The 72089-nt window shown below is 44.8% G+C and overlaps 2 protein-coding genes across 3 annotated transcripts; both read right to left on the bottom strand.

Moving 5' to 3' along the window:
* Positions 1 to 1074: 1074 nt before the first annotated feature.
* LOC146189386 (sodium-coupled monocarboxylate transporter 2-like) lies at positions 1075 to 41737 on the bottom strand. Its single transcript, XM_084603256.1, has 15 exons — positions 41396 to 41737; positions 28367 to 28432; positions 25882 to 25933; positions 24773 to 24840; positions 22900 to 23057; positions 20946 to 21086; positions 19058 to 19187; positions 14425 to 14513; positions 13918 to 14027; positions 11989 to 12056; positions 8398 to 8484; positions 7119 to 7291; positions 6078 to 6181; positions 1376 to 1476; positions 1075 to 1300 (listed from the first exon to the last, which is right to left on the bottom strand). The coding sequence occupies exons 1-15, from the start codon at positions 41735 to 41737 to the stop codon at positions 1208 to 1210; spliced, it is 1782 nt and encodes a 593-aa protein (XP_084459382.1). The 3' UTR covers positions 1075 to 1207.
* On the bottom strand, positions 31970 to 40607 carry LOC146189387 (uncharacterized). Of its 2 annotated transcripts, none has more exons than XM_084604222.1 (4): positions 40364 to 40607; positions 38433 to 38597; positions 35892 to 35990; positions 31970 to 32405 (listed from the first exon to the last, which is right to left on the bottom strand). In XM_084604222.1, exons 1-3 carry the CDS (start codon positions 40575 to 40577, stop codon positions 35974 to 35976), a joined length of 396 nt encoding a protein of 131 aa, XP_084460348.1. In that variant the 5' UTR covers positions 40578 to 40607; the 3' UTR covers positions 31970 to 32405; positions 35892 to 35973. The 2 variants fall into 2 exon arrangements, with proteins under 2 accessions (XP_084460348.1, XP_084460349.1); XM_084604223.1 differs by lacking the exon at positions 40364 to 40607 and adding an exon at positions 39356 to 40183.
* Positions 41738 to 72089: the final 30352 nt, after the last annotated feature.

Raw genomic sequence — 72089 nt, forward strand, 5'->3', positions numbered from 1 at the left:
GTTTTTTTTATACTGTTGACCTTTACAGGAGTTTTGTCTTATGGTGAATATTGGAATAAAGAGCATTAAATGCAATATATATATATATATATATATATATATATATATATATAGCGTACAGGCACTTCCACTGTTAGGTTGCACACACAAGTGAAGGCGATTGCTTTCTTCAAACCGCCACTGCTTCTGAAATTGTATCACATGGAAGCAGAGTGGCGCAGATATAGTGCTAGCTGATGCTTCGCATTGCCAGACTCCACGCTTCGATAAGTAGCCTGGTCAGACGCAATGGTGGGTGCTCACCCTAAGAGTGGGCGACTCTAATTGCTATAGCCAAGTTCTTTTCTTACGGAGTTGTGGAACCAAACGCTAAATTTTCTTGCAAGAGCAACACTCATTTGGTTATCAGAGTACATCAGATAAGGTAAGCTGCTTTTTTTTTTATTGCGGCATAAGCTATAGTAAATGTGCCACATTAGTTGTGCTAATATAATCTCTGATGACCAGGTGCACGCTGTAACTGTTAATCTCCTGAACAGAAGCTTCTAAACACTGACGATGGCAGTCTATTAGCCAGGCATAGATGGAATGTTAGTAACGGAGCAATATTTCGTGCAATGTTTATATATCGCTCCTGATGTTTTTTGTTGTTCTACTAGAAAATAAATAGTTACTATTTATGAAGCATCAATCGCTGAATCGCGCGCAAACCGCGGCATACATTAGCCTGTACACTACGCCGGCACTGTAGCCATAGTCCTGTTAATTATTCTCTGTGTTTCTAATTGAAAGGACTCCAGTACAAGAAGGTTTTACTATACATCATCTCTCAAAGTCGTTCAAGTCAATGAGGCAGCATGGGGAGCATGCGATTTTCCGGAAACGCTGATTACTCTAGCAACGTCGCATGCTGTAACCCTGCGACTTCTAAATATGGCTTCGTCATTACAAATGTGCTATTTGTAGAGTTTGAAACAAGTCATCTGTTGTGCTAAAAATTTCCTAAGAGCCTCAACAATCACTATTATGATATTTCATCGGTACATTCTGCAATGCTATGTTTTCAATGGTAGCTTTATTAGTCAGCAGATAAGAAAATAATTAAGGCAGCAATGCGACTAAACGCCTCGCAATGGTCCAGTCAGGCAGGATGGTTTTCAAAACTGTTCTAGCCTGTGCCTTGTGCCCATTCTATAAATATTTCATCTTAAATCATTCCGTTTGCTTCATTCATAAAGAAAGGTTCATACTCGGCACGATGGCTTTCATTCTTTTTGTCGGAAGGCTCTTTCGTTTCAATCTGCAAAAAATAAAAATAAAATATAAACAGTCATAAACGTTCTACGATGCTACTTAACATACCAGGAACACTCACCTCAAGTGCTTGCTTACGGAATAAAGGCCAGCATTTCCTCCATAGCCGCACAAGAAAATCGCTGTGTAATCCATGTTGTGTTTTGTTACTCCTGATTTCACCTGAGTAAAATAAAAAAAGATTAAACGCGCAATATAATTTGACATTTCTTACAAAGGTATTATTAACCGCTAGCTTTAAAAGTTGGAAGAGGATAACAAAAACTTTCTTCTGTAAACAGCAATGGTTCCAATCAGCAGAAAGTGTCCAATAAAAAAGAAACGCTTTTTCTTATCGGGGATATATTAAATACACTTGATTGCTTTGATGAAGCAAAGGCATTGGCAGTGTCACTGGTCACTTGTCTATAGCTATTAAATAGTGTTAGCTAGTTGCATGTAGTGCGCTTGCTTCCTTCCGCCACGTACACAGAGATTTCAGCGGCAATGAATCCCAACACACATTCCGTACGTCTCTGATAACCCATTTGTGCATCGGTTCAAGCATGTTTAATTGGCTAAGAAATTGACTTACCAACTGCCCAAAAACAAGCATTCTACAAGAGACACATTGAATTAGGCACGTTAAAATCCGTTTTTTTTTTAACCAAGAAGAAAAGCGGTTAACGTTATTAAATCGAATTCACAGTTCTCATAATCATTTTAGGAGGAAATGTTCAGCTTGAAGCTGAGTATCTGCCGCAGCCCTCCCTAAGCATTTCATCTCATAGTGCACGTTGCTTTGGAGCGTTAAATCCTATATACCATACTAAAGCGTACCACGCCGTTCCAATCCATACAATACCAAACCACACAGTGTCATTCCATACGATATCATACCTTGCCATGCAACGCTATTCCGTTCAGTGAAATCCTTTTTCATACCGTAACGTATGCTAACGGCACATATAATCGCATCAGCGCGCTTTTCGCAGTGGCGAACGTGAGTATAGAAAGCGATAAGCATGAGAGCGCTGGACGAGAACACGGTGAGCTAAGGAAAACTGAACAGCTCGTACGCTTTGCCCCACATCTGGTTAGCGCAATGCCCCTGTACCTACAGTCGAAATGAATAAATGTGGCTCCTAGCTCTAGTGCCGATGCCACCGAGCACCCGCAACCGAAGCAGCGTAGCCTGCTTTCGTAACCTTGCACTTGGATACTCTCACCTTCCGCCCCACCGTACCCGTAAAATGTTGAAACTCGACTTCAAATAGCGGGACTTCGTCGTTTCTATTAATCACATGCTGTTATCTGGTTGTACCACAATGAAGCAACATTCTACCTGAGTGGTGCAGAACCTGCAGCGCAGTTGTCTCACCGGTGAGGCTTTACCGCATGACATTTTGAGTGGTCTTGATCTCCCATAACCTTGAGCGTCTTCAAAGGTGCCGGTATTCGTTTTTACTGTGTGAGCCCTCGTCGCCGTTTCCCGGTACCGCGCCTCCAGAGCCACCAGACTGATACGAGCGGCCGTGCTTGTCGTCCTCATACCTTACCAGTCGTGACCATGGCACATCCCTTCACCAGTCCAAAACCCCGCAGCCACGATTCGACGATATTGTCCGTGACAATATACACATCCGTAGAACTTATAGCCTCCCGTTTAAAGTATTATTAGTCTTTGCTATCGCAAGTTCTGGCCCATTTCTTTATCAATCACTTGCCCTCTCAAAGCCATCGCTATGCTCTTTTAATGAAGTTACTGTCACCTGACTGCCAGGATCATATTTAGTATGCAGCCGCAGACTATGCTTCGAACAATCAACTGTGTACGGCTGTCGGGCGTAAAGGAAACGTACCGCCCTGCAAAACCCAAGTTGCCTTATTCTCGGCTTCATCTCCAGGCCACACAGCTGGACATTCTTAAACTGCTATAGTGCCCATGCAAGCCAGTGCTCTGGCCACCGAGTCAACGCCGAAAGTCGTCGACGTTTCACACACTGCTGCCCACAGAGTACTGGACCTTCTATAGCTGAGGTACGCAGCCCATGATCCTGCAGCTCAGCCACCTGGCCCAAATTCTTATGTTTTGGTCTACAGTGTGGAGCGCCCTGTGTCTAACATTTGGGATTCGAACCCTGGTGAATTTCTAGGCAGGAGCTCCCATCCTCATGTCATTGACTTGGAAGACTCTTCAATATCACCGTCGCCTAGCTTGCATCGCGATAATGTATTCATTTCTATCGCCATCTCCTCCATCCTTTTGCACACAGTGCCTTCTTTAGCAAGTGTTCCAATCGCGTCGGTTGCACCCCTTGGTTGTGTTTCTTGCGTTGAAAAAGGCAGTTTGCTCTTTGTTTCGCCTCTGCTGCCTACGCCAGTACTGCACATGGCCGAATATTGCCTGCCCCAGAAAGGTCCCATCGGAATACCCTTCTGAACACGTAATAAAGGTTCCCGCTACTGCGAAAAATTGGCTGCAGAAAGTGATTCTTTGGATGCTTTATCCCTGCACGGCGCGTTTTAATGTTGATTTGGCTCTCCGTACTTGCTTACTCCCACGTCCGGCTCCTCATCTCTCCGCCGTGCTGCGCCGATGTCATAGAGCGGTCACTGCATTGTAGTCCTGGCCGCTCATCCGAGGCCTGAGTATTTCGCCGGGAATCTCACGCGGATGTCCCACCTTCTCCTCTTGCCATACTTTCATGCTCTTGATGTGTAGCAAGGTCCCCCTTGTGCTTCGCACAAAAAGTTGCTGCATAACGCATCGTCGGGCTCTTCTGTCTTACGTGTTCCAACTGGACACAAAATTGGGCTTCTTTCAATAAGAAAATGAGCACTATCTCTACGTAGGATCCTCGCAATGACAATCATAGTTGTTTGACCGCGTCCCTCAAGCACGCAAGCGCGATAATAGAAAGGAAGAAGCCTGCGAGTACGATCTCGAACAAGGGGAGACTCTAGAAGACTGTGAACTGTACGGATGGTCGGAGAACGAAATAAATGCGATCGCCAGCACCGCATATCACATCATACCGCAGAACTCGTCCCATTGCTAATGCTGTAGGCTCCACTACTGAGATCATAGACTTTCTTACTCTTACCAAGAGGGAAAGCTGGCACAGCCAGGAGTTGGCATGGAGCTTCTTGCCGACCAGTTCAACCCGCATAGACGCTCTAAGCATCATGGAGTGGAGAGCTACCTAGTACAGAAATACAAAGTTTGGCCACGAACTAATGCAAAAAATAATGTTGTTTTACAATAAAAAAGTTACAATATTCATTATCGTGACTATAAATTGCAAAATGAAGGCAAAACAGCATGTAAGTGTAAAATTTGTACAAAATAAGCGATGGGTCTCTCTCCTATTGGCTAAGTATTGATCGACACGGAAACAAATATTTTCCATCTAATAGACACAATTAAAAAAAGTATTAAAGAGTATATGGTGGCTCAATCATTTTAAGAAGTATTTTTAATAGCTGTTCGGAAAACAGAAACCTTTTATTTGCGTCATCTGCTTTTGCGTCTTCGCTACTATGGCTTTTGCGCTCTATGCTTGCGCATCGAGATGATCATAATCGCGGTTATGAGACAGCTTAGTAAGGCCACATCTTTTATTTTGTATTGGCTTAAGCCCATTATTTTTTTTTTTGGCGGTGCGTACAGGTCACGTAATATTTATGTCTTGTTAAATTGCCCACAATAACTTCAGCTTAGTAACGCCGCTATGTGTTCGCCCAAAATTCGAACTGTCCCGCAGCAAGTAGCGCAACGGCCAACGATATTTAGCTGAAGTGTGGCGCCATCAGCTTTCCTTCTAATCAAGAGTCATCATCATCCTCAGCCTGACCATACCCACTGCAGGGCGAAGGCCTCTCCCATATTTCTCGACTTAACCCGGTTCTATGCTAGCTGCACCCACTTGACCTCTGTGAACTTCTTAGTCTCATCCGCCCACCTAACTTCGTGAAGAGTAAGAAACTCTATAACTGACATCGAGGACAGACGCGTTTAGATGCAGGCGAAAAGCAAGGCGCCCCTGTTCTGTGAAAGGTGAGTTCATATTAAAAATATAAAGGAGGTCGAAAGTTTCGAAGCCTTTCTTTGGAGTACCCGTCTATCTTGTCTAGCTCTTCGCACAAGTTGCGGGCTTACAACTGAAGGCTAACGGGTAAACATCAATTCAAGGGTTAATAATCTGGCGACTGACAATGTTCATTGACGCGAAAGAGTAGCACCAGATAGGAACAAACGGGAGCCATTAACGTTCTCTCATCATACCCTTAAGTGCAGATGCTATATTGACGGCAATATTTTCCCTTTAACTGATTATTTTTCTAAGCGACGTTACTTGAGGACATAAGTTTTATTCGAGTCATTCTACTCAATCACGCTTGTAATTTTTGATACACAGAGACATGTAGAGAATCAAGAATGGAGCGAGTGGAGTAAACAAAAAGGCACCGAGTGCAAGATTTAACGTCCCGAAGAGGCAAATGGGCTGTGCAGGGCGTCATATCATAGTGTTTCAGAAGAGTTTATATCACTTGCACCGTAATCTGCCATCGTAAAACACGCGTTCCTTTTTGCTATTCGTCTGGTTCGAAACACGGGCACCGCTGTCACAACTTATCTCGTCAGTATTGCTAGCCCAGCAGGAGAACGCGAAAGCCACGCAGTCGTCACCGAAGGTTGCAGCAAAGAAATTGCATATTTCAAGTTTGCTCTATGCGCGTTCATTAGGGAATTCTTTGTATGCGTAAAAGCTGACCCATACCTGTCAGAGCGCTAATAAGCACTGCTATTAGAATGGTTGCAAAGATGCAAAAGAAGCTGCTCCAGAGGTGTGACAGACGAAACAGAAAGAATGTGTTGTCGGCCCTGAAAAAGAAAAACAAAATCTGAAACCGTGCAATAAAAGAAAAAGATTTGAGGAATTTAAACTTTCGTTGGAATATACCCTACTTAACACCTGCCTTGATTCTTTTCTTAAAGTTGCGAGATCCTCGTTATAAGCCGGATCCTTTGTATGTCAACAGCTGCCAAAGCCGAAAAAACGGTTTTGATAGCTGATCTCGTCCATATGGGAAAGATGAATTTGCGGCGTACGTATCTTTCGTCGGCATCCACATCACCACATATCGTTTTTTTTTTGTTTCAGCCTGCAACAACCTTCCTCTGTAGGAAAGCTACTCAGCATACCCTCCTGGGGAACTTCCCTTCCTTAACAATTCCCCTTTGACTCACCCAGTGCTGAATGGTTATAACGCTACCAAACAAAGCTTGCCGATGAAGGGCAGCCGCGTAAGAGCAGCTTAGAAGGCTAACAAATTCCCCGCTTTCTCTCGTCACACAGTTGTACCCTTCCTCCGCCTCCCTGCTCTGCTTCCTCAGATGCAGGGGAGAGTAGTAATTTAATTTTTTTTTCGCCATATACAGGAGGTTGAGAGGCCTTCCAACGCCAATTTATGAACAGTTTCTACGTCAAAATATTTTTTTCTACAGAAAGGGCTTTCAGTTAGCTACTAAAATAAATAAATTTAAATGAAGGTTTATCAGAAACACCTTGGTTAACTACTTCAATGGGATATTTACATTGGGAAATACGGCACGATGCGCATAATCCTACTAGTCGGCGTCTGGTACGCATGAAGAGAAAGGATTCGTAAAGCGCTTACAATAAATATGAAAGTGAGTGGGCGAGACGGAATAGCACAGTGTTTACAAGTATTTCAAATAGTGTTTTTTTGTATGAAATAACACCACTACTTATTGTCATCTAGCACATTTTAAGGCTATTAGAGTACGACAGTCTTACCTTTGGTTTGGCACCAAACTCGTGCTGTTAGCCGGTGAGGCAGAGTCATGTAGGCTTCTAGGACAGTAATCTAAGGACACAGGTGCCCTGTGAGAACTTCTGCCGTTTGTAATTATTTCTGAAATATGCCACATTTGGTACACAATGGTTATCAACGTCGCACCACCTGCACCCTGCATGAGAGAAGGATAAGATACACAGCACTTCTCGGGTTTACTACACATGTCTGATTTCGTGCTGTATATTCATAGACCTGCCGAATGTTGTGCAAAATACGTGTGCGTTCCTTGCGCATGCGCGAAGAGCTTAGTGAAATCATAAAACTTGGAAAAATAAAGAAAACTGAAAGGCGAATGCGTAATTGACACATCAATGTCACTCTCGTATAAGGAGATCGGTTTCCTATAAAATATTAATACAAACTAAGACTTTCGATATGGGCGGCATGCTTCGAGATAGCGTGCTTTGTCAATGCTCCTACAGTGCACACAAACCTGCGTCTGCATTTAATAAAATTGAGTTAACGCTCGTCATTGTCTTCAAAGCGCTGCATTAACACAATGGGAAACCGACTCGCCCGAATATGTAACACTGCATAAAAAACTTTCGAAGGTAGGTGGGAAACTTGGAAAGGCGGAAAAAAGAGTGGAGGTAAATATTAAACTTTTATATATCCTCCTTAATAGGAAATATGTTATGTCGAAATATTCAAGGCCGGAAAAATCAAAGATGTACAGTGGTTTTAATATTTTATTATCGGTAGCATGGTTCTATATACTCAACATCTGAACTGCTCATTTTAACGCATGGTAAGTTGGCTTTGAGAGCAGCGAACGTTCAGGAAATGGCCACTATCAGAGTTTTATGCATCAAACATAGTTGGTGACTTTAGTTGATAACGTAGAAGTTAACTTTTTATCCTTATCAGCAGCCTAATGATGTAGTGTATATTTAAGCAATGCAGGCGAGCGAGAACAGTAAGTTCGAAAATGCGCATTCTTAGAATTTGATATTTTGAGCCACACTTCCGAATAAGAAAATTTGAAACAGAGGTTCATAGTTCATATTGACGGCATTCTATTTTGCAATATAATATAAATCATACAATTAGGATGAAAACGTTGCATAATTAAAGCGCTACCGGCTGAGCTAACCTGCACAGTACACACACGAGTGTCCCTTGTATTATTTAATATAGGTGCTTCAAAGGGTTAAGACTGTCACACATGGTACGGTCAGTTATTGACGTACGATTATAACGCGAAAGTGGTACCCTTACCTTACAGTGGACAAATGGAAACAACACAGCCAGCAGGCATAAACCCACGTACGGAGCCGTGATCGAAGAATAAACCATAAGGAATATCTGAAATTTAGAATATTGAATTTACAAACATTAACCGTACATTTCCCCCAATGCAATAAAGATGGGTATTGATTTGTTACTCACGTGCGTTAACAAAGGGAAACAGAATTCACGTAGCCGTTACCGTGCGTGAAATTTAGGTGAGTTTGGATAGACAAACTTGAGGGCAGTGCACTATCATCAAATTGATTAGGCGGCGAGAAATAAAGAGCATTCTCCCTGCTCCTGCTACCTTTTAAACTTGGAGCTCGGTAACAAAAACAAAGCTGGCACATTGTAGAAGAACCATCGATGCGTTGTGATTTTACGAGTGGTCTCTACAAGTGGCCACGCCAGACAGTTTCCTACAGCCTAGGGAAATTTAGAGCAGGTTCTCTTAACGAATATATGGCGCTTGTCAAGGAATACGGCTGCAATCACTTTCATTTTGCAGCTCGAATTATGTAATATTTTACGCGGTAGCAAGCCCTGGGCATTCCACCGAAAACCGCCGCTGTTGCCGCCGAAACGTTTTTAATGGTGGTCTGAAAAAGTGGTGCCAGAAAAATATTGATTTCTCGAGAGGCTAATGACGGCCCAAAGACATGAACTCGGGCGAGAATATCTAACTCCTAAGTTAAAAAAAATGCAAAAACTTTGGGGAGCCTTCACATGAAGCCGAAATATGCGAGGAGGTTCCTCTAAATGGTTTACTTGGGAAAATAAGTACAATTCATTAAATTAAACGTGCCACCATTACCGTTGGAAACATGACCCTCTACATAACAGACAGGCATACAACTCACTAAGAATATTGTCTAATGAGAACAGTAATATTAAACAAAAAGATTTGAGAGGGCAGCAATTTGCGATGTGTTACAGTTTTCATAAGGTAAAAATTGGACGCACATAGGGAACTAACAACTGCACAGCAGCATTAGTTTTACTTCTTGAGCTGCAGTATCGCTGTGAAAAAATTCCTCGAAACCTCTGTTCTGAAGTCACGTTTTCAGCTATTTTAATAACTATAGTTCTGTTTGAAAGATCTCTACTTTGTGCGCAGAAAATTCTGTCTTTGAAGACAGCGGGACCCTCGCGCAAAAATAAAGCAGATGTGTTAAAATGTAATTTCGCAGATATTGACCTTTCTTTTTGATAGTTGAGATCAAAAACCGCTTTAACATGTTTCTTCGCGCCGACAGTTCTGGTACAGGCTCACTGCGGGCGCGTCTCCTCTGCAGACGCTTTAATCTAATTATAACATTGTCGTTTCTAGCTGGCGTGCTGAACGTCGCGACTTTACAATGCACTGCATGCTTAGTTTGCTATAACGAATGGCAGATACCCGTTAAAAGAACCTCAGATTCAATGAAGGACAGATACCAGATTCATAGAAAAAACTCACATGTAGGAAGTAAAGCTACTACTAAGTAGCGGTCATAGTCAGGCTTTATTTCATTTACTTTGTTCGCCAATCGCCATTGCCTTTGCCACTGCGATTGTAAAAAGGGCCACAACTCTCGGCGTAGCCTGACTGCAAAAATTAAGTAAACCTACAATGAAGTCGTCAGGCGATATAATTACAGTCATCCTTAAGGACTGCCGCAGACATGGCTGTCTTAAGTCGTCACTATACTAAGTAGACAGCACACCGCTAACTCGCCCCCGGGTGTGTGCCGGTTCTCAGCGGGCAAGGGCTATCATGAAGGTGTAGCGGACATTGATAAAGCGAAGCAAATTTTACCTGATATTTTAGTACTATGTGATGCATTTATGGCGATGTAAAAAGCGTATTGCACTGGTTAAGGTGCGTGAACTATGAAAATTTCTATTTAATACTTGTACACACTGCACCCCACTGTAAGGTCAGGGTAAGAGGGACAACAGCAGTAAACGTTACAATATGTGAGCATCGATATACAATATAAACAGACATAATATCGCAATTCAATATTAATAGCAAATGTACGCAATACAGTATGTTAAAAAATGGCTTAAGGAACAGGCTAAAATGTTTAGTGCTGAGAAGTTTGGGGTAAAGAGTTGCAGTCGTTTATGGAGCGAGGAGAAAAGAAAACTTTAAGAAATTGGTTCGTGAAAAAATGAGTGCTAATAAAAGTTTGCGATACTGGCTTGAATTTATTGCTGGTATCTGGGTAAAACAGGATGAAGAGTCAAGCCTAAGGTTATTATTAAGGAGTAATGAGACAAAATGCAAATGAAATTTCGCATTCTCAACAGTAGTGATTCAATACAATGGGCAAATACTAATCGAACGAGCGGTCAGGGCGGAGAAATTTGGAATGTATAAACCTAAATGCTTTTGTTAGCATGTTTTGAGCTTCTTGATGTTAAATATGATGTAATTATCCGCGGCGCACATTAGGTCGCAACGTTGACGGCGTTGACGCGTAATCACCAGCTATGCACGACAGTGACAGAGGGTGATCGAAATGTACTCTCTCCAATTTGAACAGTGAGTGCTACACGCGAGCGTGATTTTACGGGATTCCATTCAACCCCGGGGCTCGAGCACTTACGAAAGAAGCGCGCGCATTTCGAAATGTGCTTTCTTGGTCCAATTGACATAACTAGGGAACGGAAAGGTAAACATTGCAAAACTTTAGGAGCTGGTTGTCTCCCAATTTATTTTTTAAGCGCGGCTTCGGATCAAGAGAACAAACCTCCACTGCGCTTGCTACCCAATGGAAGGCTAGGCTTAGCGGGAAGCAAGAAACGTAGAGTGAATTGCAGCAATCTCGAAAGTGCTTACTTGAGGATGGTGAGAAGCATGCAATGGGGCAAACGCCTTTTCACTTTCAAACACCCCCATGCGTGTAGCAGCGGTTGTGATCGGATAGTTAGAAAAACCTCCGTGACACAGATTCGAAACTACAAATGCGAGGGAACAATATTTAAATTGTATTCGGAGAACAGGTAACAGGCGTGACAATGCGGTTCATTTGGGTGATAGTGTTAAAGGTAGTGTTCTTCAGAAAAGTGTGTGTCAGTGTTCCTGGTATTGTGAATGGGCTATCATGAGCGTGACTCGGGCAGGTATTAGCTGACGGATGGCATTGCCAATAGGACTGATTGGTACGCGTGCTGTGCGCCATGATTTGACAAATTTATATGGCAGAGTTGCCAGCTCATGCCAACTCGAGTAGCTTCTTGCAAACAGGCGGTTAACATAGGAATCGAAACCGGTAGCTCTGATTCCGAGTCATACACGACCCTCGTAGTCCACGCGCGTTCCTTGGTATCGCTTGGTAAAAGCCGGACTTTAGACTGCATCCTGTTATCTGTCCTATAGTGTGCTAATTTATGACTGAATAATAATGAGCACTGTGTATGCGATAACAGATCCACAAATTAAGACATCAGTGATAAAGAAGCAGCAAGGAGCATGAGACAAACAAATACCCATACAAAGAGTTGCAAACGGGAAATTATAAGCACTGCTGCATCATACCCTTGAAGACGCATGGTATAAATGTCCGTCAAAATCTTGCTCTTAGTACTCACCTTAGTCACGGATCCCATGTACACAATCAACGTGCTGTATATTGTCATTGTTAAGCCTAGCAGGAGGGCTATAAGAGATGAATGCAAAAATATATGTGTTATGCAAATATCACAAGTCAAATATTTAAAAATGGCTGAATGCTAAAAGCCTTTATTCAAGCCTTCTCTGATTTGCCATGGTGGTAGTGTGGTTTCAGCACGCATATTCTGAGCTAGATGAGGCCAATAGCTGATCTCGGTCGCGGCGGCACTGTTTCGATGGAGGCGAAAAGCAAGGCGCCTGTGTGATTTCAGTGGAGGTTAAAGAAACCCAAGGTGGTCGAAACTACCCTGGGGGCATTAGCATAGTGATCTTCGTAAACTGCGCAGATTTGTAACGCCAAGTCACACACAATATACCACACCCTCAATGTTTATCTACAATTGACTATCCTATGTTTCATCAGCTTTACCAGCCTTAATCTACGTCTGAGTGTTTTAGAATTAGAACGTCGATGATAAGCAATGTACAACACCTCTTCTTTAAGCTCGCTATATGTGGTCATATAAGTAGCGCCGTGAATTGTTGTACTCTGAGAACTTAGCACGGGCTATTTAAGATCAAAGTCGTGTAATGTGTATGTGAAGCAACTGCCATCGATTAATTATTTTTGGTGTTTCATTCTATATTACTAGGTTTATCACGAGGTGTGGTAACCACACATGGATTGAGCATTTGACAGAGGTGCAGCTGTCGCGTCATATACCGGCTGGCCTTTGTCTCGTATTTGCGCCAGTATTACCACAGATATACTAGAGTTACAAACAGGCGAATAGTGTTTGATGTTTACAACGGTGTCAGCTCCACAATATGCGTATTTTCTGAAAAGGGAATATTTATTAGGAATTCTTAAGATGCGTGCATAAAAAGATTTCCGCAACTGTAACATGCACATTCAATACTGCGATGAGATGTACGGTTCTGTTGCTGGTATATGATAGCAAGTGCGCATAACGGCTGAACTTCATGAGGTGCTGTTGCAAATTTAAAATCATTCCTGGAGATTTGTATAGTTTATTGCATAGATGTACAGTTGACGCTGACCCATAAACATCGCTTTTAAACCAGACCCGCACAGCTTCTTAGGCTCATGTAGATTCTACATCAGGCTGCTTTGCTGGATACACCAATGGGAGCAGGGGAGCTTTGTCTCCATCGTTTCGTTTTAGTTACGAATAGGGTCTACACGTTTTATTTCACTTTGAAACATTTTTCGAAAATAGTATTATCACTGGTGTGAGAAGGGTAGAAATAAATTCAACGGCATGAGGAAAGAAAGAGGCCGGTACTAGTACCATTAACCTGTGCGGGTTAACTTGAGTGATTTTGTCACCTTACATTCATATCTTCAGAAAATTACATACCACATCAATAGATGCACACAGATGTGCGACCTCTTTTCTCTCAGTACTTTAACAAAATACTTCTGACAAATAATCTTACGTGCTTCGCTAGCAGGGTCCTGTCCAGAGATATTTGTTACCTTGTGCAGCTTGCAAACAAAATTTGAAATAAGAATGGAGGCAAGATAGTCTGAGTATTTTGGAAAGGCCGCGGAAATTACGGAAGATGTTTTGGAGTCTTAGCAGCTCTCGTTGTTACCAGTCTAGCTTGCTATCATGGCGAATCATAGAAAATATGTCCTGAATATCGCCAACCATTCGCTAAAATGTAGGCGGAAATCGGGACTAACGAAATAGCAGAAATGTGATTTCTATGTTCACTTTTTAACAAGTCGTTAGGACTTTAGTAGAATGTATTCTTTCGGCTCATATTATATGCGCAAAACAGACAATCTGCATATTTCGCATGTATCAATGAGCAATAGTACCAACCCTTGGAAATCAATCACAAGGCAATTAATTGAAAGCAGAACAAAAAGATCATACCTGCACACCGCGTTATCAATAAAACGTGTTGATCAGCCTTTTTGTATCCATGGGAAATGATGTCGACATATAAAACTGTGGCTTGGGAATTAATTGTTGATGACACTGTGCTGAAAACAAAAAAATATCGCAAACAAGTTACACGGACGTCAAACTGATGTTTCTATTAATATGATTGCAGTCCTGATGCGCTAATGGCCTTCGGCAAATATAAACATAGTGTTAGACACAATCACAAGGAAGAGAAAAGAGCAGTTAATAGAATTATATTGAAGTAAAATTTTGATGTTTTCCTTCACACGCCCCTTAATGACGATGTTCATCTGCGGATTTTAATTACTGCGTAATTAAGGAAATCGATTTGCAGAGAAAAGTATCTGTTGTTCGGCGATTATGCACTCATTTTAGGACATTTGTGGTTTCGTACCTTCGATCATGAGCGTATCGGTTGTGATCATAACAAAGCTGATGACTATGTATTTACTTCTTTCTTTATAACAAGCGTACCTTGTGGCGGCGCATACGACGCCTGCCATGAACAAGCCGACCAGTGTTGGTATGCGTATTAGCTCCGTGCGGAGGTAGTACGGCACGATCTGAAAAAAGTAGAAGCGGTGAGTTAAGTTACTGGAAACTGAATTATTTGCGGCAAAAACGCAATAGGAAAAGGCCTTTCAGTTAGAGCAGCACGGTTAACTTCATGCCTGATATCCTGAAGAAACTGAAGAAATAGGCTCAATAAAAATGTTTCTTTTCTCCTGCGCTTTATTTATAGTGACCTTCCCCGGACTTTCTAATATAATATATGATGTTGTTCTTTTGTTGCTTGCTTTGATGAAAGAAAGCAGCAAAAGAAATCCTTTTGAATAAAAGCTAACAGTGTATTTTCAATTCGAAAGCACAAATTAAGAATTTAAACGCTTTCAAGGATCTTTGGAATTAAGCAAAAATTGAACTTTGTTTTTTTTTTTTTTTTGTTATCAAGAGAACAATAAAATGAAACGAAGTGATTGCAAATTCGCATAGTTTTCCTCTAAAGTTCAAGCACAGCTACCGGAAAAACAACAATGGGTTATGGGGATATTAGAAGGTTTAACAGTGTCTCGTAGGGTATTTTCATGGAACCCCATATAAAACAAAGGCAGAGAGCGTCATTAGCTATTTACGCAACAGCTGCGTTTGAAAGGTGCACCTAATAAGCAGGACCAAAAAGTCGGTCTACCACGGTAGACGGGCTTTAAAATGTAAATATTGATGTTGAGAAAAAAAAAAAGCAAGAACGATTTAAGGCGATATAAGGTAAGAAAATATACATTAATTTAACCACTCCGGAACAGAAATATTAATTTTAATGTAACGCTGCAAGGAGCCATTTCAATGGGTAGCCTGGAACACTGCTCGTAATAAAAAACAAATTTCAGAGCATGCGGTCATGTTGTGTTTTCTGATCAGTCGTGTTTCCAAAATATGATCATACCAGTAGCTTGAAATATACGCGAAAACAGCAAATTGTTGCAAATAAATATCACAAGCTTCTAAAGAGGTATGCAAGACGCTTGGTAGTGGCAGGTTTTGAAACACCTTTCGATCTGCATGGGCGACTGAAGTGGAACACTCTCACAGAGAAAATGAACCGCCCAAAAACAGTCAGGTGAATGTAAACAGCTCCCGTAGCACCCCCCATCCTCCTTACTGTTCTCCAACGCGGGGCAAAATACAGCAACTTAATAATATTTCTGTGCGCGGTTTGCAATTCCTAGAATAAGAGTGCATAGACGGCGTGTGCAGAAGTGTGCGTTTTTGCTTCGACCAATAGCAAAACATCATTGCTGACTAGTTTTTGATTAACTTCCAACCAGGGTCGCAGATTGCGCTAGTATTTGTCTCCTGAGTGATGTAAATACGTACAGGCTCATGAAATAGTTTCCGCTTACGTTTTCCTAATAAGCACACCGTAAGCCCTATTATCCAAGTCATTACCGTCTAGTGTCACCCGCTTGTAGTCATAGCTTGTGCTCAGTGTATTCGAAAAACCAAGAGCACTTCCTCAATGTACTCGTTTGTCGGTTTTCATTACTGTATAATATCCCTGCTCTATTGCGAACTGGCAAAATGAAGAGGCAGCGTAGCCTAATTTAAGCATTGGTTATATATAAAAGAGCACACCGAGTTCGTTTATTAGCCGGGTTTGTTGAACGTTGTGCGCCGCATATGCAGATTAAAGCAACCGAATTCTCGAAAATATTTGCTCCGTTTTGTCGTAATGTATTGCCACTAGCACAAAATTTGGCGGTGTAATATTTTTTCTTTTCTCTTGCAACATCGTTCACATCAAATGTCAAGGTCAGAGCAGCCGAGCAGGGCCGCCTCCCAGTCCTTCCGGGAATCGTTGGGTAAAGTGGGGGTCTTTTGAAACGCAGCCGCCGGGGGTCGGGTTCGAGCCCGGGTACTCTGCCTAGAATGCCGGTCAACTTGAAAAAAGTTGAGTTCGGTGCCACGCTCGGTCGCTTGCAGCCAAAGCTTTCTCTCCACATTCGGTTCATCAGCGTTGAAATCCTAATTTGTGTTTCTATCTGTCGGTGTTTCTTGTACTTACGGAGCTAAAAGTGACTGCTTTTAATTTGATAGCTGTGAAACACTTCACACATCAATTCCCCGGACAGTGAGTGCACCCTCTGATAAACAGTGTTGCTGTTCTTGCGGCTGAAGGAAGAAGGAAAACAAAATGCACGGGCCTGCTGCTGGTTCTATGGCTGAGCTACCTGCACTGCCTCGTACTGACAGAAGAGGAAACAGAGAAGAAAAAGAGGTGGGAGAGAAAGACGCGCGTCGCAACAGCCGTCGGCCACCACCGAAATGATATCGGGTGCAATGACGGCCTACAGCAGATACAAATGCGGTGGCAGGCTAATTCCCACCGCAAGCCTCGCAGGGCCAGGAGCAGCCGCCCTGGCTTTTTCGGACATATACTGCGTCATACAAGGTATCTGCAGCACTGCGAATGGCAGAGGAGCCCTTGAAATTGGGCTCCTAAGTGCCTCTCTCCCCTGCGCACTATAATACAGAATTGTGTTCCTACTGGTGCCCCCGAAAAGTTGGAGGGCAAGAGGCGCGTAGGACCCAATTGCCTATTCTAGTAAGCGTGATCCTAATTGGACCGGGGTGGTTCTGCATTTCGCAGTGCTAGAAACATATTTGAGTGAAGTATAGGTCAACAGCTGCTCCCTTGGCTCGTTCGGCGCACATCCTACGGTACCGGTCTACAAGCGATCAGTCTGTGCACATACCTCGCGACGCGTGATGCTTCTAATTATTCACGAATAAAGAAGAGGCGTTAGGAGCCTTACATTTTTGTTAAATCAGATATTGGTGCTGTGAGAACATGATGACTGGTTTGGCAGAAAAATATTTTTCTAGCATGGTGACAGTATCTAAAAAGTACGCGGCACAGCACTGTCCCGTCTTTTCTTGTGTTTCTGTGTCTGTCGCTGGTTTAATATATAAAATTTTTGTCGAACGTTTGACGTTTTAGCTTCATTACGCAAGGTAAAGAAAAGGTCACCGTGCGCTTCCGATGACTTCTTAGGTCAGGTTGGAAAATAATTCGGCGTCAGGGGGCGAGGGAGGTGGCTGCTCCTGGTCCTACGGGGCTAGGAATGGTTGTTCCTTGCCATCTGCGGCGGGGGAGGGGGGATAGCCTATCACCGGTAGTTGTACTTGTGGTAGGCCGTCATAGCACACGCCAACGTTTCGATGGCGGACGACGGCTGTTGCGACACGCGTCTTCCTTTCTCCCCTTTTTCTTTCTTTCTTCTCTATTTTCTCTTCTGTCCGTACGAGGCAGTGCAGGTGGCTCAGCTACAGAGTCAGTAGCAATCCCGTGCATTTTCGTTTCCTTCTTCCTACAGTGGCAACAACTTAATTCGTTCGCAGTATAGGGAAGGCGCAGTACCTGTCACACTTTTTTGTGGACACTTGAACCGCACTGCAAGGAAAAGAAGGAAGGTTAAAGTGAAAGTGGAAAGAAATAAATAGCAGCCATAGTATAGGGCTGCTGAAGGATTTCAACCACCTGGGGATCTTAAACGTAAGGAGGTGGTGAAGAGTAGCAGTTCCTGGTCCTACGGGGCGGGGACGGTAGGTGAACGCCGCTTGCGGCGGGGGCTAGCCAGCCACCGAATGTTACCTGTACCCGCCACTGCTTCGGTGGTGGACGACGGCTGTTGTTGCGGCGCGCGTTTTTCTCTCCCTCTTTTTTTTTTCCTTTCTTCTCTATTTTTTCTTCTGTCCGCACGAGGCAGCGGAGGTGGCTCAGCTACAGAGCCAGTAGCAGGCCCGGGCATTTTTTTCTCTTCTTCCTACAGCCACAACAACCACAACTGAAATCGTACAGCACACGGACGCCTTGCTTTTCGCCTCCATCGAATCGCAGCCGCCGGCTATTGAGGTCGAACACTTAAACTACAGCAACATCGGCTAGCTATGATGGAAAAATACAGCGCAGAGAAGGACGAGGACAAAAGGAAGACACATAGGACACATCAGCGCTCGTGTGTCCTATGTGTCTTCATTTTGTCCTCGTCCTTCTCTGCGCTGTATTTTTCCGTCATGAATAACCAACACGCCCAGACTGCTACGGTATTGAACTTCGGCTAGCTATGTTTCTACAAAAGGTCAAGGTTAAAACGAAGGTCAAAGGTGAAATGACATGAGAGAGAGCGTAACGCGCGAGCAGCCGCGTGGGAAGACATATGATCGCTAACGTCGATCTCGAATAAATATATAGAGGCACGCCGCGTTCCTCGGCCAGAGCCGTGCCATGGCCTGGGAAGAAGAGCAACCGAGCAGCCCTGGTCATTACAATCGTCGGCTGGCTGCAACTGACGATCTAGAGGACATTGCGTTGCGAGCTAAAAGTTTACGGAGGACAAGTGAATAACCTAAAGCCAAACGAGCGGCGGAAACGCAGGAACAACGTGAGGAGAGTCTTGCGAAACGCCGCCGCGAGCGACAAGCAGCACGGAGGGCCGCCGAAGCTTCTGCGTCCCCATGCTTCAGTTATCGTTTCACACTATGTTTAACCGAAGCTTAGCCACAGCCATTATATCCGGCAATACGTAAAAGCAGCTGAAAGTCTCACTTGGTCAATGCTTCTGATAGCTCCAAGCAGGCCTGGGTCACATCCACGAAACCAGATGGTCAACGCCGCTCCCATAGAGAGGCACACGACGTACATCACTACTAGCAGGAGAGAACTGACGACAGCGGTTCTGTGCAGAAAGGAAGGGATGTCGTGTGAAATTAAGCAGCACTGTGACCAACTCAACAATATATAAGATAAAACTACGCAATTTCACAAGCCCCTACTGACCTAGATATATTTTTGCGTGTAGGGGGGGTGGAAAGTTTGACCACAAGAGTCTTCTTTAAAGAACACCTAAGCTCGAAATGAACAAACATTAGCTGTTCTCTCACCCGGGAGGACATTCCAAGTGAGACCTTCCCCCTTCCTCATAACTTAACGAGATTGGAAGAGGTTTCCCTTAGAAGGATAAGAGCTGGGACGGCCCTTACCCCGCCGGTAACATGCCGATGGGAATCGCAAGCAGACATCGGACCAACCACATGCCCGAAGTGTTCCACACCAGCTGCAGAAGTGGCTGTTCGCCACCAGCTGTGGACTTGTGCAGGGACAAGGGCACCAAGGACACAGATTCCGCGCGAAGTGGGACTAACCACAACAAGGGAAGAAGACTTCTCTAAATGGCTCACCGATAACGACAAGAGTGGGAGCCTGCTCCGGTTCCTTACCAAAAATAATTTACATGAGTTCCTATAATATGCCTTATAGCAAGCTTGCGTAAGAAAAAATGCAGGAAAAGCCAACATATAAATGAAGCAACTTGAATCCATAATTTAGCTTTCCATACCTGCTTTCATGTAGTTGGTGGGTTTCTTGTTATCTTTTATTCCAAATCTGCATATGCCGAAACGTTTGTAGGTCTCCAAATTAAAATTTTCCAAGCTGTCAACGTAAAATTAAGCGAAATGATTTGTTTCTGCTATCGAGCTCAAATCGAATTTGATATATATTTTTGAAATTCCGCTGTCTGTAGACGAAGCGCGAAACAGAATAAACTTAGTCTGCAGGCAATATTGCCTCATTTTCCTAACACAGTGGGCATATTTTAACGTGGTACATGTAGAGCCTTTGTTAAAAGTGCAGAGCCCAGGGGTTCGGCTTCTGAGCTGTGTAGTGGCCTTAATTTAGCATTAGTGGAGGTTCTTCTCATTGGAAAGGGTAGGACAAAACGTCTTCTTGCCAACGAGAGATTCGGAACAGTCGAAATGCATTACAAGCCGCAAAAGCAGGCTCAGAAGACCCCCATGGGTGCTACACTGTTGACGAAGACTGTATGTTTAGGTAATTTTTCCACTTCAGATATCTCGTATTGTAGCGAAAACTGCACTGCGGTAGGTTTTCAAGCCGTCGGCGTGGCACCGTGTTAGCGTGGCACCGTGGAAGACAGAGAAGGAGACGAAAAATAAGAAAAAGAAGAAGAAAGAGAAGAATAGAAGAAAAAGAAGTAGTAGAAGAAGAAGGAGACATATAATCCGGTAAGTGGTAGGAGTGAACGACAACAGCGATTTGCTAGGACAGAAGGTTCGTTCGAACGTTGTAACAGCGGTGTGCCCCGCAGTTCGACGTAGAAACGATGTCATAGCACTAGAACTCTACTACCCTCGAATGAGAATGGTGACGACGAGAGGCAAGGGGTTCTCATACGTGAAGTGATTCCCCTATGGTATAAATAATGCTGAAACCAGAGAGTAAATTACTATGCGCAAAAGCCATGTCTTTACTTTGTAGTAGAACCTAAGCGTAGCCATGCAGATTGCTTGCGCGAAACTCCTGGTTTAACCACAAGCTAATACACAGCTAATTTTTCTTTTAGTGTGAATCTCCCTTTGCAGCCTCCCTTTTGTGGATTATACGAAATACCGAAACGTAAATATCATTTCATTACTTTTGGGCGTCCTTCAGGGTCCGAGATGCCAAGAATCTTTGCGCTACCATTTGGTCAATGCACATCCTGTATATACTTAACGCCGATGCTCCCAAAAAGCAGGCCCATACGTTTTCATCACTGGTCAAGTCGAGGCTGAAGCTGTGAGAGAGAACATGGAGCAATTAGGTGACGACAGCTGAACGCCCTGTATCAAAATGCACAAATATTCTGACACGAAATATAGCCAGGAAGCTGCTCATACAAATGAATCGTCGCTGAGAAATAGCATGATAAAATACTGCGTCCCACCGGAATCGACGAGGCAACAATATTCGGTGCGATTATGACGTTGTGGTGCATACCTCACTAGTAGTCGGCTCGTAGTTGGTGGTGAAGCCTTTGAGTGCTCGGAAACGAGGGGTTTGAATCTTTCGTGAGCCAAATTTATGACACACTGCGGTGTCAATAACCATCTAAATGGGTTGCATAAACGTTTTTTTTTTCATTTGTACATATGTTAAACAGCTTTCGTCTGTGAAGTAGAAAAAGTATCAAAATATTGAAGTCAGTGGAAGAAGAAAGCCATGTAAAAGGTTTTAATTCAGACGTTTATTCTACCGTTCATCACTTTTAAAAAGTCTAAACGTCTTCTCAAAATATTTTGCAATAGAGGCTCAGGGACAGCGAAAAGGAAATGGCTTTATCTGATTGTGCCTTTCAAAGCGTGGCTACAAAACAGTCGGACATGAGATACTCTCTTTGTTTCCTCTTATACTTGAAAGTCATTTTCTTCTACTACATCGACAGTTAGGGATTTGCATAAACAAATCAATACATTCATGGCTATACAAGGTGATATTTCAGCTTTTCCTTTAGTCGCAATTAGTGCTAATAAGACCAAAAGGTTTGTGAAAGATATAGACGGTTGTCTGGTATGTGGAATGTGGACTAAAATATAGCAGCGCAACTAAGACTACAAGGGACGCTGCCGTAGATGGCTGGGGAAGTGATTAAACTTCAAGGAATCATTAGAATACTGTCATACTATACAGGATATGTGCGCGTTTTCAAAGTCAAGGTAAAGAAAAAAAACATTGTTTATCGCCAAATCAACAACTGCAGATTGCTTTTAGAAAGCTTGCAAATCACTCCAATTCCCATTAATATTTTATTTAGTTATTACTGTGGGATGTACAAAAGCTTGAATTTGGCATTGTGTCTCAGTCGTTATCTCTGTACGTGTTATCCCACTCCTGCTTGGGCGTTTTTTAGAATACAGTACTGTCAAAACAAACCCGTTATTGAATATACAAAAAACAAAAAACAAAAATAAATAAATCTGACAATTTTCAGAATACCTAAACCTGTATTTCTAGACAATAAAAATACCTCAACCTATAAATCTAGACAATAAAAAATGACAGCCACAATTTTTACAGCACTGAAAAATCGAATTCAGCCTGAGATCGTGTCCAAACGGCCCCCGTAGAGGTCTGCAGTTGGAAAGATGCTTAGAGCAGGGGCTAAAAACGTCACATGCATTAAGTATAGGTCTTCGTAAGAAATGCTTATCATAGAAAACTGATATCTCTTCAATATATGAGTTCACGTTGCGGTAGTGCCTATAATTTGCATATTGTTTTAAATATCATGAGCTCTTTTGGTGCTCAATATTCGTTTAGATTTCTTCAAAAGGAAATATCTTGTAGTTTTTCCAGCTATCCTGGTACGAGCCTTTTAGCAGAAAAAAATATCTTAGGTTCCTTTCAGTCTCGGAAAACATAAAAGCTTTGAAAATCCAGGATTTGCGTTGCCTTAGAAAATTCGTTTCATGTGGTAAGTGTACTAACGCTTACGCCAGCAGCAACGGTGAAGTTTGGAAATCCTCAAAATGATCTCGCAGTAGGTACAAAACAGAAAGTGGCAGTCTAGAGTTTGATTTGTTAGGAACGGGTTGAGTGCCCGGACTTACTCTCCAATGTATTCTTTGAGATTGAGGTCACTCAGTGGTTTAACAGTGGTGTTTGCAGAGAAGGAATCGACCAGAATTTTCCCCACAAACGTAGTCGGAGCGATCAGAATGACTAGGAACTGCATGCAGTCCGTCCACACCACTCCTCGGAGTCCTCCCTGAAAAGATTAGAGTTACTTAGAGAAACAATGCAATTAAAGTAAAGACTGACAGTTCGATTAAAATGCCAATTAGGATCTTTCATATAGTTATAATCCTCGTGCAATGTTGCTGCTAAATAACAAGTGCGGATAACAAAGGGAGCAAATTCTTCTCGCCTATAATAAAACGATTGACTCTGTTAAAGGTAATAAATTTTGACGTAGTTTAAAGCAGAAAGTTGTAATGAAGAGAAAAAGTAAAAATAGTTGATTGTAGACACTCAGGACGCTTTACACGCCTAAAGCTTAAATATTGCACGAAAAACTGTCTATCATTACAAAAGGCATGCAGTAACTTGTTAACAGTTATTTGTTCTATGGCAGTACTAAGCCAAATAGACTATAAAAAGGCAAGAAATATTTATGGCAGGTGTATACAAATACAAAACAAAACGCTTTAGGGCTATTTGCAAGATACAGAAGAGTTATAGCGGATTTGTTACTAATCGCACTAATATCGTTTGTCATTGATCACGAGGCACGTAAACGCCATTAATGGTTTAAACATGCCTTCAGGGTATTTTATTTGTTTTCATATGCAGGAGAATGCAGTATTATTGGTAGTTCTAACAATTTTGGCGGCGCTAGCTGCGAAGTGGGCTTGTTAGAGCGTTTGCCCGTGTAAACCCTCGTTAAAAACAAATTGCACTCTTCAATTTGGCACGCAGTTATTTGCTCTAAACCAGGCGTTCTGATATCATTGGAAAGATGAGTTTTAAAACTCTACGAAGTGATATCCACCATCGATAATAAATCCCACATGATCCTTCTGCTGAAAGTTTTCTGTCTCTGTTTTTATATTAAAAATTCAAAGCACTTTCGGATGCGTACTACTGAATTTGTTGAAGACGGTTGACAGAAGATTAAAGCACCTGCATCCGCTACATTTGACTCTGAGCATGCAGCCATTCTGGTTTTGATACAATGTATGAGGTCCCAACCTTTACGAATGACCAACCAGTCCGAAACCAAAGAATTCTATTAGATTATAACAAAATCATAATTTCTATTCAGACTCATAAATTAAAGTTATCACTGATTCAACCTAGTCACCAACGCGAACTGTGGAATATTTAATGCGTTGAAAAGAAAAGTCCCTGCATCCTGAATATTCGACTTGCAGCTCCGAGTCTTAGAATTATGGTATGATGTTAGGGCTCGTCGCCAGCTTTACAATGTGGGTGGATTGTGAATTTATATAGGTGTAGGAGAAAAGGAGAAAAGAAGGGCGGAAGGCAGGGATGTTAACCAGAAAGGAGGAATTACGGTTGGCTACCCTGCACTAGGGAAGGGTAATGGGGGATTAAAGGGATAGGGTAGAAGAGGAGAAGAGGTGAGAAAGTCACACTCTGTCAGTCAGGCTAGTCTCTCTTAAAAAGCGAATAAGTGCCATGTAGGCTTTGAGCGCAGATGATGTTTGTGGCCGTGGTCCCAAGATCTTTCCTTCCGTTAAGGTGTGAGCGTCCAGTCGATCCAATGCAGTATGCAGCGTATGTCGTTCAGTTGCAAAAACAGGGCAATCACAAGGGAGGGGCTCAATCGTTTCAAAAACGCCACATCGTTCACAAGCAAGGCTGTCAGCCATCCAGATTAGGAAGGCGTATTTGCTTGCGAAAGCAACGCCAAGCCATAGGTGCAACTAGCAGAACCACATTCCAACCTACGCTACCTACCAGTACTGTATACAGCGTCCCCGAAAATCCTATGGCAATGTTACTCCAGAACAAGGGCGCTTTGAAGACTGAAAAATAGAAAAAACAATGTTAGACCAAGTATAAGAAGGCTTCTACAGGGTTTTATTTCACTAGACGTTCACATTATGCGACGGTTGCATATATATGCAATTCTAGCTGCGATTCGGGATCTGTTTTTACTTTCCGATTTTTTTTTTACCGCCGATTCATTGTTTTGTGGTCTCGAAGTGACACAGGTGTTATTGTGCGTAACACTTCTACGGAGTGATTCATGAACAGTTTGAACGACACTCCGTCGTTCGTAGCTCGCCGCTATGATGCGCACCCTTTCTCCCGAATGTTTTTTTGTAATTGCCTAAAGAGCGTCTCAATAAAAAGGTGTTTTTGACTCGCGACGGATGAATCACAGAATATTAGCTATGCTAGGCCCAGATTGTAGATGCACAGTGCATCCTTCAGTGCTATTTTTCCAGCCTCTATCGAAAAGGCTAATTCATGTTCCGCTCTAGCAGGAACCGTCATGTCAAACTAGCGTACCTATATGCATGCTAGCGGAGACGGAACTGCGAAACTGAACTAGAAAGGGCTGTAACAACAGTAAAAAGAACCCACAGTGGATAGCCAATAGGAAGAGAAATAATACCACGAAAACGAAATGCACAGCTATGTGACAAAAAGAAACTGATCGCTATTGCTTAGACGAATTTCTTTGAATGTATTGCCCTAATTACGTTTCATGTGGCGTTACCGCCTCTTAAATGATCCGCGACCATCATTAAACCCAAACATCACATAGCACACTAGAGAACTCCATATCCGTATGAGAGTTTTTTTTTTTTTTTTTTTTTCATGAAGCCATTGACGGATTTAAAGAACTCGTTTATGAAGTCTTGTTCCTTCCGGGATACCGTACATCGATAATATGGTTTAATTGTATACAGGCTCGTGTAACCGAAATAGGCATTTACAAGGTGTCCATCAGAACAGTTGATGGCTTGTAAGTATATTGGAATAAAACAAAAAGGAAGCTTTGAGCGGGAATTCTGCCGATAAATGCGGAGAAAATGACACAGTATGCGATACTGTACCTGCGGCAAGTGTCAGGGATGCAGCGAAAATAGATATTGCTGCCACGCTTTGCTGCAGAGAACAAAAGAGAATACATGCATGTAGCATAATGAAATCACATGAAAGACCAGCGCTGAAACTTCAAGGATCAAGCATTGTGTTCGCGTTGCTACACAGCTTCTATAGTTTTACTTCTGTGGAGTACAGCACACGTCCTGAGGACATGCGTGCCATGAACTGATGTAGCTTTTGCAGCAGATCACAATCAGACGCGCCCTAATGAAAAGGGGAACTGGCGCTTGAATCTTGATCTCACGGAGGTTGAACCTGACAATGTGTACCCGGTATACTCAAGTAAGCAGAAATTTTCGCTACAAAGTCCATCTGTAATATGTAATCTCTAATTGGAAAACTGAACCACAGGGGCAAAATGAAAAGAAGAAGAATGCATAAGCGTCATTGTGGTCATCTTCCTTCCTATATTGTGGTCGTCTGGTTTGCGCTTCTAGTTTTGGATCAGGGGTTTCTGACTAGCCAAACTTCACATCTTTCTTCGTCTCATAAAACGCCGCAGATGGCTTGTAGCGAAGAGGTTGGCGCTTTTCTGATTAAGATACTGATATGATGAGTAACCATAAACACACACTGTTCAGCCACCGCTATGAGCTTTGTGCAGACGAAGCGTAGAAAATAGCAGACGACTGTACAAATTTGTTATCGTGGAGCCCACCAGAAATAGTCACATCTTGTTATGATCCTGTCGAACTTATAAGGAGCCTAGCGATTTTAGGCCACGTGCCTATTGACTGTGAAGTACTAAGCTCCCGGCACCATCGCAAGCGTTGAAGACACAGGCGGGCTGCGGCACTGCTATGATCACCGCACACCTCCGTTTATTCTACCATGCAATGAGCACCAACTTTCCCCAGTGGGATGAAGCAGGTTGCGTATACCATGGAAAGGCGGTGCTTGTTCGGGAGTGGTTTAAATAACTAGCCATTAATGGTGCTCTGGGTAAATTCTTCACAGCCGTAGTTAGCTTCCTTTTGAAACTGAGAAGACTGTACTCAAATTTCGATGACTGCTAGAAATACGTCGTTGAAATTATTAACAAAAAAGCAAGACGCAGAAACATTGGCGATCTAAATAAACTTTTCCTAACATTTGAAAGGCGTCGCTAAGTATAAAAGAGTTGCATCAGTTTGGGAAGTGTGCTTGTTATCCTACAAACTTCTTCACTTATGAACCAAAGTATTTTTGCACGGGAAAGTGAAAACGCTTGTCCGTCATGACCACAGCAGATTCCTAATCTCGTGAAAACGCATCTGCATAGTCTTTCAGTGGCCATTACGATTCCGTGGCAGATACAGATTTCAGTTTCCTTTTGATGCCTAGCTGACACAGATAAAGCAGCAGGAGAATCGAGATTATTGACACCCCAAAAGGTAAAATGTCACTCGCCCACCAAATTTCAAAACAAAGCAAAATGAAAATATACAAACTTTTCGTTCATGAATGTGTTCACAATGAAATGAAGCAGAGATCTGATCTTAAATAGCTTTGAACAAAATGACGTAGAGTGCTTGCGTATGAAATGATTACATTTCCAGTGTTGCGACAGAAGGTGTAAATGCTGTCTCCAAGGGTGTTATTACATGTAAAGGCAAATAAATAGAATTCTTTTTACTTGGTAACACGCATTACGTGCCGGAATGAGCATCGGTACCTTTTAATGCTGTCCATTCGGTGATAGCAATAGATTCTTTTTTTTTGTTGTTTTTTAAAATGCTTCTTTTTTGCGGTTCCCAACATTTTCAGCTTCACTTCTTAGACGCAGTCATCAATGGGACAAAGGATTCTGTAAACCACGCCGGTGCACCCTAGCGAAAAAACCGTATCAGTCACAATAACCTCATACAGATTTCTCATAGTAAACTCATACTAAACCCATACAAATCTCACATAATCTCATAATTTCTCATACGATGAATGATGTTTGTATGATATGATATGCGATTTGTACAAGTTTAGTATGAGAAATGTATATGAGGTTGTCGTGAATCATAATGTGTTTTCACTAGGGATGTGTTCTTGGAACGTGTTTAAGTTTATAATTGCATGTGGCAATTTTATTCTGGGAAAATGAGTGATGCGGACTTCAAAAGTGCGAAGACTTCGAAGCAAGGCGTCACTTATCCCGGTGACTTCTACGAAGTGGTGAATGTCATTGTTTTGTTACGGAAGCCGAAGAGTCATGCACTTAACGTTTTGTTGTTTTTGGTTTTTTGGTCTGCGAGTGCCTTTAGTTTATGAACAGACGAGCTTTCATCTAGCCCCAGACGTCTTTGATAAAGAGCAACGGATTGTCTTTAACTATTTATATTAATTGCCAGGCATTGTCTCGCGGGAAAATTGGCAGAAGCATGGTTACTTGCTCGCTGCAGGTATTTATAATTTTGCTACTAAAATGACCACTGAGAAAAGCACAAGTTTGCGTTTACTTACCGTAAGAAATATGTAGATTGCACAGGCAGTCAGTGATATAACACGGTTGAAGCGCAGACGGAGGTACTGCCAAAAGAAGACAGTACCTTGACAGTTATCACAAAATATTCACACGACATCATTTCCTCTTTGAGTCGCCCCATAGGTTTTAAATATATTGACTGTAGAGAGCGTGTTTGGAGGTTGCATGTTTTGATATACTAACTGCATGGCTTCTTATATTGTAAAGATCTGGTGGTATGCTTCTGGGCTGACCATATGCTGGCGTACATCTTTAGAGTCACCGATATTTTATTAGCAAGAGAAGCGCTTCTTTGCTCCCCTCCGTGTTTCTGACTTTGACGGATAATGACGTGGATATTTACGGAGTTCATGAATTTGGGGAAGAGTACCACCGAAGCTGATTTAACCTATCTATCCTGAGAAAATAATATAACCTCTTATTTACTGTAAATCGATTGCTGCCATGTTGAATCGATTCAAACAGTTTCCACATTAAAAATTCGGGTGTGAAAAAATTCTACAAGTGCGTCTAAACCGTCACCTACCAAGCAATGCCTCGTAATCTAACCGCTTCACACTATGCAGCGCTTGACCAGTAAGAGAATTTAGTATCGCTGTTCGCACGCGGCGTGGCAGGTGCCAGTTACCAGGAGACGTGGCGGGTTGCGACGGCATTCACTGGGCCGCATATTCAGGCAAACGGGATTACATAACGCCTGCGAAAAGAAAGCTTTCTCTTGAAAACAAACGTTGGCCGAGCGGAATCGAATCCTTGCAGTCTGGCTTCGTGTTCTAATATGCACAACTCACAAGCATTCGATCGAAAGCTTAAATGTCTCATACCACTCTCATGTTCTAGAAAAGACATCAGCCACATACTCATGGCATTAACACGTATTTGAAATGAAGCTACCTGTTAGCATTGGTGCCCAGCTTTCCTAAATAGAAGTAGTACTTAGGTGAGCTACTTAGGAGTGATAATTATCAGCACGACTGAACCCGACTATTTAGCCTTAGTAATGAGGCCTAGTATTTAGAAAATAACTAAACCTATCACTTAACAACAATGTATTCGTCGACGTTATTGCATCACCTGTTAAGGATGCTGATGCTCCCCCTGTTGTTTTTCTGATCTTAATGCGTAGGAACACGCAGTGTGCTCTGTTAATCCAGCTGTACCCCTATATTAGAAACAAATTCATGCATTGCACATGTGTTTCACACTTTCAGGAGGCAGGAATGATTTCTGCGACTTTCCGCCTCGGCAGCTTCTGCAATGAGGTATTTTCTTCAATACTATTATCTTCGTTTCACCACCGGTCAGTGCAAGATAATTGGGCTCTTTTTTGAGACAAGCTCAATAAACTGGTAGAAGAACACGTTCCACTTATCTGAATATCAAATGATAAATCAAACCCTTCGTTTACAGGAAAGCATCAGCGTATGAGAAATAAGAAAAAACGACTCTACCGAAACGCGAAACGCCAGTGTACGCAATTTGCTTGGGATAAGCATAAAAATTGCCTAAAACTGTATTACTCTGCTCTTTGTGAAGCAAAGCATAAATATTTCAGAGAAGTCCTTCCTATACTACTGAAAAATAATCCAAGCAAATTCTGGAAAACAATAGGTCATCCTAGCCTGTGTAATGATATTTCAATACATGATGTGAACAACACCCCCTACTCTAACACTGACTGTCCGAAAGTCTTTAACTCGTTTTTCATCTCTGTTTTCACCAGCGAAGACGTTTCGAACACCCCCTATGTACCAGGTTTTGATAACCCTTATATGGCGTCAGTTGTCATTACACTTGAAGGCATAGTACACCTGATTAATAAATTTAAGGTTTCCTCCTCCTCTGGTGCCGATAACATTAATTCAAAAATACTCAAAAATACCATTTCAGCCTCCAGCACCATCTTACTTCATATCTTTAAGCAGTCCCTGTCAATAAGTGAGCTCCCCTCCGATTAGAAAATAGGAAAGGTAATACCGGTATTCAAAAGCGGCAATAAACATTCATGCGAAAATTATCGCCCGATCTCATTAACTTGCATATGCAGCAAGATGTTTGAACACATTATCGCATCGCATATCTACAATCAATTACAATCTAATAAATTCTTTTTCCCCGGGCAGCATGAATTTAGGAAGGGTTTTTCCTGTGAGTCGCAGATATTTGAATTCACCACTGACCTACATTTCAACATAAACAGTAACTTACAGACAGACTGCATCTTTTTGGACTTCTCTAAGGCATTTGATCGTGTAGCGCACTGCCGACTAACAGCTAAACTTTCTGCCGTCAAAATCGATTCACTAACTTTATCATGGGTCCGTAACTTTCTTTCCAATCGCCAGCAGTTCACCGTTGTTAAGAATTATTCCTCTCCTTCCTCCTACGTCACATCAGGTGTGCCGCAAGGAAACGTCCTTGGCCCATTTTCTCTTCTTGATTTATATTAATAACCTGCCGAATAACATCTCGTCTTGTACACGCATATTTGCTGATGACTGCATCATGTATCGTGCAATAAAGAACACTGTAGACCACATTTTACTTCAAAATGATCTGAACCGCGTTAACGACTGGTGTAAAATGGGACTAATGACCTCGAATACTTCCACATGTAACATAATTTCTTTCTCACGAAAATCAGCGAATTCGAATTTTTTCTACCACATTAATAACGTTACATTGACTCGGACTACACGGTACAAATACCCAGGCGTCCACCTCACTCCCAATCTTTGTTGGGCAGATCATATAGCGACCATTTATTCTCACGCTTTCAGGTCATTAGGATTTCTTCGCCGCAACCTACAAAACACTGCATCTCACGTTCGTAGATTAGCCTACATAACGTTTGTTCGTCCGCTCCTAGAGTATGCCTCCTCTACCTGGTCACCTCATCAGCAATATTTACTGGAGAAGTTGGATGCAATACAAAACAGGGCTTGTCGTTTCATCTCGCGTAATTATAATTACCAGTTCAGCGTAACCAGGCTCAAGCTTGAACTTTCACTTCATCCGTTAAATGTCCGTCGTGATATTACTCTTCTATCTCTTTTTCATAAATACGCCCATGGCACTCGGTCATCCCTAAGTCATCTACAACGTCCCTCCTACACTGTAAAAAAAAATTGGTCAAAATGACGGAAAATTCTTGGCAGCTCTATTTCCAAGCATTATCCGTCATTTCAACTTATGGTGCTTTTAGTCATTTTGATGTTTACTTGTCAAACTGGAATACATTTAAGCCGTCAATATGACAATTGACCATAATTTCTAAATGACTGCGCATTTCTTCATTTCGATATAATGTACTTAAGTTGTAAATATGACAGTTGATCGTCATTCTCAAATGACGGTTCATTTCATTATTTGGTATAATACACTTATGCCGTCAGTATGATGGCTGGCTGTCATTCCCACATGATGGTGTTGTTAATCATTTTGACGTACTGCTTGTGAACCAGGAATACAACGGAGTCATCAATGTGCCATTGTACAATGTGCCGTCATATTGACGGTTGCTGTGTCAGTTTGAAATACATTTAAAACGTCAATATGACAACTTGACATGTTTTCACTCCACGGTCCAATGACATTAAGCACTTTTTTGTACAGTACAGCATCAGTTCAACATTTTTTATCGTTCAACATAAAGCATATTTAAGCCATCAATATAAACCTATAAGAATCCATCAATATGATTTCAGCTATTTGAATCTAAAACACATTTATTTAGAATTTCCTATAGCCTCGGTTGTAAGAAGCTGAGCAAGAGCAAAGTTCAACTGCTTCTCTTTGTCATTTGGATGTGTCCCTTTATATTTTTAATCAAAGACTTCCACTGCTGCTGCTGTCAAGCAGCAGACTGACTCGCAGAATATCTTTAAAGAAGTCACAAAAATTAGCACTTTCAAGAAACCTTTATTGTTATAAATGCGCTAAAATGTAATGTAGAAATACACTTTGAACTTGCAGCTTGCTGCTCGCAGATTCTTCCCAAAATCATGCATGGTGTATCTAGAAAACAGAATATGACGTATACTCATATTAGATACATGATCATATTAAGGGTATTTAAATAAAACAATATGGGGCCATAAGAAAAGCATCCAACATATGCTGAAACTAACTTCGGATATAAAAAATACAAACATTCAACACGTGGGCAACTTCTGTTACCATCATTGCATTCCAGTAATTTCTATAAAATGAGACAACAGAAATCTGTCTAATTCGTATTTATGAACTTTGAGTCATTTTGTCCAGCCTCTTCCCTGATTCTGCGAGAGATTGTGATTTTGTCAAGCTAGCCCGACATTCCAGTTTTGAGTCCACTTATCCCAGCTGTTATTTCCCAAAGCCTTAGAAAATAAACAATTTGAACAGAGATGAACCACAAAAGTTGAGATGACAGTCAAATTCTTTATAGTACCGTAGTTCAGGTAAACATTTTACACTGTCGGAAGGAATGGCTTCATTTTCTCACTTCATTACCATTTCATCTCTAAACCATTGAGATTATATTCATGCAATTACTTTTATGTTTCCCATGTGAAGGCAACTATATTGGTCAATTTTCTTCCTTTGCCTGATTCTATCAGTTAAAGAACACAAACGCTTAAAATTCCTCAAGGTCAAACTTTCACTTATGGGGCACTTCATATGCTGCAATTTAGGCACAGTCTTAGTTGAATGCATCAGTACCATCTCACTCAACTGGCCAGCTCCGAGAAACAAATTGTCCCTCCCGCAAGGCACATTTGCAACCGCCACAAGACCGACAACAAACTTTTCAGATTCACTAGGGCTGTAGGAAGGTTAGAAAAATCAAATTTTGTACAAAAACATGACTTTACATAAACTTCCAATTGCCAACATGGTGGAGCAAGAGATTCGCAGTTTTGTTTCCGTTCTGATGCTTGACTGTCTCAGCACATTGTTTACATAGACGACAAGCAGTAATCGATGACAATGGCTGTAGTGGTTCTGCAAGCCTAGGGCAAACATGGGCTTATACGAAGTTTAGACTCAAAATAAACCTGCCACTGTGAGTTCACTCAAGGGTAGATGCTTGGGCTTGTTGGTTCGTGGTATAAAAGGAAAGAAGCATAGCAGAAAAAGACATAGACACACGGTCAAGACACACAGTGCGAACTTCCAACAAATGTTTATTTTAGTAAAGAAAGGTTTTTATACCTTCATATTACAGTGGACCATCAGGCATGCACTAGCAAAGCATTTCTGACAGATACACAAGTTCCCTTGACAAAGTGCGACCAAAGGGCTGCTTGCATAATTTTCTTTGAAAAGGGACAATCACTGGGCTTCAATTATTTTACGTGTTAACCTGTTTTTATGCACTTTTAAAACCACAGGCTTTCTGAGATGGTAAATGCATTCACACACATGGCAGTGAGTCGACAAACTTTTCCCGCGCATGCTCTTCGACATCCAGCCGATGGTCCCGATGCTTATCATTCAGGCATCTGCCCATTTCTCCTACATATTGTTTGCCACATGGGAGAGGAATTTGGTAGGGAACATTCTCGGAGCAATAAACAAAGCTTTCCCCAAGCTTCCTTGTGCAGTAGCCAACGGGCTTATTGAGCTCTGAAAAAGTTTTTGTGCACAGACGACTCAACTTGTTAGGAGCCGAAAAACCCGCTCTGCTGCTAGATCACTGCGCTATATTCTTTTGAGCCCAGCAACCCAGTGGCAGAGTTCTATTTTTCGGCTCCTTATAAGTTGAGCCATCTGTGCACGAAAACGTTTTCAAAACTGAATAAGGCAGTTAGCTGCACAATGAGGCTTGAAGAAAAATCCATTTATTGCATTGAAAATGTTATCTATCCAATTTATCTCTCCTATGGGCTGTGTCAAACAATATGTAGCACAAGTGGGCAGATGCTTGAGTGATAAGCTTTGGGACCATGGGCTGGGCATTAAGAGCATGTGCAGGAAAGGTTTATCGACCCAATTCCATGTGTGTGAATGCATTCCCCATCTCAGAAAACGCGTGATTTTAAATGTGCATAAAGACAGGTTAGCACGTGAAATAATTGAAGCCCAGTGGATCGTCCCTTTCGAAAGAAAACTATGCAAGCAACCCTTCGGTCGCACTGTTGTCAAGGGAACTTGTGTATCTGTCAGATACGCTTTGCTAGTGCATGCCTGATGGTCCACTGTGATATGAAGGTATAAAAACATTTCTTTACTAAAATAAACATTTGTTGCACTGCATGTCTCTCCTACATGTGTCCATGTCTTTTTGCGCTACATATTTTTTCTTCGAGCTCACTGAACGACCACATTTTGTGGGACACTTCCCTGCATAGTCTTGTAGTTCATGTGGCTAATCATTTTCAAAACATGGCAGTTATAGCTGTGAAGAGCCACCACTGCTACTGCGTTGCACTGCACAAATGTGTGCGAAGGCACTCACAATTCTGAATCATTTCTTGAACATTTCCAAGAATGTGTGCAAAAGCAGAACACTAGATTAAATGGAAAAAAATGGTCCTTGGCGCATGGTTTTGAATAATATTCAGAGCGTTCATTAGGCAAAAGTACTGTGATGCTGTATGTTCTTGGCAGTTCTTGTCAGTTTCATAGGGTTATTCAAAAATTCTAAGCATTTACCTCATCTCTTAATGATGAATTAATCAAAATTGTTGTATTTGCGAAGAAAGCAAGGACATGTGATCTCTGCGAACTTTGAGCAGTGCAAGCTTTGGCAGTGGACGATATCTCAGAACAGTAAGAGCTTGCAGCCATTCGTATGTACTGAATGAACCCACTGATGGTAATAGACTTGCTTTTATTAGGCTCCTTTCTGGATTAAATTTTCTGTCTGATCACATTTTCGGCCCCCTTGAATTCTGAATTATTGACTTTCCACTCTGCATATTATATAGTGGTTCGGCTCTTTGCAGCAGAACTGCGGCGAATATAAAAGGTTTGAAAAACTTAGAACATTGGTTCTATGACTACAGCTGTGGTTCCATGAAAATGTCGAAATAATCGAGAGTCGGAAAACTCACAGGTCAGAAATTTCGCCTTTGACTGCTACATAGTTGGTCGTTTTGCACATTGCCTGCTTCAAATCTCAGCAACTACAGATATTCAAATTTTTGGAGCTGCAAGAAATAATCACAGTAAAGGGGTTTTTGCCATTTACTTTAACTACCACAGACTACCAGCTGCCGCCGAATATTTCCTCGCCTCATTCTCAGACAAATTTATAATACAAATGAATTCTATCTTAATGCACTACACAATTTGCAACTTAGCCTTTCATGTCTAATGGTGCGTCAATCAAGTCACACTGAACAACACTTTCTTTAAAAAGCCTTTCATGTAGGAATGAGGTTCCTTGAACTAAGAGGAGTGAAGGAAATCCTAATGTATTGTGTAGATGTGCATTAACTCTAGACACTGCTATAAGCTATCACAGTAGCACAAGCCACATAACAGTGACAGTGATCAATTCAAAGGCCAACTCACCAGTGTAAAAACACCTGCAGCAGGCTCAACGACCTCGGTGAAATACCGCTGGCTGGCCCTTTTCCTCGGCCCTTGAAAAGGCTTATTTTTCCAAAGTACCTGTAAAATATGAATAGTAAAATAAATTAGATTGGTTTGGTGAGCAACGCTGCTAACAATGGTTCATTAAAATGCAGAGGGGTGGGAGAAGCAAGACAGTAAAGATATGCATGGAGTAGTTCCAGCATATACTCAATAATTTGTCTAAAAATGGCAAGGCCAGTGATGGTATGCAGTAGCACTGAACGAGGATAAAGAGGGCACGCCTCAGTTCGCAAGTCGAGCCAATGTTTCGATAAGTAGACGTCTTCGTCTAGCACGACATGGAAATATGACATGGGAATGAATTTTGAGTGTCAAGAAAAATTTTCTCTGCCTCCTCTTTTCTAATTACTTTGCTTCGTTAGTGTCGCAAAAATGAAATTATTGTTAAACCTAGCTTGCCATTATTTTGCAGTTATATCATGGGCACATCTTCCATATATTCTTATAAGCTGAAGCAAATTCCCATAATTTCTTTTTTCACCTTTCCCAAGACTTTTTAGTAGCCTGTATCTATGTGTAATCGAACATTGAACACTATAATGCTCAACAAAAATATTGATTTATTTATACCACGCATTACTTTTGATTAGGATAGCACATGTTACCTCAAATATTTCCATCACCGGCCTTGGTAGAACGAGAGGAAGAAGATGGTTTACACGGTATGATGGAGCACTGAACAAGGTTAAAGGGGGTACGCCTCAGTTCGCAGGTAGAGCCAACGTTTCGACAAGTGGACTTGTCTTCATCTGGGCTTAGACGAAGACAAGTCCACTTTTCGAAACGTTGGCTCTACCTGCGAACTGAGGCGTGTACCCCCTTTACCCTTGTTCAGTTCTCCATCATACCGTCTAAACCCTCTTCTTTCTCTCGTTCTACCAAGGCCACTGATGGAGATATTTGAGGTAACATGTGCTATCCTAATCAAAAGTAATGCGTGGTATAAATAAATCAATATTTTTGTTGAGCTGCATAGTGTTTAATGTTTGATTACGCATAGATACAGGCTACTAAAAGGTCGTGGGAAAGGTGAAAAAAAAATTATGGGAATTTGCTTCAGTTTATAACAATATATGGAAGATGTGCCCAAGATATACCTGCAAAATAATGGCAAGCTAGGTTTAACAATTATTTCAGTTTTGCAACACTAACGTAGCAAGAGTAATTAGAAAGGAGGGGGCAAGGAAAATCATTCTTGACATACACAAAATTCATTTCTATGTCATATATAATGTGACTCATATATTTTGGCATATAGTTGTCTAGAATGCCTTGAATGTTTATAGTGCATAATCTTCTTTGAGGCTGAGTATGCTGAAGTGGTGAAGAGAAACATGTTTGGGACGTTCTGATGGCAGACATGTTCACACTCTTAATATGCTCAACTATACAGAATCATTTCCTACTATACATGCTGCAAGAGGAAAAGAGGGTAATCTTCAATAGTAGTAGGTTGCAGTAAGGGCAAAAGACTTAACTTACTTCGAGATGCAGCTAAATAAATCGAAGCAGCCTCTACATATGACGATGAGCGACAGCAATGAAACAACATTTTCACATTATTACCATGAAAGCCTTAAATATCAGCCCAAAACACAGGACGCGAACTCAAAACCTTCAGGTAGTCACATGGACATCACCTAGAGCTCAGTAACGAAGGCTATTAGATCTCATTAACAACTTGGTTGCTTCCTATTCAACAAAGTAAATAGAATGTACTGTTATGCTCGATACGAGTTGCAACGCATCACGAGTGAATCAATTCTGGCATCCATGCAACAATAAATTAGTGAGCATTTAGGGAGAGCATGCAACTTGTAAAAATAATAAATGAACTCTGTTATCCATTTCTTCAACTGAATGAATAAATTGTGAGCAAGGCTATAGTCAGTGTGTGCCAAGAACATAGCTCCTACTGCATCTTGTGCGTTGTAGTGCATATTAAGTGCGACAGTACATTTTCAGAAATTTTTATGCAAGTCAGAAATGTATTAAGCACATGATGTAAAATGCATTACTAATATGCACGATATTTACTAGTGTAACTTATTTAAGACTGCCATCTTGCCATGCTAAATACCTGCTAAGTAATTTTTTTACGCATGATAGTCAGGCACAACTAAAGAATGAACCAGCAGTTGCTCTACAAGTCCCTTCTGCAATTGCCATCAAACAGTTCCATGATGGCATGGTTGATCCAAGTGTAGAGTGTTTATTCACCTTTCCTAGTCATCAAAATAAAAAATATCAATTGTGCAAGTTGTTCTATGGAACCCAATATATAAAAAGCCTCAGCAATGATTAAATTGCTTAAAAACTAGAGATGAAATTCTATTTATTTCCTAGCAACTAAAGGGCTTTATCCTTATAGTAACACTTTGTCTTAAATATGTAACCAGTACAGAAATTACAACACCTGATGAAAATATTTTTTTCCATCATTTGAAACTCATTTACCTCTGCAAAAACACCATAGTAAGAGGGCGCCATGTGGATAGGAGATATTGAACACGAAGAACGCTCCAAGTAGTAGTGCCATTGCTTTCTCCATGCTTGCAATGCTAAAGCACTCTTCTTCATCTACTGCCAGCACAACTCGATGGATGTCCCCCATGTCTGAGCCTGCATGTGAAAACCACATTACTTCACATAAAATTTCATCATGGGTACACAAAACAATTATGATTTGCAACATACTTTGCATAAGTACACAGACAAATATGAAATGAATCTCAAGAATAATACCACCATACAGGACTATTGTTTCTATATTAATATAAACTGTCCAGTTGTAAGATGAGCAAAAACTCTCAGCATGGTGCAACCCGCCTTTCTTGATTTAGAACAAGTTTTTCTAGCAAGAGCACTGCTTCTACAAAATGAGGCTATCTATTAACAAGAAAATATAATAATATATGTACACAAAATAGACTCTATTGGAAAATGACTACTGACAGACCATAAGGATTACAGCTACAACTTTGCCAATCTAAATAAAAAAAATGTTTACAATATCTTCTAATTCTAGAAAGAAAATTATTTAAAAGTAATAGCACTGCGAACTCATACTATATTTGACTTTGTTTTGGCTCAAGAGAAGGTGCCCCTGCGGCCGAAGAAAGACAAAATCTTGTTATCAAACACTTTTCTCTGCGCATGCGACCATGGTGGCGGGGCTGCCACGCAGACGGCTCTCTGGGCAAAACGCAGCAGCGGGCTGCTCTACTGTGATGTTGACTGGAGTCGTGTAACGCTTGGCACGCGGTTTTTTCCGCGCGTACGTCCGCCTACTTAAATACAGAGAAAAGCTGGCTGAGGCTTTCAGCGAACATCGTCCCAGCAAAAAGCAAAAAGAGACAGAAGGTATTGTTATCAAACACCTTTCTCTGCGGACTGCAGGTGGTCACGCGGTAGACGAAAGACGAGCTGGGGCACCATGGCCGCACTGTGGTCCGCAGCGACGAGTTATATGATAGCTCCCAAGAGCAGCGCCGAAGGATGCAGGTGTTCAGGCGGGCGCTAGGCCCCGCCGCTTGAGCAAATCGACTATGAGCGTCAGCAAGACGCCATCTTCCACATTTTTCGCGCACGCCACATACCGTGCCCTGGCGGCTAGGCGTCAAAGAAAGATAAAACGATCTTCAAACAGACGGCAGCTCGCCAGGCATCGGAAGTTAATCCTTTCAATGTCTGCAGTCACCAAAAGTAGCAAAACACTCAAAATTGATCCGTGCATTTTGATATAAAGAAAACAGCACATAAAAAAAAGCCAGCGTTGTCCTGTGCTCTTAATAGGCGAATGCACACGTTGAAAATATGAGCCTCGTGACATCACTCCGGTCAACACCACAATATTTCAACCCGCTGCTGGGTTTCGTGCTTTTGAACACGCGAGAGCCCTCTCTGACTGCTGCTCTTCAATCACCGAGAACAACGTACCATTTAACTTATGCACCTGTATCACGCCCAACGTGCGGTCCATGCGCGCTTTAAAAATTACTTGCACAATGCGCCGTGAGCACCCTGGCCGTGAGCCGCGCCATTATCACATATATTCAGCAACCCCATCTCCGCGGCAACTCCTTCCTAATCACCTCTTATACGTAACCTTTCAATTTGTGACGTTAAGCCGCACAAACCAAACCATGGACACACTTTGCACAAATACGCGTGAAAAATTCACGTTCTCTATACAAATATACCGCGCCTACAACTTTCCCCTAACGAATGCGAGCGGACAGCCTTCTGTCGTTATGTGGAGCACAATACGAGCGCACGCCGGTTGCCTTCAGATGCATGTTTCGCATTAGCTCGGCGCACGCGCTTGTATCCTACACCACAAGCTCCACAAAGTCTTCAAGTAAATATAAAACACGCAGTACACTTACCGTAATCAGGCGGACTTGGTCGGAGACTGCAGCTTCGTCTGCGGGGCCGACTCCGAACCACGCCGTCCTTTTGCAAAGTGCAATACAAAATGGCGCAACACACACAAAGGAAGAAGGAACACGAGAAGCCGACGAAAACGGTGCAGGAGACGTCGACTTCGCACGCAGTCAACGCAGCGGCAGGCTGGGTCTCGCCCGACGCCGAACAAAACATTGCGATAGGCCAAATGCGGATCACGGGTTGTGTGACGTAACCCCAACGGCGGCGAACGATCTGCGCGCATTGTGTTTGTTTTTTAGTACTCCTGCTCTCTTCACTCTCTCCGGCTATTTGACTCCTCGGCGGCAGTTTATTCGGTTGGCGTCAGCGCTCCATCAAAACAGAGTAGAGGGAGGCCGTCAAAGTGACGAATATTTTTTACAGTGTACCTATCGCATAGATTGCATAACGACTACAGCTATCCTCGCATTTACGGCAGTTCTAACGCTTTTAACTTTTCATCACTCCCGCGCGCCATCCGTCTGAGGAATGATCTTCCGAATAGCATCGCATCGCTCCACAATCACGAAGCGTTTCGCGAAGATATGCTGAATCACTTAATTGATAACGCTTAGCATATCATGTATGTTCCTGTCATTTATGGCACTATTCCTTGAAGGGGCTTTGGTGATGCGCAGTAGTTCTGTGGAATAGCTCAATCTACATTTTTTTTTTTTGCGTCTGTATACTACCTTGCAATCTTCTCGCTTGCCTTATATGATTTGTGCTTAGTATTCTTATAACTCCCTCTTCATTGTGATATATCGTTTATTATGTTTATAGATTTGTACATTTACCACTGTTTTCCTGTACTTGCGATTGTGATTTTGTTTTTTACCCACTTTGCGGATATCTTTGTATTTGCCCCCCCCCCCCCCCCCCCCTTACACAATGCCTCTCTGGAGGCCTGTAAGGTATATGTAAATAAATAAATAAACTGAACTGTAGGATACTCCGAAAATAGAAAGAACTGCTTAGCTTTGCACACTCACCTCAAATATGGACGTCACTTTTAGCTCGTACAGCACAGGCACAAACACGTCTGTAGCCAGTGGAATGAAGAGCACGGGCGTAATCCCGCACCACATCACGTGCCACCCAAAGGCGTAGAAGTGCGCCGGGAAGCCGATGAGTCCCGTCGAAGAGAAGACCGATGCCACCGACGAAGCTGCCAGTGGAAGCATGCTCAGAGCTCGGCTTCCTAAAAATACTTCTGCCTTAGTGGCGGCAACGCCAGGTGATGGCATTCTCTTCTTAAACGAGTAATACGAGCCGAACAGAAGATTTACTGCTACCAGAACCCCAAATATGATGTATTCCAAGATTCGCACCATTGTGGAAGGCTTCAAATGAAAATGTCGGTCGCAGCTGCTACGCGCGTTCTGCGAAAATCATGCTTGCTTACTGAAAGCAAAGGGAGCACTGAGCAGATGCCAAGCCTGAAACAAAAACACGAGAAAGTGACCTCGAACTCCCCTGTTTGTGTGTGCGCAGATGGATAGAATCGCACCTGCTCACTCAATTTTTATGACGTACGATTTGATCTCATGAAACTGAATTTAAGGCTCGGTGCGCGGCTGTAATGTACACGGGTTTATGAGAAAATATAGCTTGAGTAATAATTGCTGACATAAATCATCGAGTACATTGCACTGCTCTCTTGAACTGACGGCTTCAGGCCTTCGCTGGTGACAGATGGCGTCTAAATACCCGTGAGTGTAACGGCTATATACGGCATCATATTGGAATACGAAACCGCAGAATAACGTAACATAGAAAACACTGAAGCTGATAAGTCTGCGCACTGCGTAGATAAGCGGTGCATGGGGCAACAGCCTGCTCTCTCGTATGTCAGTATGTTTTTCTGTGCCACCTGTTCTGATCAGTCTTCTCGATTTTTGTACCACTGTTCTTTGGTTGTATACTTCAATTTATCTCCGCAGAACGTAACACGAACGTATGATACGACAAGGTGCGGAAACGACACAGGGAATTATCCAGCAGCATGCGTTTCAAATTATTAGGCACAGAATTCAAAAGTATACGGAGCTCCCAATAGGTTGGCGGGATGCAACTGCCAAAACTAGAGGATCTTCCTTATAGCGAGAATAAAGTAGTTACTGGGGTTCCTGCGGCGTATATTATGTGGCGACTTTGTATCAGTCATAGTTGTGAAAACATTCAATTCATCAGATTAGAGTCGATTACGAATAGCTATGTTATGATTGGCTGTTGAGATTGCTTTGCATAACAACTCAGCAGACGAGTTGAGAAGGTATATGAATGACGTAGACACGCAAAACCGGAGAAGTAGGTCGAAACATTATTATGCAGATGGCTAAAGTATTCCTCATGTCCCGGGAGCATAGAACAGTTTTCGAGGCGTTGGAAGTGGTACACGAATACGTTTAATTAGAACAGATAGTGACTGCAGATTCGAGCCACGATGAGAGATAGAAATAAGATTAAGATTGAAATTAGTGCGCTTGGAGTGACAAGTTAGCAGTATCTCTATGACGAAAAGCATGTAATTGGAGCGTTTAATCGGTACTCACATACAGCGCAGATTGCATTGGTATAAGGGTTTAAGAAGGCACGGCACCTGGACAATTGGCAATATGCCTAAGCCATCTGTTCTGCTGTTACAGGTTCGTTATTTGACTAATGATAGAAATTGTAGAAGTGACAACCGTTTTCTTTTCTGCTGTGCCCTAGAATATATTTGGCTGCTTTGAGTGACGCTTGGTCTATGTTATTGTCTCTGTTGGTCTCCGGTGATACTGAGGAAAACCCGGGGCCTAAGACTGCTGAAATGTTGCAGTTAATTCTAGAAAACCACGCATCGGATGCTAAAAGAGATAAACTGAGCACAGAAATTGCCGAACTGAATGCAAAATTCGATAGGATGGGTGAATGTTTTGATATTGTTGAAGAAATGAACAAACGAATACAAAATCTACAGACCCTTGTTCGTAAACAGGCAGATAGGTTGATTGAATACGAGTACAGAAGCAGGAGTAATAATATTTTGATTTTTGGTGTCAAAGAAGCAAAGGACGAATCTGATTTGGGTATGAGGGAACATGTGATTCAGAAGATATTTAATGAAAAATTGGGCGTTCATGCAAATACTATGAAAAAAAATCATCGTATAGGCAAGAAAAAAGCTGGTAGTCGTAAACCTGTTATTATGCACTTTTTTGACTCTAGAGGAAGAGAGTTTATATCGGAGAACTTCGGGAAGTTGCAAGGTGGCCCTATAAGTGTGAGAGAAGACTATGCGAAGGAAACAGTAGCACTACGAAAAAAACTTTGGCAAAGCAGTAAAACGGAAAGAGACAACGGAACAAAGGTAAAACTGCTACATGATAAACTTAACATTAACAGCACCATTTACGCATGGTATCACGAACGACAAGACCTTTGTCTGCACCGAACCCAGCCAGATAAGATAGGTCGACATAAAGTTAACGATAAATCTTCTGGTCAAAGGTCGATATTATCGACGAAACCTAGTTAAGATTCTGATGATCATAGCGATTCTTAGCAAATATAGCTCAGAATAATTCTGTTAAACGCCCGCAGTGTAGTAAACACAACAACTAATTTGGAGCATTTGTTAATTTCTGAGAGCCCTGACTTATTGCTAATAACCGAAACCTCGTTACATGAGGGAGATGGTAACGATAGCATTTTTCCACCTGGCTACCACATGCTTAGATGGGATAGAAACTCTAAAGAAGGGGGTGAAGCTATAGTCACGAAAAGCACAATATCTGCAGTTACTCTTAACTGCTGCCTTTTTTAAATGGTATGATGCAAAGTTTCTTGTGGGAACGTTATGCATTTAGTAGGTGTTGTGTACAGGCCGCCTTCTTCATCTCCTAAATGTTTGGATGAATTGCTTTTGTTCCTTAACTCTTGTGTAAATGAGAACAGCAGACTAATAATGACTGGCGATTTCAATTTGCCACCCATTAACTGGAAAACTTTGTCAACAGGTAATGTAGAAATAAGCAGTGCGAATAAAATGATGGAAAATATGTTTACGCATAACCTGAAGCAAATAGTAAAGGGTTTTATAAGGGTTGCATCAAGGTCCCAGTCATTATTGGACTTGGCTTTTTATCCAGTAAAATGGCAGACCACACTGTATCGGTTGAGCCGGGTTTATCTGACTACGATGTGATCTGTTTGAATGTGCTAATGAACACACAAGTCTGTAAAACATCGGATGTTTTAATATGTGTCAATGATTACAACCGTGCAGACGACACGTCTATTATAGAGGGGTTAAAGTAAAATCAGTTTGCAAATTCATCACAACGTAAAAGTGTAAAGGAATTGTGGCAACGTTTCAATGACACACTAAGATATTGCAGTAATAAATTTATTCCTACTCGCTCAAAAAAATAGAAGCAGCTTAATCCCTGAATCGCTAGAGAGACCATTTAGTGAAAGCACAGGCTAAAAAGGCTACAAAAAATAGGGTGGCAGAACTTTTAAACACCAAAAAGAAGCTCAAAACAGCATTACTAGATTCAAAACAAAACATTCTTCAATGCAATACTGGCTAACTTCCTCAAACGCTCAAAGCAAAAGTTCTGGCGATATTTTTCAGCGAGGAAGAACGCAATAAAAAATGTAATGAATGGGATGATGAGGAGACTGGTAAGAATGATATTGCAAATATGTTGAATAATTTCTTCCATTCGGTCTTTAGTAGGAATGAAAACGACACTGAGAGTGAACATACAATAATATACACGTTGCCAATGTAATACTCGATGCACGACATTCACATTAATGGCGAGGGCATTTGTCAGCAGTTGCTGTCTCTGGACCCGCAGAATTCGAGCGGCCCTGATGAAATACCAACGGAATTTCTTAAATGGTACGCTGAGTGGTTGTCCTGTTACTTGCAAATTTTATTTGAAAAGTCCTTGCGGGATCCTTATTTAACTAATGACTGGCGCAGCGCAATAGTAGTTTCAGTTTTTAAAGGCGTTTATCGACTTGCAAAGAACTGTAGACCGGTTCACATTCACATTAATGGCGAGGGCATTTGTCAGCAGTTGCTGTCTCTGGACCCGCAGAATTCGAGCGGCCCTGATGAAATACCAACGGAATTTCTTAAACGGTACGCTGAGTGGTTGTCCTGTTACTTGCAAATTTTATTTGAAAAGTCCTTGCGGGATCCTTATTTAACTAATGACTGGCGCAGCGCAATAGTAGTTTCAGTTTTTAAAGGCGTTTATCGACTTGCAAAGAACTGTAGACCGGTTTCACTCACTTCCGTATGTTGAACGGTTTTTGAACACATGATAGCTAAATATATCCTTCATTTTTTGGAAAGGAACGACCTATTGTGTCGATTCCAGCATGGTTTTGGACCGGCCTATCGACAGTGACGCAGTTGGTTGAAACAGTGGACGATTTTTGCAAGGTTTCGATAATGCTCCGCATCACAAACTTATTTTTTAACTGCGCAAATTAGGAATCAGTGAAATATAGTAGCATGAATTCAGGCGTATCTTGGGAACCACTGTCAAATTGCCAAAATAGAAAGGAACCACCTCACAAATGGTGTATATTCACGAACTCAAAGACTGCATATCAAATTTTGGAAAACTTACGCCACACTGCCTACCAGTCCCTGGAACTAAACATTATAGAGCTCCTCAACCTCACATCTGCCCCGCTGCAAGGCCACAGGATAATGTTTCAATGGATCCCTGCCCACTGCGGGCTCCATGAGAATGAACAGGCCGATGTTGAAGCGAAAAGCACACTCAGCAATGACCTCCAAACAGCTGTGCTTTTTTCAAGAGCGGATACGACGTGCCTTCTTACGAGTTGAAGAATGCTACAGCAGCTTTCTGGGCCCAGCCAGAGCCCGACACATTCGTCTAAGAAGGCTCGATTGAACATTGAAATTTTATGTTCCCCGTGATATTCATCAGGCATGCTTGCTACATAGACTTCGTTTAAACGTGGCTTTCACGCGCAAGCACTTACATTTAATTGGACAGGAGAACTCGCCGAAATGTTCAACTTGTGACATCCCTGACACTATGGATCATATATTATTGTTGTGCCCAGTGTATGCGTGCGAGAGAAGTGTGCTAGCCGCTTCCTTGAAGCGTTCGGACAAGAGGCCTCTGTCAGAGGAACTGCTGCTGGGCGCTTGGCAGGACAAATGGAAGGGTGTCCAGGCAGTGCGTGCTCTTTGCCGTTTTTTGTGCGTTGGTGGACTTGATTCGCACTTGTAAAGCAATCTACTGTGCCTGTATATATATCTTATGCCTTCTCCATATCGTCGCCCATCAAGATCTTTCATCTCTCCTTCCCCTTCCCCAGTGCAGAGTAGCAGGCCAGATTTGAATTATTCCGGCCAACGCCTCTGCCTCCTTTCAATAAATCCGTCTATCTATATATTGAGAAAAATACTGATTTCTAAATAGCAAAAAATCACCTGGTTTATTTTGTTTCCCTCTGGCTAACTCTCCTCAATACCTCGACAGGCTCTGAAACGCTCTGCCGCAATCGTTGTAACGCGCATTAGGAATATTACGAACCTCAACGTCGTCCTCGCTGCGCTGAGTTTCAATGATCCCAATAAAAGCACCGAAATTAAGCTTGCGAAGATAAAATGTATAGTAGTTCCCTTAAGACGCATTTAGTGCAGTAATGCGGGAGCAGTTTTCATTTTGTGGCGTTTATTTCGATGTCTTAAGTATCCATTTCTTCTGCTACTAAGCAGTATGGGTAGTCACAAAAATGTCCTAAAACATTGGAGTGAAGAAACGGTCTCGGGTGATGAAGCCCTAAATGAGCATGTTTTTGCCGTGCGTGAAAGCATAACGTTAAGCGGGTTGCCAATGTGCAACCGCGGAAATTATGAAAGTGTTTGTTGGTGGGGAGCACTGCGGCTTGACCTGGCTCAAGGAATAAAGCAACATCTACATTGGTTCTAACAGCACGTCCTTCATGTATACAGGATTCTATGCTTAACCTCAGGGTTTTTAAGGTCACTGCACCAGCACTGCGCCTTCACTTGCTGTCTACACGACGTAGTTGCCTCTCTTGGCCATGCCTATTTTACATGCCAACAATTAGCTCCGAAACTTCCCCCCGACATAGTTCCTCTCTAGAAAAGGCCCCCAAAACCAGCTGAGCACACGAGGCAAGAACACCGCGCGGCCACACCATGTGGATCTCGCCCCAGCTCCCGCCTACCTTAACTCTTAGGTTCCTTAAAGCCAGGGAAGCCAGGGCCATTTCACAACCATTCATTAGAGGATGTAGATGACTCCCTGGTTCGTTTCTAATAGGTTGCAAAATGTGTCCATGTATGAAATGTTGCCAAAATGAGGAACCTGCTACCGTGGGGGTAGCAAGTAATCCTGGCAAGCCACAACAGGGCCCACGACCACGTTAGCCCAGTTCGCCTATCATGTCGGGGCTAATGCGAGTTGCCCTCGCGGACGCGTCTGTTCTTGATTCATGGGGAGCTCCACAAGCTTCAAAGAACGTCTGTCTGTATCGGATATTTTCTGGGTAACGTAATTTGTGAAGGAGCAGGACCATAGTCTTGAAGGTGGATTCAAAGGGACCTATCTAGCTGGGGATGAACACAGGCGTGCTTGGCCAATTAGGTGATTTATCGACTAATGGTCCTCTGGGGTTGCGGTCCACGCAGCTCGACCCGGCCCGTAATGGTTATTTGGGTAGCAGATGACAAGGAAAATCAATTTTTGGCGCTCCCCAGAACACTAATGCATTGAGACAGGACATCTCTACCGGCGGCGTTGTCCGAGGCAATTATGGACTGCGAGAGTTTCCCCCTGACAGCCCGAGCCATACCTTGGCGACCATACCCTGGAGATGCCGCGTATGTCACCGTCCACCTTAATCCCTGCCTTTGCCGTGCCACTAGTTGAGAATGATTTCACCATGTCATTTTGCGGCTCGAGGGTTCTGTTACGTCCTGTACGAGGTCAGTCCGCGGGCCATGTCGGGAAGGCCTGATACAATTCAAAACATCAATTCGAAAACATTCGCCATTATTTCCGCGACATGGACCGTGGTTCAGCTACCAGGCTGTCACCGACGCACCCATCGAATCACCAAGCCGAACATGTAAAGCGTAGAGTCGATGAAATTACTACTTACATCGACAGGCACTAGTAAACACCGAATCACCATGTACATCCATGGTCTCGGCTACTCATTAATTCCGTTTTGTAGTCAGTACTAGGTGCAGGGCATTCCTTGTGTAGTCTCCTTTAAGAAGGCGCTGAAAGAAGTCATGCCGTGAAAGTGGCTGGCCATACAGCCTGTAGCGAGCTGCTTGCTTGAACAACTTGTCCAGTGGGCAAGTAGGAATTAGGCGAGCGGTCGGGCAGGCTGGCGCGCAGGCAGCAGGAATACCCGTGTGTCTGCCTACCTTCTCTCTCGCTGGCTCACCCTCTAATTTTGACGTAATAGCGCTACATGTCTTGTTCCCGACAAATTTGATGTCCGATTGGTCGGGTCGGCCATGTAAACGAAATAAATTAGTTGTGGTTTAGCTCTGGTTAACCCCGTTTGAATTTTGAAAGCAACGGCGGAAGCTTCTTTTGCCTGCTACATTATTCCTCTGTCACAGCCTTTCAGTGCAAGGTGCTACAACACTGAGGAAATATCAGCTCATCCTTTAAGAGATGAGCTATAAGCTATCAGCCTATATATAAAGTCACGCTTCAACCAAGCCGTATGGACGTGCCTGCGTGGCGTAGAATGTAAACGGTTCTGGCAGGCCGATTCTGATATCACCTTCCCATATTAAAGGAACGGCCCGAGTTGGCAGCTCCTGCCCGTGGCATAGGAGTAACGTGATTTCAAACGCAATTGCAGGATGATTTTTTATCAGCAGACCGTAGCTACCCTTCTTCACGGGTAGCTGCCGGCCACCCGAGGTCTCGCTTTGGCTGTCGGATTGTTGCTTTCGCAACAAAATAATTTTGCTGGCATGGCTGGACACTCAACGGAGGGTTGACAGACGTCACGTTACCACATGGCAAGGCTCAATTAGCACGGGCTTCGAACTCGGGCCTCTGCTTTTTAGAAGGGAGGTGAAATCCGAAAAAGCGTTCCAGGAAGGTAGCATCCTGACTCAGGCGCAGAATGCATGCCCCACAGACACGTTCGAAATGGCTTTGTTAAGCTGGAAGGTGTATCTAAGTTGGCTGACCTTTCTCACTCGACTGTAAATAAAGCGTCGTTGAATAAAAACGCTGTATTATAGGCGCTAAGTCTTCTACTGTGATGGTCTGTGGTTTGTGGGGTAGTATAGGACTCTGGAATTTTCGACCACCTGGCACTGACATCGCGCCGACATTCTAGTGGAAATTAAGGAGAAAAAATGGACATGGGCAGGACATGTAGTGCGAAGAGAGGATAACCGATGGTCGCTTAGGGTAAAAAACTGGATTCCAAGGGAAGGAAAGCGTAGCAGGGAGCGGCAGAAAGGTAGGTGGGCGGATGAGGTTAGGAATCTCGCAGGGGTCAAGTGGATGCAGCTAACACAGAACCGGGTTAAGTGGAGAAATACGGGTATAGTCAGGCTGTTGATGATGATTATGATATCGCGCAGCACGCGGGTGCCTTGCTTTACATCTGCATCGAAAAGCGGCTGCCACGACCGGAATTCGATTTGCCATCATTGGGCACAGAAATCGAGCGCCATAACCACTTCACCTCCGCGGCGGATTTTTGTCTACTGTTAAGGCGAAGTTTGAGCTCACCTAATCGTTTTTTGCTGACCCACCTGGTGGCCTGCATGCTTGATTAAAGATCTTAATGCATGTATAGGTCTCTGCATGTCTGTCTGCCTCTTTTTTCATTATGTTACTGCATACCTGCCTCTGAAGCAGTAGACTGCAATATGAAATGTTGTGCAAGGCAGCCGTAACTACGGCAGGCGTCGATAAGTCTTGTGCAATCGTTATCTTCCTGCCGCTAAGTTTAGCCTTCCTCCCTTCCCTTACGGCGCGGTTGAGGTGTCCACAGAAACAAGTGAGACAGTTACCGCGCCTTTCCCTTCCTATAAATCAATCAATCAATCAATCAATCAATCAATCAATCAATCAATCAATCAATCAATCAATCAATCAATCAATCAATCAATCGACAGCGGGACCCGCCGTTCTTCAGCGGTACCGACGATCAGGACGTGGAGGACTGGCTTTCGTCGTATGAGCGTGTAAGCACCCACAATAAGGGGGATGACGTCTTGAAACTTAAAACGCTATCTTCTACCTTTCGCAAGTACCAAAGTTGTGGTTCGCCAATCACGAGGCTGACATTACAACTTGGGCCTCGTTCAAATCTCGCTTTGTGAATGTCTTCGGTCGCCTCGCGGTCCGCAAGCTTCGCGCCGAACGCCGTTTGCGCGAGCGGGTGCAGCAGATAGGAGAAACCTTCACTAGCTACATCGAAGACGTTTTAGATTTGTGCCATCGTGTAAACGCATCGATGGCTGAAGCCGAGAAGATTCGCCACATCATGATGGGCATCCACGAAGGCGTATTCATCATTCTGATGGCAATAAAGCCCCGTACTGTAAGTGAGGTTGTCACGATGTGTCAAAGCTACGACGACTTTCGTCGACAACGCATCGTCTCTCGACAACCTGAAGCCATGATCACGGCTATGTCTGACGCCCCTGTCAGCTCCACACTAATTAAGAAATCAAAGACTTCATACGGGAAGAAGTTGCACGGCAATTATCGCTAATTCCAAACGTTCCGCATTCCAGTTCACACCTGGCTCCGACCATACGCCAGGTTATTCAGGAACAAGTTGCCGATGCACTTCCTCCCCCTCGACAACCAAGTGTTCATGCCGCTCCACTGACAGCTCCACTCATTCATGCCGACGGTGTCCCGACACCCGCACACACTGCACTGTCATATGCTGAGGTTGCCGCAAGGCCACCACCTCCTACGCCTTTTCCATCGTACGGTTCGCCTCAGCGGGCATTTTTTACACAGCGCCGTGCGCCACCTATTCTACGCTCTTGGCACACATCTCATAACCGGCCCATTTGCTTTGCATGTGGCCTCCCTGGGCATGTTGTACGCCTGTGCGCCGTCACCCGGCCCCGTACGCTTTCGATCAGTGCCCGGTCAACTACGCCCGGCCGCCGTCCCCACCCCGTGCGCCACCTCAGCCCTCGTCCCACTTTGACCACTTCTCGCACAACCACCGATCAACCTCTCCGCGTCGTCGCTCGCCATCACCGATTCGTCGTCGCTATACCTCGCCGATGCTGGAAAATCACTCCACGCAGTTCCGCAGGCAAGAACTGCGCTTTCGTCGAACAGTTAGTCCTGCTTCGCCACCCAACAACTTAATCGAACTTACCATTGAAAATGTTTGTACTCTTGCGCTTGTAGATACTGGTGCTACTGTGTCGGTTATTGACTTTAGACTGTGCCGCTTGTTACTAAACGTTGTTCTGCCATATTTTGCGGTTTCTTTGCGCACCGCCACTGCTCAGCACATCGAACCGCTCGGTACCTGCACGGCTCGAGTCTCCATACACGGCGTTTTCTACGTCATCAGTTTTATCGTTCTCCATGACTGCTCTCATGACATTATTTTAGGATGGCACTTCTTGTGTCGCAATCGCATCGTAATTCATTGCGCTCGTGCCGAAGTAGAGTTTTCTCCTCTGTGCATTGCACCGACCGCCGCTAACGTTCTTGGGGAAGCCAAATGCCACAATGCGGATGCTACTGATATCCCGCCTTCATCTGCTGCGATTGTGCCTATAAACTGTCCCTCTCTTAAAGACTGTACAGTGCTCTTCACCCCATCATCCCTCTTCGTCTTGCGACGCTGTCTTCCCCTGCCCTGCGCCGTTCTTAGTGTACGAAGCGGACGCACCGAACTAGCAATTACTAACGATTCGTTCTTCCACTCGCGTTGCACGTGGCGAGTGTGTTGGGCATGCCGAGCCTGTTCGATCAGAAAATTTTGTGACCGTCCCACCGGTTTTCTCCACCTGGGCCGACACACTCTCCGACAACGACAGTGCCCTTAGCCCACCTCGTTTCTCGTTTCATTCATCGGCTCTGACTGCCTTCGACAAAGCCATCGACAGTGCTCTCGCTCCAGATCAACGCGCCAAGCTCTTCGACTTGATGACCCGTTTCCGAGCTTCCTTTGACATCCAGCATCCATCTTTGGGTCGTACATCAACTGTTTCCCACCACATATACTGGTACGCACGCCCCATTACACCAACGCCCTTATCGCGTATCAGCCTCAGAGCGCCGCATTATTGATGAGCAAGTCGATGAGATGCTCAGTAGGGAAGTAATTCAGCCTTCCAGTAGCCCTTGGGCGTCCCCTGTCGTTTTAGTCAAGCGGAAAGATGGGTCTATTCGATTCTGTGTGGATTACTGCCGCCTTAATGCGATCACACGAAATTACATCTATCCGCTATCACGCATAGACGACGCGCTGGACGCTTTGCATGGAGCAGAATTTTTCTCTTCAATCGATTTACGTTCTGGCTACTGGCATGTTCCAATGGCTGAGGACGATCGCCCCAAGACAGCTTTTGTCACCCCCGATGGGCACTATGAGTTCAACGTCATGCCGTTTGGCCGGTGTTACGCGCCCGCCACCTTTGAACGCATGATGAACAATATTCTCCGCGGTTTGAAGTGGCACACATGTCTCTCCCACATGGATGATATCGTTGTATTTTCATCCGACCTCGCGACCCACCTAACTCGCCTTGAAACTATCTTGCAATGCCTTAGCGACGCCGGTCTGCAGTTCAATCCGAAAAAGTGCCATTTCGCCGCTCGCCAACTCACTATTTTAGGGCATTCAGTGTCCAAGGATGGCACCCTTCCTGATCCATCTAAACTTCGCGCTGTCGCTGAGTTCCCGAAGCCAACATCTACAAGCAATGACGCAGCTTTATAGGCCTATGCTCCTATTTTAGGCGTTTCGTTCGGAACTTTGCGACCATCATTGCCCTTCTGACGCGACTTCTGAGCGCTCACAAAGACCTTTCTGCTTTGTCGCCGGCTTGCGATACTGCATTTACGAAATTGCGCATGATACCTCGCCCCCGTATTGCGCCATTTTGACCCGGCTGCTCCTACTGAAGTGTACACCGATGCCAGCGACGCCGGCCTCGGCGCTGTTCTTGCCCAACGAAAACCTGGTGTTGATGAATACGTTGTGGCGTACGTAAGTCGAAATTTTACCAAGGCCGAGATCAACTACTCGGTGGCAGAAAAGGAATGCTTGGCCATTGTTTGGGCGCTTCGGAAATTTCGGCCATACTTGTATGGGCGCCCATTCGATGTTCTTACAGACCACCACGCTTTGTGTTGGTTGTCTTCACTAAACGACCCCGCCCGCCGTCTCGCCCGCTGGTCGCTTAGACTGCAAGAGTATGCTATTCGAGTTATCCATCGTACAGGGCGCAAGCACTCCGACGCAGACGCTTTATCGTGCTCGCCGGTGCCGCCTGACGCTCTGTTGTCCCCTGCCTCCAGCATCGCCTTGTCTTCCCTGTCCATCAACGACATGCCATCAGAACAGCGCAAGGGTCCGTGGCTAACATCACTAATCGATCTTCTTACGAACTCGTCACTTTAAATGGCTCCTCGCGCCCTTCGTCGTCAAGCGCAGCATTGCGCCCTTCGTGACCATCTCCTCTATCGACGCAATTACATGCCAGATGGCCGTAAGTGGCTGCTTGTCGTACCTCGCCACCTCCGTAGTGATATATGCGCATTTTACCATAATGATCCGAAGTGTGGTCATTTGAGTGTATTTAAGACTTATGAACGGTTGCGAGAGGGCTTTTACTGGCGCGCTTTGTACACTTTCGTCAGTTAGTGTACATACCACGCCAGTTACATACCGGCCGTTGGTTCGCGCATACCGCGCACAAACGGCCTCACAGAGCACTTCAACCACACAGTGGGTTACATGATGTCTAAGTACATCGCCTCCGACCAGTCCGATTGGGACAAGATTCTCCCATTTATAACTTATGCCTATAACACCGCCGTTGAAGCAACTACCGGATTCGCGCTATTTTTTTTTGCTGTACGGGTGTGAACCTTCGTCTCCACTCGACACCATTCTCCCTTACCGTCTTGGTGTGTCCGAGTATACACCACTTTCAGCAGCTGCCAGGCACGCTGAAGAATGTCGCAAGCTGGCTCGCTCGCTTACTTCGGACGAGCAAGCCCAGACAAAAGCGCACAGTGACAGCAGCCGCTCTGTGCACCAATTCTCTCCCAGTGCCTACGTACGGCTCTGGGTCCCATCGACACCACCAGGGCTGACCAGCAAGTTTAATGCCACGTACCACGGACCTTATCTAGTGCTCCAACTGACTTCTCCCATCAATTACCTAGTTGAACCGTTAGCCGCTTCCGCCGACCTTCCACGCCGTGGGCGTGAGATTGTTCTCGTGGACCATTTGAAACCTTATACAATCCCGCTATCCTTTCGTCTCCTTGAGTCGCCAGGATGGGTCCTCTTTTCTGCGGGGGCCAGATTGTAAAGAAGAAGTTCCAATTAAGCGGACAGATCGCCGAGAAAGATTAAGTGCCTTTGCGAACTAGCTGTCTACAAGCTGAGCCACCACCGCTTCGGTCTTGCTCGCTACCAGTGCCCACTACCTGTGCCTGGATCCCCGCTTAACAATTTATATATATATATATATATATATATATATATATATATATATATATATATATATATATATATATATTGCGTATGACAGGAATTTGGCTATGGCTTCTTCAGCACCTCACACTCAAGGAAGCCCACTACGACAACCGACAGCACAACTCGCTTCGACTTTCTTTAGTGTGCTTGAGCAAGCTACGACGGATCGCTGGATTTTTGCTCATTTTCGCGGCGTAGTGTCCTGAGTAATGTTTTTTTTTACATTTGGTGGAGCTTAAAGCGATTCCATCATCCTGGAGCTCCACATCCAAGCATTACCTACCCCTTCCGCGATAACTAAGACCGCCATCCAGTCCCAGCGGCTTAAGCCGTGGCGCACGAAAGACAAAACTGACATAATTATACACTTGGGGAGTCGCCAGCCACGTGGCTCATTTGTTCAGCAATTGTGGCCATCGTTCCTAGACTATACGCATGAGTCACATACAATCTTCCTCCGTCCCCATGGCTCGTGCTCCCTGAACCTCCTGCGCAATCCTCTTCCCGTTACGTTCTCCGTTCCCATCGCTCTACATCTCCTGACCGTCATTTTCGCTCTCCGATGCTCCGCCAACCAGCCATGCACACAGAAAACTAACGGCCGCGGTTCCGGAGACAAGAACTGCGCCGTCAGGGACTAACTTAAGACCTGTTTCCGTGCCCGCCAACATTGTTACCGTGTTCATTGAGGGAGTTGCCATCGAAGACTGCCGTAGCCGTTTGAGGTTTAGTTAGGCCCTCTGTCGTAGACTTAAAAAGGTGATTACGCCGCTTCCTGCCGTTTCTCGTCGTTGCCAGCGCTCAGGAGATTCGACCATTAGCCGCGTGCACCATTAGCCGCCTGCAAACATCCTCGCGCGCTCACCTCACGACGTCATTCTTGGTTGGGACTTCCTGTCCAATAAGCATGCCGTAATTGACAGCGCCCATGCTCAACTTGAGTTGGCGACACTTCCTTTCAGGTATCCGGTGCTGCAGCCACTACTGTAGTGTTGCAGAGGACACGAATGGTCTGCCGTGTCCTCAGTACTTGCGCCTATTTGGTGTTCTGTTCTTTCTGACGCCACTTTATATTATGCACCCTCGTTACGTTGCGCTGACCAAAATTCATTTTGCTGCCCCATACCGGGCTGACATTATTTCGTAAATGAAGTGCCATTTAAAATTGCAACCCGTGCCCCTGTACAACCACTTCCCAGGCAGCATTGACCTACTGCCGACCTATGGCCAAGCCGATCATCGGCTGCTGGTTGGCAGCTGCGCTGACCTGGCCGGCATTGGGTGCTCGGGCGAATGACGACCCATGGTTGGCCACGTGCCAGATTGGGAGTAGGTCGACCATCGACCAAGGCCCAAGCTCGGACTCACGACTGAACGCAAATCAAATCGGCTATGGTTGCTCGAAAATTATGCGACCTATGGTCAGCAACGTACTAGGTTGGGCAGAAGTTGACCAGTATCCATGGCCCGAGCTTGTATCTGGGACTAACCGCTGACCTGTTTGGCAACGTTTGCTCGGGCATTTAGCGGCCCACAAGTTGGCCAGGAGCCGGCTAAGACTCATGACCCAAAGGTATGCCTGTACTGGATGCCGAATACATCCATAAGGCTGCCCAGGAAAGCTTTAAACGTGACTAAGTCCTATCATTCTGAACAGCTTTGAAAAAAGTAATGAAACCGAAACGCAGAATTTCCAAGCATCAGCGGTTGAACCACATTGCTTTTTAAAATTATGTACAGACATTACAGAAACCGCACTCCTAGTGCAAGCTAGCGTGGGCAATGCAAAAGAAACAAAAATCTTGTTGCCCATCCGCATCGCCAGGTTCAAAGCGAGCCTAAACAAATATAAAATAAAAATGAATAAAAGTTTGCTTCGCAGAAAAGAAAGAAGAAACAAATCACTGGGCCATCCATTATTTGACCGCTTCAATGTAAGAGCCATAAATCATTGTTTGCGACGGACGCCGGACACCTCCAGATTTTCTATGCCATGAGCTCCTTAATGCTTCGGTTTCAATAAATAAAACACGTTCAGGCTCATAAGTGACAAGCCACGCCTAAAAAATATAACACCGTTAATGCTTAAATACCGATGAAATTCTTTAAGCGAAGAACATTCGGCACCGGGCTGCGTCGCTCACGTGCGCACGCTCGTTAAACTGTCTTCACACAAACTTCTAGAACATCCACGTAACGCATGTTTTGATGAGCGGAACCGTCGCTATTGCATAGGTTTGTACGTTTTACTAATATATTTTCTATATGTTGTAATATGGATATGCAGAGGCCCGAAAAATATCTAGGCGGAGCTGAAAAATGCCAGCAGTGGAATAAATGCGGCCGCAAAGCCAAACAGCAGGCGAAAGAGTGAGCAAAGAGCGGGATATTCTGCTTGGTGTGGTCGACGGTGTGAAAGTGTAAGGCAGCGTGCTTCCGCGGACCTTGATCGGGTCTGCAGTGTACATGGTATGCTATAGACGGAGTGGCGTGATAGAAAGAACACATTCACAAAAAGAGAACCTAACAAAACTTGAAGATGGGCTAGATGGTGAATTGCAACTTGACGAAAGGTAAACGCGCACAGGAAGAAACACTCGAGAGAACAAACTCGCGTGTCCTGTGTCGTCTTTTCTCGTGTGTGTGTCTTCGTGTGCGCTTTTACCTTTCGTCAAGAGAACGACAGACTCGTCTAGACGAGCGGGATTTTGAACGCCATCGCATTATGTTCAGCTGCGGCTACAGCCCTCTTTTTGCGCTTTTTACTAGTTCCAGAACTGCCAGTGACTGCAATGTCTTATTGACCGACATTGCCAGCGTCGAGCGGCTCAGGATGCCCTTGCGTTGTTACTTTCTGATGACAAGCTTTGACAACTGTGGATTAAGCCAGTATCTGATCCATCGTTGTTATGTACATGTACCACTCCGTTGTCAAGAAGTTTTGGCTGAGCGCCGGTAACCACCACGGTCTGCCCCATAGGCTCCCAACCTCAACTTTCAAGACGCGACAGCAACGTCAGAGCGGTGCGAGGCGAAATTGACGAGAGCCATCCAGCAGCGAAGTGCAGCAGGCGCGGCTACGCGTTGGGCAATGGCAAAACGTTCTTTGCTTGCAATTTTCACCTGGTTCGAATGAAATTGGTCACCTCGTTTCCGCGAAAAGCAGGAAGTCGTTACTGTTCTCTTGTGCAGTGTCACAAAGGTAGGCGCAACATAAAGAACAGGGATCCGCCGTGGAGATTTTACCGCTTCCAGGGCAAGTGGAAGGGAAAGCAGAGGCGCGAAGCGTGGATAACTGCGGTCTGCAGAATCAGGTAGTGTCTCCTTTGAAGTAGTGTCAGTTTAATTCGTATGGCGTAGCACTAATAGCAATAGCAGTCGTGCCTATGAGACTGATTCGAAGGCTGGTTTTTAAAACATTTGCATGCTCTAGTAACGACTCGCTCGCTGCTTTTGCCGCGTTAGAAGGCAGCGCGTCGCTTCCGGCATGTTGAACGAATTTGACAGTGGTGCATACAGTTACCAGGATGGAATTTTAGCGAAGCAGTCGTGTTGCTGCCGCTGCTGCCATCCACCTGCCTGCCTGCCTGCCTGCCTGCCTGCCCGCCCACCCGCCCGCCAGCCCGCCTGCCCGTCCGCCTGCCCGCCCGCTTGCCTGCCTGCCTGCCCGCCTGCCCGCCTGCCCGCCTGCCCGCCTGCCCGCCTGCCTGCCTGCCTGCCTGCCGCCCTGCCGCCCTGCCTGCCTGCCTGCCGCCCGCCCACCCGCCCACCAGCTTTGTCCTGTCCTGTCCTGTCCACCGGTCGCTTCTTGGTCCTTTTTTTCCTGGCGGCTAGGGTTACCCTTGTTTGGTTCAGCACCCACAACAGCCTCCCGAAACACTGCAAAACGAGTATTCCATACACCCAGCCTCACAGATACCGAAGAATATGCACCAAAACAGAGTAATTTGACTAACATGCGCTGACCCTCAAAGCCGGCTTGGCACGCCAAAAAATATGCAGTAGAAATAGTTGATGAAGCAAATTAGCGCACCCGATACCAAGACGGAGTTTTTGTCTTAGAAGGTAAAGCACTGAAAGACAACGGCAGTACAAAAAGGAACTTAATCCTTACCTACTCCTCAAAGACTCCCACAGTGAACAACATACAAAGCCGTCATTTTATCATCAGACAGATTACTCGGCTGTCAAATATATTCAAAAAGCCACTACGAGCTGTGCACCACCGGGAAGACACACCCAAAAAGTCTGCCAGCCGAGTTTAGTGTCATCCATGCGGGAAACCTCGCTGCAAAGTCTGTTTGCATATATCGGACACTAAAGTGGCAAAATATAAGTCCGAGAGGCTTATATTTAATATAAACGAGGATCTCGACTGCGAATCAAGCAATGTGGTCTATAAATTGTATTGTGAAGTTTCTGGCCAAGAGTATATTGGTAGACCAAGACATTTTTTTTTCGCTTTGGCAACCACAAGCGCGATTTTCCCCTTTCCAAATACCTGCGTCTGCCACTACATAGTTTTGAAAATATTCCTGTCACTATTCTCCAGTCTGGCTTCCCTAGCACCCACTACAGGAAACAAAGAGAGTTATACTTCATTGATAAGTTCGAGATGTTTGCCCATGACATCAACGCTTCTCATGTGAGACTTCCTTGCCTAAAGAAGCAACTTAATATCCTAGCCTTTAATCCCCAGAACGCAAAAAAGCTAAGCTTCCCTTAACGTTGGTTGAGCGCAGCGCGGAGCGATCGGACGCGTGGCGTACTGGCTCCATCGATTTTCGGCTGGAACCGCAAAAATCTGGATCTGACTCCTGGGAAACTTGTGCATCTGCATCCGTGAAGGCAGCGCGATCCTGGAGACACGCTCATATCCAGGTACGCTCAATTTTCGGCCATTTAGAGCAAATCTACGTATAACCACGTAGCGGATGAGCTAAGCCTAACGGCTGCGGCTCCCCCGCCGCTGGTTGCGGAGACGCCCGCTGGCCACCCAGTCAACATGGTTCAGCACGAACAACGCGGCTACGACCCTACGAATCTGTCGTGGTCGTCTGTCCCTATAAGCCAGCCAGAGGACGGCCAATCTACCATTTCGGCGGAACAAGCTACCCTTTTTCAAGTCGTCGAGAACCGGCGACTTCGCCGGCAAAACGCACGAGGAGCGGCAAAGTCAAAGACTCCTCTGAACATTACAGACACGGGAGACGCTCGCGCTCCGTCTTCGAAAACTCAACAAAATTCATCCCCACTCTCCAAGTGGACGCCCAAACCAACCGTCAGGATGAATTCTGACGACTGCGTGATCGTGATCAAGCCAAGTACTACGGTCGACCTCAAGACAGCGTTTCAACAGGGGGAGCTCGGCGCTGCCATTTCTCAATACATTGGTAGGCAGCACATGAACGTCATCACAATTTCTCCCAATTGGGAACAAAACATCATCGTATGTGGCACGCAGAACGCCGAGGTAGTTCAGAAGCTGCTCACGGACTTCAAAGTTAACACCAGCAAAGGACCGCTCCCGCTTCACGGATACCTCAAGCTCACCGGTGATGTGTGTCGCGGAGCGATTACTGTGCACAACCTAGAAACCAGTGACTCTTTGAAACATAGTGTGCAGTGGCGTGGTGGAGAACTCGTCCAGTGCGCAAGCTGGGGAACTCCAACGTAGCTGTGCTCACTTTCGCGGGACGTAACGTTCCGGAGGCACGTACACTACAACGCAGAACTGACTCCCGTAAGGGGTTACAAGAAGACAGTGCCAGCGTGCTACCGTTGTGGCACCCTGAGTCACCGGGCGGACAATTGTCCCCCTCCAGTGAATGAAAGATGCGGACTTTGTGGCCAAAACGAGGGGGCTGGTACTGAGGGGATGGCCCCCCACGAATGCAATCCAGTGTGTATAATTTGCGGGTGACCGCACCTCACCAGCTCCCGTGAATGCACGGGGAAATTCATCAGGCCTCAACAGCCAAGGCCCAAGACATCGGGCCCACCCGCCAAACAGAAACGCCAACAGGAGACGCAAAACCGCGGCGGAACGCCACCAAATAGCAAGACAGCGGGATCAACTGGATCAACGCCACCACCTGGAGACGCGGAGTTCCCAGCTGTAAAGCCTCCTCCTGGCGGCGCCGCCTGCAAACAATCCAAGGTAGGCAGCTGGACAAGAGTCGCCTCCTCTTCTTCTTCTTCCCCTCCCCCCCTCACCAGCACCACCGACGCATGAACTTAAACGCGAGCTCGCCCTTTTGCGAGCTCAAAACGAAAAACTAGCCAGTGAGCTTAACTCGCTGAAAAATAAAATCACTACGCCACCCTCCTCTAGCGACGAGGAAGAAAACATAACAGACAGGGAGATTCCTAATAATATGGAGAGTCACTTCGGAACCCTGGAGACTCGGATCACCGCGATTGAAACGCAGTTGGCTGATCGTCCCAAAATTATCCATGACACAATCGCGCGTCAGCTGGACAATGTCATCACACAGGTGACACAAGCAGTAACTCACATTATCCAAAAATGGATACAGGAAAATCCTCGCGTTCTTAAACGCATGGGTGCAATGAGGGACGTTAACCGACCTTCAAAATTTAAAAGAGTCATTCCCGATGAGTCTGACCTTTCTGAAGACTCCTGCATGTCTGCGCCGGGCACTAGCGGACTGGGAGGTCTTAACAACGTAATCCCGCCCTCCATATTCGAACATGGCCCCCAGCCCTAAGTCGAGAGCCAGAACAACTCAGCCGCTTACACTAACGCAGTGGAATTGCAGAGATCACAAGAACAGCAAGAAGCGGGATGAACTCCGCCTCTACCTTGAGACCTCTGAATTCCTCGTTGCCGCGGTTGCCCTTCAGGAACCCGGCGCAGGCGTCAAGCTCACAAACTACACTACATTTCAACACAACCCGCAGACATGTATACTTGTTCACAAGCAATATACTGCACAGGAAGTCACACTCCCCACAACACCACCGTTCGCGTACACGATGGTGTCAGTACTGCCTCTAAGGCGGTCGTACACATTCTAAACATTTATTGTCCCCCGAAACTTACAAATGTTACGTTAAGCGAAATTTTCACGCAAGCTATGCAGGTAGCGGGAAAGGACCCACTTCTGATTGTCGGTGATTTTAATGCTCACAGCAGGCTCTAGGGGTATCCCCGGGAGAACACACGTGGGAGGAAGTTTGCGGAACTTCTCTCTACACTCGAACTCACCCTCCACACCGACCCCACCAACCCAACACGTGTAGGAAATTCGATTCAACGCGACACTTGCCCGGACCTCATATTTACACGCAACATACGCCATGCCGACTGGCTGAACACAGAGGAAACTCTTGGTAGTGATCACTGTATAATCTGTACAACCATCTACGCGCGTCCACTGAAACGCCCACAAACACAAGCTTGTGTCCCGAACTGGACAAAATTCCGCACCTCTCTGTCTATCGTAGACCCTCTCCAGTCAGGATATGACACCTGGTATACAAATCATTCACGTCTGCGCTGAAACAACACGAAAGGCAGATACAGCTCACGGAAACGCAAACGACGTAGACAACCACCTCCTGCATCTTTGGGAGGCCCGCCGCAGCCTCACCAAAAGATGGAAAAAACAGAAACATAACAAACGCCTCAAAAAACGCATCCTCGAACTCACACATCAAGCCGCGGAATATGCTGCTCAACTAGCCGACACTAACTGGGTAGACAGGTGCAACACGGCTGCGCGCCAGATGTCTGGTCGTAATACGTGGCGCCTATTCCGCGCGCTCATCGATCCAACACCAGCACGCACGGAAACCCAACGCCACTTACATAAAGTCATGCACAACTTTACAGGAACGACAACACAGCTAGCGCACACACTCAGGGATCGATACCTGTGCACCACCAAGGACCCCCGGGCGGTCGCCTACTCGTATGCAGGCAAAGAGAACACGGAGCTGGACACTCCGTTCCAGCTCCACGACCTCCGGGCGGCCTTGAGCAAGATGAAACGCAGCACGGCACCCGGGCACGACAAGGTTACGGTCAAGCTTTTGGCCAACCTTTCCGATGCAGCATATGTCGTGCTTCTAAAATACATCAATAGTATTTGGGACGGAGACACTCCTCTCCCTCTCGATTGGAAGTCGGCTCTCGTCACCTTTATCCCGAAAACCGGCAAACCTATTGATGTGGAGAACCTTCGCCCCATCTCTCTCACGTCTTGTGTCGGCAAGCTGATGGAGACAATGGTGCGCGACAGAATCTCCGAATTTCTCGAAACAAAGCACATTTTCGCGGACACCTTGTTCGGTTTCCGCCCTCAAAAATCAGCACAGGATATACTCCTTCAGCTCCACCACGACATATTAGATCCTGTCGAATGCCCCCATAATGACAAGGTGGTCCTGACCTTGGACCTTAAAGGCGCATTTGACAATGTGAAGCACGAAGTAATCCTCGATCGCCTCAGTCACACCAGCTGTGGTAACAAAACTTTCAATTACATAAAACAATTCCTTACAGACCGCCAAGCCTACATACGCATACAAGATGCGGAACACGGGCCATACACCATCGGCTCGAGGGGAACACCTCAAGGCGCTGTCTTGTCTCCCCTCCTCTTCAATTTAGCCATGCTTCATCTTCCCTCCAAATTGGCTTCTCTTCCCGGGATACATCACGCACTTTACGCAGATGATATCACAATCTGGGCCACGCAAGGTAACCTGGGCCACATGGAGTCCTGCCTGCAGGCAGCGGCGACCGTAGTCGACGACTACGCGACCTACTGCGGACTCCAGTGCGCCCCAGCTAAATCTGGATTTGTGCACGTACACCCATCCCCTCGAGACACAACTCAGCTTCGCATCAGTCTCCCCTCGGGAACGATCCGGGAGGCCAAAGAGATCCGCGTCCTTGGCCTCGTCATACACCATCAACGCAGAGTTGACACCACTCTGGCCAAACTTCGCATAGTGGGAGACCAGGTGGGCCGTATGGTCCGCCGGGTCTCCAACAAGCGGGGCGGATTACGAAGCAAGGATGCACTGCGGCTTGCCCATGCTTTTGTAACGAGCAGAATCCTCTACTCGACACCCTACTTGTACCTGTGTAAACACGATGAGGATCAATTGGAGGCCATCCACCGGAAAGTCATCAAGCGGGCTCTCGACCTTCCGGTCAGCACGTCCAACCAGAGACTTCTGGCTCTGGGCGTGGTGAACACGTTCCGGGAGCTACGAGAAGCCCACTTACTAAGCCAATACACGCGTCTTACACAGACCACGTCCGGTCGCCGCCTCTTGGACCGGCTACACATCAAACACGATTACCACATTGAGGAAAAGGTGAGAGTGCCAGAACTCTGGAGACGCGCCCTTCAGGTCCGACCCCTTCCCCGCAACATGTCCAAAGAAGACCATAACGGTCGTCGCCAGGCGCGCGCGGAAGCTTTGGAGCGATACTATGGTCACCAGCAACACGTGTATTATGTAGATGTTGCCGGCCCTTACCATGGGGGGTGGTATACGGCTGCAGTCGTACACAACACAAACACGGTTAACGGGCAAACTTTCAAAGCCTACAGCACAACTCTCGCGGAGGAGATTGCTATCGCTCTGGCTATCAGTATTCCCAATTCGAAACACATCATCACCGACTCGCGAGGGGCCTGTCGGAATTATAGGCTGGGATGGGCTCCCCCGCTTGCCCGGCGTATACTGCAATCTAGCTGCCGATACATAGACCCAACTCCGCATAATCTCATTTGGGCACCCGGTCACCAGGGACTCAGGGGAAACGAACAAGCCGATCAGGCCGCCCGCGCACTCTCTCCCCGGGCTATCTCCTTGTCCTTGGAAGCCTACTCCCAATCAGACAATCTGGCCCTTACATTCAAAGACATGACCCATTACTACAAGGAGGAGCACAGGCGCTACCCGGCCCCTTGTAAGGGACTGGATCGCGCTGACGAGCACCTCCTCATCAAAATTTTTACCAATGCAGTACTGTGCCCAGCGGTGCTTAAACATTTCAACCCGTCCTTAGATGGTGCGTGCCAGTACTGTGGGAAGGTGGCTGACACCTTTCACATGGTCTGGGCGTGCCTGTCAAACCCATCCATGCCCCCAACCCCAATCCAACTAGAGAGGACTGGGAGGCGGCCCTGCTCGGCTGTCAAGACCTCAAGGCTCAAAAGTCCTTGGTTCAACGGACGCGGGCGGCGTTGCTTGCCAATGGGGCCCCGGAATAGGGGCTCCACCTAGTATTGTGAGGGGGAGACCGATACGTCTCTAACCCAAACACCTCTGTAACCATTTAATTGTTATTTATAAATGTTTTAACCACCACCCTTAACGTTGAGGCAGGCCCTCACACTACATAATTGGTAGCAGCTTTTCATTTTCTTTTTCTTATGCTCTCTTTTTTCTTTTTTTTTCAGTCGCTTTCTTCGTCCATATTTTTTGTTCTGTATTTATAATTTGTTTCTTCCGCACAAACATTTTATCTTCTTTCTTGTTTTAGTCATATTTATGTACATGTAAAATGAGTAACGGCCTCTTAATTATTACAGTGCCAAGCCTTTCGAACTATTGTGAACCTTTTATTTCGTTTGACTCGAAGTTTTCGTTAGTAATATTTATGCCTGGCTTAGTACTCTTCTCTCTCCTCTTTCCTTTTCATCTGTCTTACTTCCAGAGTTTTTGCTTTCTTTATTGTCTTTCTTCTTTTTCTTTTCTTTCGTTTTCTTTTTTCCCGGGGCCGTCGCTTGCCTTTGGAAAGAGCGGAGCCGCTACAGTTTGAAATGCCGCTGCGATGGAAAGAAGCAAGTCCGAAGCAAGTTCACGTAAAACCGAAGAAGGAATGCAATAACTACGCACGCAGATGCCCCGTTTCCAGCGGCTCCTAACAAGTGGATATCGGTGGTCGCTCCTGTAACTCCCCCCAATGTACGGACATCTTAGAAGGGCGACCGCTCATGGCTCATTTAGGCGCGGTGAGTGCCGCGCTCAAAAGTTTCGCCCCCACTCCTCCTTTTTCCCAACCCTCTTCATTGTTCCTTTTTTCTTGTCTTCTTTCTTTCTTTTTTCTTCTTTTTCTACCTTTTCTCTCATTACACTGGAATTCTGTTCTCGTTCCACTTGCACCAATGAAATGTCCGCTTTTAATGTTTTTTTTTTGTTTTTGTTTTTTAGGAGCTGTGACGCCTTTTGAGCGCAACATGCTATGCTCTTTCTGTATCCGTCTCGAGTGAGTTGTTTGGCCGGGGTCACACCTTTCCGCTGTTCTTGAAGCCAGTGATCAAGAAACTTTATTTATTGTGAACCTGCCCGGAAGAAGGGAATACTATTCTTGAAACTGTCGGCGATATAAACTTTGAAAACGAACACTTGGAGTTGTCGTACTTTATTCAATGCGGTCCTCGACGTGGAGTCCAGGCCTAGGCAAATCGTATGGGCGCCGGCCCATCAGGGGCTACCAGGGAACGAAGCGGCAAACGCTGCTGTCCGCGCGCTTATCCTCCGGGCACCCATCCTCAGTTCTCCTGGTGACAAGCTCGGCCGACCACTGCGGCGGTTCCGAAAAATTATTAACGACTGCAAATCTCGGCACGAACGGTACCCACTTGCAGCGAATGGGCTGTCGACAGCCGACGAAAGCAGAGCTTCAGACCAACCCTTTCTGGTGTCCGCCCCAGGCTGCTCACTACGACCCAAATATAAAACCTGAATGCCCGCACTGTGAGGAGTCATTGCTTTTTATCCCACATGGTGCGGGCATGCCAATCTCGCCCTCACTTTCTCCCCATCTCACACCCATTTAAGAAGCTTGGGAGGTCTACCTTCTCGGGTGCTCGTCGGTCGGGGTTCAAAAGGCCCTGACCCGCCTTGCTCGCAAGGTGGCTGGCACTTGCGGTGCCCCAGACTAGGGTGGCTGATCAACTGAGGCCAGCGTTCACCCCCTTCACTGGCTCGCGCCCTTTCATTAAACAAAATAAAGTGTTTCACAAGGAAGACCATGATCCCGAAGACTGGCTAGACCAGTACACGAGAGTTGCCGCATTTAACATTTGGGACGATGTCTTGAAGTTTCAAAACGTATTCGTCGCTCATGATGAAACAGCACAAACATGGTATGAAAAACACGAGTCCTGGCTAAGGATGAGGGAGGACTTCACAAAGGGACTCTTGAAACAGTTCGCGAGCTTGGTAAGGAGAGAACAGAGCTGCTGCTGCTTCAGTCCAAAGCCAAGCTCCTTATCGAGTCTATCCTCACCTAATAAATAGCTGATTCGCAGGAAGGGAAAGGAGGTATATCTACAACACTTGCTTCTGTGGACACCTGAACCGCGTCGCAAGGGAAGGAAGAAGGATGGGAGTGAAAGTGAAAACAGAAAAGAAGCTGGAGTGGAGGGCTATGATGTAATTTCGGTCCCCTGGTGATCTAACGTGAACTGACATCGCATAGCACATGCATGATTCCTCTTTTCGCCTCCATTGAAACGCAGCCGCCGGCGGTAGGGATCGAACCCGGGTACACCGGCACAGTAGTCAATCATCTTAACCACTGCCCCACCGCCGCAGGACGAACCTACTTTGAGGAAATGAATCACTTCTCAGCCGCACTAACTCAAACATGACAGCGAAGAATGAAGTTGAACTGTTAATGCGAGGCAATCGAGTCACTTTTTTCGGGACTTAACACTGCAGGCCTTGGGCTTAGCTCAGCTATGACAGGATATATGTAACGAGAGGCATGTTTCCCTGGCTGAGCTTGTAGTCATGTATGTTTAGAAATGAGTCAGACCCTCTTTTCTTGGTCCCCGTTGACTGAACTCTTCCATTGGCCCCATCTCGGCAATTATGATTCGTCTATTACGCTCGGCAGTCGGCTGTCATCATTTGGCAAGCCGCTTCTCTTTGTTCGGGCATCTCTGCTGCTCTCTTCGCCTTCTTACTCTCATTTTTTCTGTGCTGCTTTCCGCTGCCTTTTACGTTCCGCCCGCGGCTACATTGCAATGGAAGCGAAATGGAGAGACGTCCGTGTGCAGGGCGATTTCAGTGCAAATTACTCGTAGCATTCAATATGGCTGCGCTTTCTCTCTTTCCACTTTCTATCCCACCTTCCTCCCTTCCACTACAGCACGGGTCACTTGTCTATAGAGCAAGAGTGACCGATACTGCGCCTTTTCATGCCAGTGAACCAATTTATTATTATTATTATTATTATTATTATTATTAAACCAATTTATTATTATTATTATTATTATTATTATTATTATTATTATTATTATTATTATTATTATTATTACTATTGCGCTTTGCATCTTGGCGTCTCCGCTTGGCAAGGCGTCATCTGTTGTACGTCTTGGCTGGCCTCCATCTAGGCATTCGGAGCAGCGGCGAAACGAGGGGAGAGGCGCTCGCCAGCAGCGCGCTGTGACTTCACTCGGCTACAGCGGTTGCTAGGCAACAGCTCAAGGTAACGTTGCTGCCACGGCGAAACTGGTGCCATGCCGAAACGGCGAAACTTGCGCGTAATATAGCCCTCATAAAAAAACAGAGGTCGGTTTGGAAAGCGAAGCATCAACTATCAAGAAGATGATGGACACCCGGAGGCTCCACTCTGATCGACCCCTACAACTGGCTTGCGCAAGCAATTATAGCAGCGTATCTACGAGCGGAGACAGCCGCCGGAACCTTATACGCAAAGTCGTCCGTGAAGAGCTTCGCCGGTTGCTACCATCACCTTAAGAGCCCCGAATAGCGACTGCAGGCCCTTAGTACTGCGCCAACCCAGACGGCCGCTGCTGAGCAACCACCAGTCGTAAGCTTCGGCGGCGCGTTACGTAGCCCGTCTCCACGACGTGCGCCGCCATACCTCTATCGCTTCCATCCTTTTTCTGAAAGCCGCCCCTTGGTCCCAATCCGCGAAGCCTACAAGCAATGTCAAAGTGGAACGCCTGGAGGGCGGCTTCCAACAAAGGCCCACTATGGTTTCATTGCGGTGAGGCCAGCCATATTTTAAGCCATTGCCCATACAGACGCATCGGCCTGCGCTGCTTCGCCATCGACGGCCCACAACCCCGTTCTAGCGAACGACCGAAAAAAAAAAATTGTCTTCTGTCTGAACGAGGCAGCGGGGGTGGCTCAGCTACAGTCGGTAGCAGGCCCATATACTTTTTTTCCTTCTTCCTACAGCCACAACAATAACAACAGCTTTAAACGTTATATATATATATATATATATATATATATATATATATATATATATATATATATATATATATATATATATATATATATATATATATATATATATATATATATATTTCGATCGATGTGAAACAAAGAGGCGTCCATGTGCTGTGCGATGTCAGTGCACGTTAGAGATCCCCAGGTGGTTGAAATTACTCCATAGTCCTCCACTACGGCTCCTCCTCTTTCTCTCTTTCCCCTTTCACTCCCACCTTCCTCCCTTACCTTACGGCACGGTTGAGGTATCCACAGAAAACAAGTGAGACAGCTACCGCGCCTTTTCCCTTCCTATAAAGCAATCAGTTTTAAACGTTATACTTCACCGTGCCGCACCGATCAAGCATCGTCGCTTGCGTGGGCAACGCAGACATCGAAGCCGCCGAAAGAAACGCCCAGTAGTCTTGGAACAAGTGCTCCGCATCGCAAGAGGTATCCACTTCCGACCTCGAACAAGTTTACGTGCCGGTTACGAACTTTGCCGAAGAATACTGGCATAAGATTGGGATGGAGCGGATTTGGCAAGCACTCGCAGAGTATGACTAGCAGCTTACCGGTATCACTCAAGAGGAAAATATACAACAGTTGCATCTTACCTGTACTCACCTATGGGGCTGAAACGTGGAGGCTAAGCAAGAGAGTTTTACTTAAGTTGAGGAAAACCCAGAGGGCTATGGAACGAAAAATGGCAGGGGTAACATTAAGAGATAGGAAGCGTGCAGAGTGGGTCAGAGAAATAACTCGTTACCGACATTCTAGTGGAAATTAAGAAGAAATGGGCATGGGCAGGACATGTAGTGCGAAGAGAGGATAACCGATGCTCGCTTAGGTAACAAACTGGATTCCAAGGGAAGGAAAGCGTAGCAAGGGGCGGCAAAAAGTTAGGTGGGCGGATGAGGTTAAGTTCGCAGAGGTCAAGTGAATGCAGCTAGCACAGAACCGGGTTAAGTGGAGAAATATGGGAGAGGCCTTCACCCTGCAAGGGGTATAGTCAGGATGATGATGATGATGATGATGACTGGTATCTCAACAAGAGCACGAAGATTGCTTTTCTCGGTGACCTGGCAGACATCTGGTCTTCGCCCTACCCGAACAAACCAAAGATGATGATCTCGTCGTCGCTACATGGTGGTCTGTGAAGCTGTGGTCCATATGAACACTCTGCTTTCTGACTTCCAAGGAGTGAAATTTCTCTGCGAAATTTTCACGGTGAAAAGTTTTTGTGCGGCTGGCTGTATTAAAATAACTGGGCAACCATTGAAGCGAGGAAGGAACGCACGCCGCCGGCACGCACTGCCATCAGGCTAACCGTTTAGGAAACCATTGCAGCGATGCAAAATTTGAGCCTACAGAATACAACGGAATAACAATCACGTCGACAAAACAGTGTAAAAAGGAAAGCACGGAGGGCTGTCCCATCTTACCTTGCAAATTTGCGTAGTAGGAGGGAAAAGTCCTCTCACCGTCAGCTATGACGTATATTGGCTTTTGTAGCAAGACATTGCTTATATATCTTTCGTATGCGTTCTTTCATGTTATCCTTACAAGTCTTGTCATTTGACTTTACTTGATTCTCTGCTATGTTCATGAACGCTCCGATGACATGGAAAGTGACGAAACACCGCAACCAGCCATGACAACATAACTGAAGTGTATAATTTTCCCATTCGGATCTTTTAAATGGCTCCACATTTCAAGCGAACTGAGAATATTGTTTTAAGGCATTCTTTACGTTGTTCGCTTTACAACAAAGAGCTATGAAATCACGGCATAGAGGAAAAAAGTTGCATTTACATCACGAGATGCCGCAGCACTGCGATCGGCGTGGGCAGTTTTTGAAGTAAAAGTTGCCCTACGTTAGGTATGACCGGTCTCTGCGTGTGTGTCAACTTTAGTTTGATCTTCAAGCAGCAACAGGACAAATTTTCTATGCGGCTCAGATGTCCATAGAAAAAGGTGGCATATGTTGCACCTTCCTTTTCTAAAAAGCAAACTGAATTTCAGCGTGGGCTAGTCATTGACCTTCAAGGAGCCAGAGGAGAAAATGTGATAAATATTCGGCGCCTTACTTCCCCGAAACATCTGACAGCTTAATTGTAACCTTGTGGACTTTACTTGATTCTCATTACATGGTCATGACCTTGAAAATTTGACTTTTGGACAACGTTAAAATTTTGACCTTTGGATGAACTGTCATCTTTCAATCTTGCAGTATAAAAGTGGAAGCGGGTGGACGTCACGTCGCGCAATAGAAAGAGCCATACATCAGTCAATGCATGATGTAAGAAGGAGGAGCAACCACGCCTCAACTCAGAGCAGCCATAGATACATATTAAGATGATGCTGCTCTCTCTTAGCACGTTGTACCGGTACAATTTAAATCGGGATACGAAATAGTTCACCAAGCATAGTGGGCTGATAATCTTTTGCTGAAATCCATATTTAACTATGCTAAGCATCTGTTAATTTTTTAAAACGGCCCCTCCGCAGGCCTCGATCCAATATTCGTTTATGCTTTGTCGGAAACGCAAAGATTGGTGCTATTAGATATGCTGGTTGTGATAACAGTTGCAAAAATGTGCTTTAACAGTGTGAAGGCGGCCAGAGATGTCCATTGGAGAGGGCGCGGCCATGAGAACATGATTTGTGCACCTATCGGCTTACATC

Source organism: Amblyomma maculatum, chromosome 5, assembly GCF_055883805.1.
Source record: "Amblyomma maculatum isolate TAMU_Amacu chromosome 5, ASM5588380v1, whole genome shotgun sequence".
In the NCBI taxonomy this organism is placed as follows: Eukaryota; Metazoa; Arthropoda; class Arachnida; order Ixodida; family Ixodidae; genus Amblyomma; species Amblyomma maculatum.

Bases quoted from the DNA above. Each gene is read 5' to 3' on its own strand.
- LOC146189387 (XM_084604222.1), bottom strand. From the start codon at position 40,577: ATGTTTTGTTCGGCGTCGGGCGAGACCCAGCCTGCCGCTGCGTTGACT. The intron at 38,598-40,363 runs GTAAGTGTACTG...TTTCACATGCAG, and splicing joins ACCAAGTCCGCCTGATTACG to GCTCAGACATGGGGGACATC.
- LOC146189386 (XM_084603256.1), bottom strand. From the start codon at position 41,737: ATGGTGCGAATCTTGGAATACATCATATTTGGGGTTCTGGTAGCAGTA. The intron at 24,841-25,881 runs GTACAGTATCGC...TCTATTTTTCAG, and splicing joins ATCCCTGACACTTGCCGCAG to TCTTCAAAGCGCCCTTGTTC. The intron at 19,188-20,945 runs GTAATGAAATGA...CTTTCTGCACAG, and splicing joins ACCCTGAAGGACGCCCAAAA to AACCGCTGTCGTCAGTTCTC.